This window comes from Carcharhinus amblyrhynchos, chromosome 26, assembly GCF_965287045.1.
Source record: "Carcharhinus amblyrhynchos chromosome 26, sCarAmb.v2.hapA, whole genome shotgun sequence".
Classification (NCBI taxonomy): Eukaryota; Metazoa; Chordata; class Chondrichthyes; order Carcharhiniformes; family Carcharhinidae; genus Carcharhinus; species Carcharhinus amblyrhynchos.
In genome coordinates this window covers 37,880,933-37,953,021 of record NC_137349.1, presented here as the reverse complement: position 1 = coordinate 37,953,021, position 72,089 = coordinate 37,880,933, and the positions used below count along the sequence as shown (strand labels likewise).

The following is a 72,089-nucleotide window of genomic DNA, read 5'->3' as shown; positions in this document are numbered from 1 at the left end:
AGAGTGCGGGAGTGTGTGTGGGAGTGAGAGAGAGTGCGGGAGTGTGTGTGGGAGTGAGAGAGAGTGCGGGAGTGTGTGTGGGAGTGAGAGAGAGTGCGGGAGTGTGTGTGGGAGTGAGAGAGAGTGCGGGAGTGTGTGTGGGAGTGAGAGAGAGTGCGGGAGTGTGTGTGGGAGTGAGAGAGAGTGCGGGAGTGTGTGTGGGAGTGAGAGAGAGTGCGGGAGTGTGTGTGGGAGTGAGAGAGAGTGCGGGAGTGTGTGTGGGAGTGAGAGAGAGTGCGGGAGTGTGTGGGGGAGTGAGAGAGAGTGCGGGAGTGTGTGTGGGAGTGAGAGAGAGTGCGGGAATGTGTGTGGGAGTGAGGGAGAGTCATCAGCCCATCAGCCCCTTGAATGGGAAACACAAGTTTCTTGACCCCTCCCCCTCCGCCAAGTGGAAATGTTGGACAGGGCGGATTGTTACAGGCACAGCCCTAGTGGGCAGCACGGTAGCACAGTGGTTAGCACTGCTGCTTCACAGCTCCAGAGGCCTGGGTTCGATTCCCGGCTCGGGTCACTGTCTGTGTGGAGTTTGCACATTCTCCTCATGTCTGTGTGGGTTTCCTCCGGGTGCTCCGGTTTCCTCCCACAGTCCAAAGATGTGCGGGTTGATTGGCCATGCTAAGAAATTGCCCCTTTGTCTCCAGGGATGCGTAGGTTAGAGGGATTAGTGGGTATAATATGTAGGGATACAGGGGTAGGGCCTGGGTGGGATTGTGTTCGGTGCAGACTCGATGGGCTGAAGGGCCTCTTTCTGCACTGTAGGGTTCTATAAAGCCCATGTTATCAGGCCCCAGAGTAAGGCATGTCTTGCTGTTCATAAAACATTTTTCATTGTGAAGGAGGAAGAACTACTGACCCCAAAAGCATAGAACTCCAGTAACACCTTCAGCGCATCAAAAATTACAAGATTTATTAAAAAAAGAAAAAAAAGCACTTAAGATTACAAAATGCCTGTGGCCTATCTTGCTCAACAGATACCTGACCTTTCAATTCCAAAGTGTAAACGCTTGTTGTAAAGAGTTCAGTCTCATCTCTAAATCTCTGGCTCCATCTAAACTCCCCAGTCCATATTCACAGCCACCCTTTGACCTCATCATATCACACAACTTCAATCACAATTAATGTCAATTCTCTAATCACTTCCCTGCGTCACTCTCCGCCCTCCCGCTTCACCCTCCCACCCTGACCTCCATCCCCAGAAAAACAGCTACTTTATTAACAAATGGTGCTTGTAAAATTCTAACTCTCTACCCTGTGGCTCTCTGTTCGCCGTATTTGCTCAGATGAACTCTCAGTGCCCTAATAAAGCCACAACTCGCCTCAGCCTGGCCATTTGCCCTGTAGTAGCCTTTTGGGGAGCAGATGGGTAAGTGGAACTGATCCACTTCAGATCAGCCATGATCTTATTGAATGGCGGGGCAGGCTCGAAGGGCTAGATGGCCGACTCCTGCTCCTATTTCTTATGTTCTTAATAGATAATAAGAGATAGCGGCGTGACATCAACAGAAGTCTGTCTTGCACTTTTGCTACTTCACTGCCCCTCCCACTGGGAAGGAGGGACCACCCCTAAGAGCTGCTTTCTTTAATTTACTTACAGAATGTGTGCTTTGTTTGCCCATCCTTAACTACCCTCCATTTCAGAGGGCATTTGAGAGTTAACCACACTGCTGTGGTTCTGTAGATCATAGAACCCCTACAGTGCAGAAAGAGGCCCTTCAGCCCATTGAGTCTGCACCGAACACAATCCCACCCAGGCCCTATCCCCATATCCCTACATATTATACCCACTAATCCCTCTAACCTACACATCCCTGGACACCAAGGGGCAATTTCTTTAGCATGGCCAATCAACTTAACCCACACATCTTTGGACTGTGGGAGGAAACCGGAGCACCCGGAGGAAACCCACGCAGACACGAGGAGAATGTGCAAACTCCACACAGATAGTGACCCGAGCCGGGAATCGAACCCAGGACCCTAGAGCTGTGAAGCAGCAGTGCTAACCACTGTGCTACCGTGCCGCCCAAGGCCAGACAGACGAGATAAGGGTGGCAGATTTCTTTCCCTAAGCAACAGTAGTTGAACCAGATGGGTCACTGCAACAATTGACAATAGTTTCATGGTTATCATCAGGTTTTAAATTCCAGATTTTTATCAAGTTCAAATTTCACCATCTGCCATGGTGAGATTCAAACCCAGGTCCCCAGATCTTGCCCTGGATCTCTAGATGACTAATGCAGTGACAATGCCACTACACCACCAGCTGCCAGCTCCAGCGTTCCCTGTGGTGCCAGGAGTGCATTAATGTTCACTGCTGGGACTGCAACAGGCTCAATATGAAGGCCCATGGACCCCAGATTGAGTTAAGTGCAGGAAATTGGAAGGGGAAGAGTTTGGACAGTTTAGGGAAAGAGGCGGGGGTGGGAGTGGGGATGGAGGGTTTGGCGGGCAGGTGGATTGGAAGGAAGGAAGAGTACTGCCTTCTGGAGCCCCGGTTCCCTCCCACAGTGCGAAAGATGTGCTGGATGGTGCTTTGGTTATGCTAAATTCTCCCTCAGTGTACCCAAACAAGCACTGGAATGTGGCAACTAAGGAATTTTTCACAGTGGTTTCATTGCAGTGTTAATGTTGAATAGGCTGGGTCTGTAGTCGTTGGAGTTTAGAAGGCTGAGGGGGGAGCTTAGAGAGACTTACAAGATAATGAAGGGGATGGATAGGGTAGAGGTAGGGAGATTCTTCCCACTTAGAAAGGACAGCAGGACTAGAGGACACAGCCTCAAGATAAGGGGGTGGGGTGCAGTTTAGAACGGAGTTGAGGAGGAACTTCTACACTCAAAGGGTGGTGAATCTCTGGAATTCTCTGCCCGTTGAAGTGGTGGAGGCTGCCTCGCTGAATATATTTAAGTCACGGGTAGATATGTTTCTGATCGACAGGGGAATTAAGGGTTATGGGGAGAAAGCGGGAAAGTGGAACTGATCCACTTCAGATCAGCTATGATCTTATTGAATGGCGGGGCAGGCTCGAGGGGCTAGATGGCCGACTCCTGCTCCTATTTCTTATGTTCTTATGTAATGTAAGCCAACTTGTGACTAATACTTTAACTTCTAACCCTATTCATTTATCATGGCCAATCCACCTAACCTGTACACCTTTGGACAGTAACCCGAGGCCGGAATTGAACCTAGGTCCCTGGAGCTGTGGGGCAGCAGTGCTAACCACTGTGCCACCCTGCCGTCATCATTCTACTGCTGTTAGAGGCAGCCTTCTGTGTATGTCCTTCGTTACGTCAGTGATCCACTCCAAAAAGAACTTCATCAGTTGTTAAGTGTTGTGGACATGTTGAGTGATTTATAAATTCAATTATTTCTGCCTTTTGTTTAGGATAATTGAGGAAAATGCCAAAGGGAGAAATTATTTTTGATCAATGAGATTCTGTGAACCAAACAGAATCAATAACAAATTTCAAACATCAAAAATTAACATCGCTTTGTACAAAAGACCAGGGCTGAGATTTTCCAGTCCTTCCCACAGGCATTATCTTCCAGTCCTGCTGAACATTAAGCTGAAGAATTCTGAGGGCAAGGCTGACATCACAGTGGCACAGTGGTTAGCACTGCTGCCTTACAGTGCGAGGGACTCCAGGTTCGATTCCTGGCTTGGGTCACTGTCTGCATGTTCTCCCCATGTCTGCGTGGGTTTCCTCCGGGTGCTCCGGTTTCCGTCCAAAGTACGTGCTGATTAGGTGCACTGACCATGCTAAATTCTCCCTCAGTGTACCCAAACAGGCGCCAGAGTGTGGTGACTAGGGGATTTTCACAGTAACTTCATTGTTGTGTTAATGTAAGACTACTGGCGACACTGATAAATAAACTTTAAACGTCTTGAACATTGTTGTCTCCTAGGGGCTGTTCAAAGACACGGTGATCAGATGATGGATGTGGCAGACTGGCTGGAATAGAGGGTTCTGCTCCCAGTTTCCTCAAAAGACTCGGGGAAAATACAACGGATAACCAATATTGACAAAGATCAATGGGAAAGATTTCAAAATGATGTTTGAAGAGCTTAGGGAAAACAAATCCCTCTGAAAGGAAATAACAAACTGACAACTAGTGAGATTCCATGAATGAATAAACGTGTCAGGGAATTGGGAATTAGGCAACATTAACTGCAGAGACAGCAGGAGAGAGGATCCCAAGAGATTAGAAAAGAAGTAAAAAAAAATTAGCAATAGGCAAAGATGAATTTAAATGAACGTGGAACACACAATATTATAAAATATTTTCAGGCACATCAATAAAAAAGGAACGCTGGGTTGATTTGATTTGATTTATTATTTTCGCATGTATTAACATACAGCGAAAAGTATTGTTATTTGCGCGCAACACATACTGTTCATAGAGAAAAGGAGAAAGGAGAGGGTGCAGAATGTACCAGTTACAGTCATAGCTAGGGTGTAGAGAAAGATCAACTTAATGGAGGGTAGGTCCATTCAAAAGTCTGGTGGCAGCAGGGAAGAAGTTGTTCTTGAGTCGGTTGGTATGTGACTTCAGACTCTTGTATCTCTTTTCCCGACAGAAGGTGGAAGAGAGTATGTCCAGGGCATGTGGGGTCCTTAATTACACTGGTTACTTTTCCGAGGCAGCAGGAAATGTAAACTGGGTCAATGGTAGGGAGGCTGGTTTGCGTGATGGATTGGGCCCCATTCATGACCTTTTGTAGTTCCTTGCAGTCTTGGGCAGAGCAGGAGCCCACACCAAGCTGTGATACAACCAGAAAGAATTTTCTATGGTGTGTCTGTAAAATTTAGTGAGAGTCGTAGCTGACATGCCAAATTTCCTTAGTCTTCTGAGAAAGTAGAGGTGTTGGTGGGCTTTCTTAACTATAGTGTCAGCATGGGGAAGCAGGACAGTTGTTGGTGATCTAGACACCCAAAAACTTGAAGCTATTGACCATTTCTACTTTGTCCCAATTGATGGAGACAGGGGCATGTCCTCCACTACACTTCCAGAAGTCGATGACTACCCTTCCTTTTGTTGACATTGAGGGAGAGATTATTATCATCGCACCAATTCTCCAGATTCTCTATCTCATTCCTGTACTCTGTCTCATCATTGTTTGAGATCTGACCCACTACGGTGATGTCATCAGCAAATTTGAAAATTGTGTTGGAGTAGAATTTGGCCACACAGTTGTACGTATATGGGAGGGAGGTCAGGAAGAAATAGACAGGATGAAACCACAGGTAACAACAACGGGTTGGCAGAAAAAATTGTTTCACCTCCCAGAGAGATAGACCATGTTGTTGTTTCTCTTCCTGCACCTAGTGGGGCACAAGGGAGATTTTTATCTGTTTCCATTACTAGTTTTTCCTGGAACAGGTTGTTAGTCTGTTATCAGAGGCTTATAGATTGAGGGGCACCACTATCCATCAAACATGTTTGATAAGGTGCCTTTCCCTCTCTTACCACCTGCCATTGGTGTGCTGGGAGGATGTTACGGGCTGATACTCAACCTGTTGGACATATTATAAACGCACCTTCCTTGGCCATCAAGCCCTGAAGTGGGACTCGACCCCAGAGCTTCTGACTCGGCACGGTGGCACTGTGGTTAGCACTGCTGCCCCACAGCACCTGGGACCCGGGTTCAATTCCAGCCTCGGGTCACTGTCTGTGCAGAGTTTGCACGTTCTCCTGCGGGGGTCTCCTCTCGGTTTTCTCCCACAGTCCAAAAATGTGCAAGTTAGGTTGATTGGCCATGCTAAATTGACCCTAGGGAATTAGTAGGATAAATATGTGGGGTTTTGGGAATAGGGCCTGGGTGGGATTGTGATCAGTGCAGACTCGATGGGCAGAATCGACATGTGGACATCACTGGAATGGCCTGCATCTGTTGCCCATCCCTAACTGCCCTTGAACTGAGTGACTTGGCCATTGCGGAGGGTGGTTAAGGATCAATAACATTTCTGTGGATCTGGAGTCCTGAGGGGACCAGGCCAGGTAAAGACAAATTTCCTTCCCTAAAGTGAACCAGACAGGTTTTTACAACAATAAGAAATTGTTTCAAGGTCACTATTAATGAGACCAGCTTTTAATTCCAGATTTTAGTAATTATATTTAAATTACACCAGCTGCCCTTGTGGGATTTGAACCCAAGTCTAAGTCTCGGAATGATTAGTCATTTCACTGTGCCAGCTTCTCTCCACATATTGAATGATGAGGAAAGCAACGAAACAGGTGTACATGGGATGGAAGACAAGAATAAATTGCCTAAATCATATTCATTCGAAGCAGAGAGAGCTCCTGGATTCCATCCACTAAACTTACAACATTGTTGGGACGAGATGGCAAAGGTGTGAAATCCGCAGCACAGGACGTATAATTGCCCACTTTCTTTAGAAAAACAAACAGCCAGACTTTCTGTTTGCTTTGAATAACAAGAGCCAGAAGCTGTTCTGCAGACAGAATTCTACAGAGAGCTGTCACACCAGCTACAAGCCATGGAGACTGCTGTAATAAGCAACCTCCTGGAAATGTGACTACAAGAAGTTCATCCCAGCTTATTGAAAATCCCCTGCTTTACAAGACCTTCAATTAAAGCACCAACTTGTCCAAGGACAGCGCGGTGGCGCACACAGCGCCAGGGACGCGGGTTTGATTGGGTCACTGGCTGTCTGGAGTCTGCATGTTCTCCCAGTGTCTGCGTGGGTTTTCTCCGGGTGCTCCGGTTTCTTCACACAGTCAGAAAGGCACGCTGGTTGACCATGCTAAATTCTCCCTCAGTGTGCCCGAACAGGTGCTGGAGTGTGGCAATTACGGGATTTTGACTGTAACTTCACTGCAGTGTTAATGTAAGCCTGCTTGTGACACTAATAAATAAATTTTAAAACTTTAAACAATTCCATTTTTGGCTGTTTATCTGTGTGTGGAGTTTGTACATTCTCCCCGTGTCTGCATGGGTTTCCTCCGAGTGCTTCAGTTTCTTCCCACAATCCAAAGATGTACGGGTTACGTTGATTGGCCGTGCTAAATTACCCCTTAGAGTCAGGGAAGTTAGCAGAGTAAATAGGTGGGCTTATGGGGATAGGTGCTGTTGTTGTCAGTGCAGGGCCGAATGCACTGTCGGGATTCTATGAAGGAACTACATGCGTCTCGTGAAAAAGGCTGAGGAAGCTGTAGATTGTAATCACACTGTTTTATTTTCATTTGTATCTTATCGTGAGTTTGATGTGTGGGTGGAAAGGGTAAGTGAGACATCATATTTTAAAACATCTGGGACATGCATGTAATAATAGATAAAAGTTTTATAACTCTTAAAAGAGCTTGCTGGAATTCTTTAATTGGGACATTCATTGCCTTCTGTGTAAAAAACGTGCCTCGCATATCTTTTCTAAATGTTTCCCCACACACCTTAAACCTATGTTCCCGAGTACTTGACTTTTCTACCCTAGGAAAGAGCATCTGATTATGCACTCTGTCCATGCCACTCATAATCTTGTAAACACCTGTCAGGTCACCCATAAGACCATACGTCGTAGGAGCAGAATTAGGCCACTCGGCCCATCAAGTCTGCTTCACCATTCAATCATGGCTGACCTTTTTCTCATCCCCATTCTCCTGCCTTTTCCCCATAATCCCTGATCCCCTTATCAATCAAGAACCTATCTATCTCTGTCTTAAATGTCCCGGCTTCCACAGCCTTTTGTGACAAAGAGTTCCACAGATTCCCCACTCTCTGGCTGAAGAAATTCCTCCTCATCTCTGTTTTAAAGGATCGTTCCTTCAGCCTGAGGTTGTGCTCTCTGGTTCTAGTTTTTCCAACTAGTGGACACATCCTCTCCACATCCACTCTATTGAGGACTTGCAATATCCTATAACTTTCAATAAGAGCCCCCCTCATCCTTCTAAACCCCAGTAAGTACACACTCAGAGTCTTCAATCATTCGCATACAACGAGCTCTTCATTCCCAGGATCATTCTTGCAAACCTCCTTTGGACCCTTTCCCAGGCCAACACTTCCTTCCTTAGATATGGGGTCCAAAACTGCCCACAAGACTCCAAACTCCACCCCTCAACCTCTGTCGTTCCAGGTGACAACAAACTGAATCTACCCAACCCCTCCTCATAGCTAATGCCCTCCAGACCAGGCAACATCCTGGTAAACCTCTTCTGTACTCCCTCCAAAGCATCCACATCCTTCTGGGACTGCGCTAATACACTGTGCTAGTGACAGTGTGACTAGAATTGTACACAATATTCTAAATGAGGCCTATCTAAGGTTCTATAGAGCTGCAGCATGAGCTGCCAATTTTTATACTCAATGCCCCGACCGATGAAGACAAGCATCTGTGTGTCTTCTTGACTATCTTATCCACCTGCGTTGCCACTAATTCACAACCAATAGGAGGAATAACTTTTTGCCTGATTCTCAGCAGATACAGCGTGGTAGCACAGTGGGTTAGCACTGCTGCCTCACAGCGCCAGGGACCCGGGTTCGATTCCCGGCTCGGGTCACTGTCTGTGTGGAGTTTGCACATTCTCCCCGTGTCTGCGTGGGTTTCCTCCGGGTGCTCCAGTTTCCTCCCACAGTCCAAAGATATGCGGGTTAGGTTGATTGGCCATGCTGAATAGGCCCTTGGTGTTCAGGGGGATTAGCTAGGGCAAATGCACGCTGTTGTAGGGACAGGGCCTGAGTGGGATTGTGGTTGGTGCAGGCTCGATGGGCCGAATGGCCTCCTTCTGCACTATAGGGGATTCTATGACGTACATCTCCAAGATGGCAACAGCTGGATCTCTGCAAAGGCCCATGGGAAGTTTGTTCACTTTGCTTCATTGTGGGCCAGAGAGCGCAAGAATCCTGCAGATCCCTCCGTTTCACATGTGGATATGCCCCCGCCCCCAGTTCCTCAAGATCTGTGGGGGCCTCATGTCTGCCAAAATGGCACTCCCTCACTGGCTGGCCTACTAACACTTCTTGCTGGATGAGAGATGCAATGGTCTCCACACGTGGGGAAGGCCCCAGGTTTCAGTCCAACCCCGTCAGCCTGATTGTGTGCACACACACCCGACCCGTATACAGCCTCCCATCAGATTAAAATTCTAGCGCCCTCCTTGCTTATTTATCACGGATGATTCCGAGCTCACTGATTATTTGCTGACCTTTCGGAAAGATCTCAGCTCAAAATGTCAAATACGCTTGAGTTAAATCAGCAGTTGCTTCTGCCTGTGTCTTCCAGCCATCAGCAGTGTCTGAGTTGCCTCGGAGGTAAATTAAATAATCTAGTTCACTGATGCAGAGCTTCGAGCATGGGAAAAAATGTATTAGGAGTTTGGTCACCATGTTTTTATGCTAATTATGAATATGTATTCGCGCACCTCACTTAATTTTAAGAATGTGTCATACTTCACACGCAAGTTGTGAGGTTTGGTTCAGTAAGTCGCACTCCTGCCCTTGGAGCTGCTAGATTTTGGTTTCGAAAACACACTCAAGAGAAGCAGGCAGATGCCAGATCGCTTTCCTTGGATGAGGTGATAACCTGAAGACTTTTAGTTGGAAGGAAGTGACCCCTGTTTAAAGAACTCCCAATTTTGTAGTCACCAACCTTTCGCTGTTCTGTTTGCCGCTGATAAATATTAATGAGGGAGAAAGTCTATACTTCCCGCTGCCTCGAAAAAGCAGCCAGAATAATTAAGGTCCCCACCCACCCCGGACATTCTCTCTTCCACCTCCTTCTGTCCATCATTGTTGCAGCAGCTGAAGCTGCTTGGGCTGAGGACAGCGCCCTGGGGGACTCCTGCATCAATGCCCTGGGACTGAGAGAATTGGCTTCCAACAGCCGAAACCATCTTCCTGTGTTTCGAGATGGTTTCAACCAGTGGCGCGTTTTCTCCCTGATTCCCATTGAACAAAGAACAATACAGCGCAGGAACAGGCCCTTCGGCCCTCCAAGCCTGCACCGACCATGTGTTCCTAACTAGACTATCCTTTTGTATCCCTCTATTCCCAGTTTCGCTCAGGGTCCTTAATGCCGCACTCGGTCAAGTGCTGACTCGGTGCCAAGGGCAGTCACTTTGTCCAAGGCTATAATGAGGCCAAGAATCAAATGGCCCTGAAGAACCCAAACTGAACTTCCGTAAGCAGGTTAGTGCTGAGGAAGTGCAGCTTAGTTGCCGTGCCAACGGCCCCTTCCATCACCATGCCAGTGTGGGCAGCATAGTGGCACAGTGGTTAGCATTGTTGCCTCAGGGACCCTGGTTCGATTCCTGGGTTGGGTCAATGTCTGCGATGGGTTTGCACATTCTCCCCGTTTCTACGTGGGTTTCCTCCGGGTCCTCCGGTTTCCTCCCCGAGTCTGAAAGATGTGTCGGTTAGGTGCATTGACCCGAACAGGCACCCGGACCTAGGGGAATTTCGCAGTAACTTCATTGCAGTGTTAATGTAAGCCTTACTTGCAACTAATAAATAAGCTTAAAACTGTAAAACCTTTGTCAATGATGGAGATTAGATTGATAGGATAGTGATTATGTCCAACGAGGGGCATACACGCGATGGGTCGCACAAGGGCTGCTCTTGGTTGTTTCGAGAATAGCCTAGTCATTAGTGTACGCTTAAACTGGACCAGACGCTGGGCAACACAACAGCTCAGTGACTATCGCTGTTTGCTGTGCAGATACATGGATTTGGGCCGGTGTCTGTAGGAGTTTGCACATTCTCCCCGTGCTTGCATGGGTTTTCTCCGGGTGCTCCGGTTTCCTACCACACCCCAAAAATGTGCTGTTAGGCTGATTGGTGTAACAAATTGTCCCTAAATTAGTCTCCCCTCAATGTGGAATGCCATAGGCATAGACAAGGGTCATGGGTGGAGGGGGGACTCATAATGTTAAAATGGCGGAGTGGGCTCGTTGGGCCGAAGGGCCTGTTTCCCGGGCTGTTTTGTTCTTTGTTGATTGGATTTGTCCTGGTTTTTGAGAAGAGGGCATACGTGGGCAATGTTTCATTGTAAAATTGGTACCAGTGTTGTAACTGTAAACCTTGGCTTAGATCATGGCCAATTCTGGAGCAAACCTCTCTTGCTGAGCTGTTTGCAACACCCAGCCATTTCTCGATATCACACGGAGCGAATCAAATTGACTAGAAGATGCCAGCTATGATGCTGGCACCTCAGGTGGGCTAACATTTCCTGCAATACTTGCTCTCCAATATTAAATACAAAGCTGTGTAGCTTACACAAGCAATGCCGTTCTCTCCCATTAGCTCAGATTTAATTAGCAGAAGGTTAGTCCCCTCACTCCGACCTCCACGCACAATCAATTTATGGAGCTCTTTGTTCAATCGTTCCAATTTTCTGGTTCGATTGGCACCTGTGGAGGACCAGTTGGAGGTTAGGAATTGAACCTGAAGATTCGACAACTTATTTTTCCACTTCCTTTGCCACAGTGAGCATTTAAATACAACAATCGATGCCCCAGAGAATGCAAGAACACTGACATGAGTGGAAAGTGTCATTCTGAATCCCGTGACTGCGTCTCAAGGTATAAGTGGCTTTGCCTCTTTGACAGAACAAAGACAACATCGTTCCACAAAGGCAGATGGAATTTATTGACCGTTCATCGACCAGTGGTTGTCTGTTTTGTCATAGAACAATTTAAAATCTGTAGTAATTCACAACATTGTCATCATTTCTAATGTTAACAGAGCAGAACAAAGCAGACGAGGATTCATTGCGAAATAACTCCCCATCGAATTTTTAAAAAGACTTCTCAAACCTCTTCAGCAATGAAGTACTTCAAAGCGCCCTGCCTTTTGCGGGCAAACAAGACAACCTTTTGTCTACAACAAGCTCCCACAAAGTGTTGCTGACGTTAATCTGTTCTGGAGGACTTGTTAAGGGAGCAATTTTGGCCACAGCGCCAGGAGGAATCCCAGTTCCTGGACCACCGTAGAATCATTCCTGAAAATGTGGTTTAACACCTCACAAGGTGATCTCATGAGCCGGAATTCTCCGGCCTCGCCCATGGCTGGGATTCTCCAGTCCCGCTGCAGTAAATGGAGATCTGGCTGAATGCCAAATTCTCCATTCTCGGCGGTGGTGGCTGGGAGGGGGATGCGTGAACGGCCAAAGACTTTTCTTTACATCGTATATGGGCAGAACACGGGTTGAACTTTCGAAAAGAGCGGCAGCCCCTCCTTCATTCCTGGACATTCAGTTACAGGCAGTCGGGGATGACGAGAGTGAGGCTGGTAACAGCCAAAGTGCAACACCAGGCAGGTGATGGCCCTGCTGAATCTAACCTCATTCACCTTCCTAACACTATCTCCAGCCCAGCATCCTGGACAAAACTCTGGTGTGGCCGCACTTGGAGTATTGTGTACAGTTCTGGTCGCCGCATTAGAAGAAAGATGTGGAGGCATTGGAAAGGGTGCAGAGGAGGTTTACCAGGATGTTGCCTGGTATGGTGGGAAGGTCTTATGAGGAACGGCTGAGGGACTTGAGGTTATTTTCATTAGAGAGAAGAAGGTTGAGAGGTGACCTAATTGAGGCATACAAGATGATCAGAGGATTAGATAGGGTGGATAGTGAGAGCCTTTTTCCTCGGATGGTGGTGGCTAACACGAGGGGACATAGCTTTAAATTAAGGGGTGGTAATTATCGGACGGATGTCAGAGGTAGGTTCTTTACTCAGAGGGTAGTAAGGGTGTGGAATGCCCTGCCTGCAGCAGTTGTGGACTCGCCAACTTTAAGGGTGTTCAAATGGTCAGTGGATAGGCGTATGGATAACATTGGAATAGTTTAGGTTAGAGGGTCATTAGATCGGTTCCACTGGTCGGCGCAACATCGAGGGCCGAAGGGCCTGTACTGCGCTGGAATGTTCTGTGGACAGAGGGACAGCAGACAGAGGAGCATTCCAGAATTGGAAAATTGCAACCGGGGATCAGAAGCAGAGAGGGAGGCCACGATCCGAAGAGATGACAGGCTGCGATCAGGAGAGAGAAATGAGTCACAATTGAGTGCTATTGAAGCTTATATTTATTTATTAGTCACCGGTAGACTTACATTAACACTCCAATGAAGTTACTGTGAAAATCCTCAAGTCACCACACTCGGGTACACTGGGGGAGAATTTAGCACGGCCAATGCACCTAACCCAGCAAGTCTTTCAGACTGTGGGAGGAAACTGGAGCACCCGGAGGAAACCCATGCAGACACGGGGAGAATGTTCAGATTCCACACACAGACACTTACCCAAGCCGGGAATCGAACCCAAGTCCTAGTGCAGCAGCACTAAGCACTGAGCCACCGTGCCATCCCTATAACCAGCTACAACCAGGAGCAAAGACCTCTCAAATAACAATTTATTAAGTCTAAGCAAATGAGTTATTTTAAGTAAACAGATGCAGAAAGTTTAAAATAAAAGTCCTTTATATATAAATAATTGAATAATAAATAAGAGCTAAACAATACTGAACAAAAGATAAATATACAATATGAGTAGATAGTCTATAGTTCACTAAAATTTGCATGCAGACCTCTTCCCACTTACCACCCAGTCTTTGGACTGATACAGACCACTGCCATTTACCATTCACCCTCTGTTCTCAAGTTACTCCACAGTCACTCAGTGACTTCCTTGTCAATATTGCTTTCCTCCTGTCTCAGGACAGCTGAACCAGCCCTGGAGTCATGGACTTGACTCTGGCTACACTGGCACTGCCATGCTCATCGGTATCCAAAGCAGAATCTGGAAAGTGGCGGTCACCCATTCACCCTCTGCCTCCCCACTGCCTGCTGACAACATCCAGAACCGTGCTCTCTGGCAGCCTACGGGAGGACTGAGTGACATCAGCTCCCATTCGAGCTCTGAAACCCTGCAAACTCCTCCAGCTCTTGCAGATGTGGCTGTCCAGTGCACGCAAGATATTCAGGAGTTCCAACATGAAACAGGATGTACATCTTATGGGGCTAAGGTGTCCTTCCATGCCTTGATGTACTGGACCACTAAATAAACTTATCAGAAATTAGAAGTAATACTTTAAAAGCAAACTTAAGATTTAAAACTGATTTAACTATATCACTCCTTAGCTTAGATTTTTACCTCAATACTGAGCCTCAGATAAGATCTTCGTTCCATCAGGTTCTGCCTCATCTTTCATTTATTCAAGGGATGTGAGCTTTGCTAAAACAATGTTGATTGTCCATCCTTAATTGCCCTTAAGAAGGTGGTGGTGAGCTGCCATCTTGTATTGCTGTAGTCCACGTAGTGTAGGTACACCCACAGTGCATTAGGGAGGGAGTTCCAGGATTTTGACCTCGCGATAATGAATAAATGGTGATATATTTCCATGTCAGGATGGTGAGTGACTTGGAGGGAAACTTCCAGGTGGTGGTGTTGCCATGTTCCCATGGGGTGGCACGGTGGTTAGCACTGCTGCCTCACAGCGCCAGGGACTTGAGTTTGATTCCTGGCTTGGGTCACTGTCTGTGTGCACATTCTACCTGTGTCTGCGTGGGTTTCCTCTGGGTGTTCCGGTTTCCTCCCACAGTCCAAAAATGTACAGATTAGGCGGATTGGCCGTGCTAAAATGCCCCTTAGTGTCTCAATTTGTGTAGGATGGATTAGTCATGATAACGTGTGGGGTCACGGGGAAATGGTGGGGGAGAGGGCTTGGGTAAGTTACTCTGTCAGGGAGTCAGTGCAGTCTCGATGGACCGAATAGCCTCCTTCTGCACTGTAGGGATTCAATGTAGAGATTCTATGAGCAACATTCTCTTATAGCATCAAAAGTCCACTTTAAATACAATTAGCAACCGTAAGTATACTTGCTATAAGGAGTGTACACAGTCTCAAAGGTTTGAGAGAGATATAGAGTTTTAGAGCAGCTTGCAGATCTCTGTATTTAAACAATAACCAGCCAGAACTGGAAGTGGTTTCTTGGCTACAAACTTAGATCCTCCTATAACCACATTATCACATGAACCTGGCAATCAAAAACCCACATTCCATAAAGAAAAGCCCATTAGACCTATCTTAGCAAACACTACATGGCTAAGATGAGTAATTATCCTGCTTTCCCAGCATCTGAGCTGCATTCCTCCAGACATACCAATTGCCTGTAAAGTAAGGCAAATTTTAAGACACTCCTCTTAAAAATAAAATATATCAAGAGTATACCTCATCACAGCCACCAAAAGTAATATTTAGGAAAGAATGGTGACCACCAAGTGGAGCAACTAAAAAACTATTTATTCACAGGAGTAACTTGATACACGGAGTGAGAAAGATGATACTGATTACTTTGATTGCATTTTTTGATGAAATTATGGAGAGGATTGATAAGGACTGACTTAATGTAAATGAACTTTCAAAAGTCTTTTGATAAAGTACAATATAATATCTGTATTAGCAAAATTAATGCCAACGGATTAAAATGAACAGTGGCAGCATGGAAATGAAACCAGCTAAGGGACAGAAAGCAGTGAGTAATGGGGAATGGTTGTTTTTCCATTTGAAGAGATAATGGTGTTTCCCCATAGGTCAGTATTGGGATCACTGTACATTCTGATATATATTAATAACCTGAATATAGGAACATAGAGCATAATTCTAACATCTACATTGAGGCAAACCTATTGTAGCAGTGAGCCCCCTTTTAAAGGGCGAGGTTTTGGAGGGCCATATGACCCATTCATCCAATCAGGCTGAAGCAAGTGAATCCTGGGACTGAGTATGGAGTCTCCCAGGCAGTCTGGAGACTGGAATCAAAGTAACCAGTATCATCTTTCTCATTCTGTGTATCACGTTACTCCTGTGAATAAGTAATTCTTTAGTTGCTCCACTTGGTGGTCACCACTCTTTCCTAAATATTACATTTGGTGGCTGTGATGAAGTGTATTCTTGATATATTTTATATTTAAGAAGAATGTCTTAAAATTCGCCTTATTTTACAGGTAATTGGTACATCTGGAGGAATGGAGCTCAGATGCTGGGAAAGCAGGATAATTACTCATCTTAGCCATGTAGAAGTTTGCTAAGATAGGTCTAATGGGCTTTTGTTTATGGAGTGTGGGTTTTTGATTGACAGGCTCATGTGATAATGTGGTTAATAGGAGGAGCTAAGTTTGTAGCCGAGAAACCACTTCCAGTCCTGGCTGGTTATTGTTTAAATACAGAGGCCTGCAAGCTGCTCTAAAACTCTATATCTCTCTCAAACCTTTGAGACTGTGTACTTTCCTTATAGCAAGTATACTTACGGTTGCTAATTATACTTAAAGTGGACTCTTGATGCTATAAGACAATGTTGCTTATTTGGAACTGAAGCAGTGACAAGTTAGAAATTGGAGTTGTTTCCTTTCATTTTTAAATATGGCTCAAATTTTAATAAAGTTGTTTACTTTGTTAGTTATATTTAAACAGTGTTGTAAATAAAGCTTAAATCTGATATAAAAATCCCTAATTTATCAATGAAGTTACTCCTAGAGTGAAGGATCCTATCCTCACAGTTATGCCAAAATAGGCAAATTCATAGAATCCCAACAGTAGAGAAAGAGGCCATTCAGCCCATCAAGCCCACAAAGGCAATAATCCCATTCAGGCTTCAATCCCCTAACCTCACATATTTACCCTGCTAATTCTCCTGACACTAAGGGACAATTTAGCATGGCCAATCAACTTAATCTGCACATCTACAGGCTGCAGCAGGAAACCTAAGCACACAGAAGAAACCCACACAGACACGGGGAGAACATGCAGACTCCGCACAGACAGTCACCGGAGGCCAGAATTGAACCCCAAATCCCTGGCACTGTGAGGCAGCAGTGCTAATAACTGTGCTACCGTGGCACTGTTGGGATGGAGTTTAGGACCAGGACATAACAAGGGTTAATGGAACATTTTCCATTTGCCATGCAGAATGGCAGCGCAGTCCTCATGTACAACTCATTGGAAACACATCTATTCAGCAGTCAGTAAGTTGTCATAATGTCACTATACGGAAAGTCTAAGCCATTCAACTCTAACTCACAGGATTAGGTTCAATATGGTGAACGCCTGTGTAATTATAATTCTAATTCTAAAGTAATAATAATTCTATTACTAGCCTTTAGTTCCCAAAGCTATAAGTTGATAAGGAGCTCGAGTCCTCTGGATGTCCCGACACTAAAACTTTTGAAAAACTCACGGAAATATTCAAAGGATATTATCACCCGAGGCACTCAGTGACTCTGCAGAGGTTTAATTCAACAGCAAGAGCCCCTGGGGAGATGGTAGCACCTTTTGTAATGAGGTTGAGGCCAACAGATGAACATTATGACTGTGTCCTTAATGAGATGTTGAGAGATCGGCTAGTGTGTGGGGTGAATAATACTGCCATACAGAAGAAACTGTTGACAGAAGCAGAAATAAAAGAAGGCATTGGAAATTGCCCTTGCTGTGAAAAATGCAGAAAAAGGCACGATGGAATTTCAAAGCGTGCAAGCTGGCAAATGTCCCAAATTGCTAATGGCAATAGAGCCCTGGAGAGGGAGCATGAGGAGTCCACAGCCACCATCGAAGCTTCCATTCCCGCAGGTATTACTGACCCTCTTATTCACATATTGATCTGATGCTTTAAGTTTAATTTGTGCTGTTTTTGTTTCAGGCGGTTCTCAAAGAACAAAGAACAACACAGCCTGGGAAACAGGCCCTTCGGCCCAACGAGCCCACACCGCCATTTTAACATGATGAGTCCCCCCTCCACCCATGACCCTTGTCTATTCTTATGGCATTCCACATTGAGGGGAGACTAATTTAGGGACAATTTGTTACACCAATCAGCCTAAGAGCACATCTTTGGGGTGTGGGAGGAAACCAGAGCACCCGGAGAAAACCCACGCAAGCACGGGGAGAATGTGCAAACTCCCACAAACACCGGCCCAAATCCAAATCCTTCTCCTTGACAGGGATTTATTTAATTTAGTTTAATTGGTTAACTCAGAAGAATCATAGAATCATTGAACCCTACAGTGCAGAAAGAGGCCCTTCGGTCCATCAGGTCTGCACTGAGCACAATCCCACCCAGGCCCGACCCCCATATCCCTACATATTATACGCACTAATCCCTCTAACCTACGCATCCCTGGACACTAAGGGGCAATTTCTTAGCATGGCCAATCAACCTAACTTGCACATCTTTGGACTGTGGGAGGAAACCGGAGCACCCGGAGGAAACCCACGCAGACACGAGGAGAATGTGTAAACTCCACACAGACAGTGACCCGAGCCAGGAATCGAACCCAGGACCCTGGAGTTGTGAAGCAGCAATGCTACCGCGCCACCCATGGGTGAAGAGTGAACACATTCTGCACAGCTTTCCCCCGACTAGAGTAACAGCTGTCGTAAGGGAGCCACTGCACAGGAATCCACTTCTCCATCAATACAAGTCCCGGTGACTGGAGGAGGGATGGCTTGTGGTTACCGGGGTGACCAGGGTCAGGGCCATGCTGGATACGGGAGGAGTGGGTTGGACGATGACCCATGAGTTCGCTCATCACGCGGCAGTGAGCGTCCAGTTCACACCCAATGCCATCCATGATCTCAAAATGGTCGTGCTTGAGGAGACACAGCTGTGTGGTGGACTCCCCTGCACAGTGTGAGTCTCACACTGGCCCCAAGCCCTCCCCTCTTGGGAGTGAGTGCCCCAAATCCCTGAGACGCCCCATAGAAATGCCCCTCATGCCTTTTGCCTCAGCACGGAGGGGTTTCCCATGTAGGCTGCTGTTACACATCTTTCACTTCCTTGTCCTCACCCCCGTCACCTGGACACGTCTGGACCTCTCTAGTACCCTTTGGTGGTGTAGGTCTGTAGAGGTCCACCCCCTTAACATTGGGGACTTGGGGGAGAAGGTGCTCCTCACTGCAGTCCTATCATCCAAATTTCCAAAAATTCTGGAAAAGTACCGGAGGATTGGAAAATCGCCAGTATGACACCCCTGTTCAAAAAAGGGAGGGAGGCAGAAAACAGGGAACTATCAGCTGATTGGCCTAATAACGATCATTGGAAAAATGTTGGAATCAGTTGTTAAGGAAGCAATAGCAGCGCATTTGGAAAATGATAATCTAATCAAGCAAGACTTCACGGAAGGGAAATTGTGCCTGGCTAATCTATTAGAGTTTTCCAGAGAATTCTCAACCATAAAGGATTGATGCAGCAAAGTCCTTACTGCCAACTCCTGACCCCAAGAAGATGTGTTGGGTTCCAATTCACAGGCGATAGCAACTATAATGAAGAATAGTTTATTCAGTAGCTCAGCACTTGTGTTCTGCCCGCACGCCAGGGCTAACTCCCTCCTATGCTCCCGACACATGACCTCTTATGTAGCCACATCCTGTACGCACAGTGCCATCAACAGAACTCATTGCCACAACTCAGCAAGGCTTTTTGACAATACCTTAATCATAATGAAGAACCCAGCGCACCAAAGGCAATCTGTCTTCCACCTTCTTCTGTCAGGAAAAAGATACAAGAAAAAGACTCAAGAACAGCTTCTTCCCTGCTGCCATCAGACTTTTGAATGGTCCTATCTTACATTAAGTTGATTTTCCTATGACTGTAACACGGTGGCACAGTGGTTAGCACTGCTGCCTCATAGCGCCAGGATTCTATTCCGGGCTTGAGTCACTGTCTTTGTGGAGTTTGCACATTCTCCCGTGTCTGTGTGGGTTTCCTCCAGGTGCTCCGGTTTCCTCCCACAGTCCGAAAGACGCACTAGTTAGGTGAATTGGCCGTGCTAAATTCTCCCTCAGTGTACCCGGAGTGTGGCAGCTAGGAGATTTTCACAGTAACTTCATTACAGTGTTAATGTAAACCTACTTGAGACACTAATAAACAAACTTGAACTCACATTCTGCACCCTCTCCTTTCCTTCTCTCCTATGTATTTAGGAATGGAATGCTTTGTCTGTATAGCACGTAAGAAACTTTTCACTGTACTTTTCACTGTACTAATACATGTGGCAATAATAAATCAAATCGAATCAAATCCGTGACTTCAACTACCTAGGAGGTTCATGGGAGCATTACCAATTCCAAGTTCTCTTCCCAGCCAAACGGACTCAGAAATAAATCATCGCTCCTTCATCATCACAAGGTCAAGATCTTAAAAATCTTGAAATGATCACTGCATCATTTGGACAGGTAACAGTTCAGGAAGGCTTGCCACCATTCTTCCAAGGGCAACGTAGGAATGTGTAGCAAATGCTGGCCTTTTGTAATGATTTTGTAAACATGTAGGAAGGAATAGAATCATAGAACCCTACAGTGCAGAAAGAGGCCATTCAGCCCATCGAGTCTGCACCGAACACAATCCCACCCAGGCCCTACCCCCATATCCCTACATATTTACCCACTAACCCTCTAACCTACGCATCTCAGGACACTAAGGGGCAATTTTAGCATGGCCAATCAACCTAACCTGCACATCTTTGGACTGTGGGAGGAAACCCACACAGACACGAGGAGAATGTGCAAACTCCACACAGACAGTGACCCGAGCCGGGAATCGAACCCAGGTCCCTGGAGCTGTGAAGCAGCAGTGCTAACCACTGTGCTACCGTGCCGCCGAATCTTCCAGAGCCCACCCATCAGCTCCCCCACCCCACACACCCCCAAGTTCTGCCAATATCTTTGTGCGTGGCTTACCCAACGCACCACCAAGGATCTTGCCATGAAGAGGCTGCCTTCAGTGGGACTGGAAGATCCTGCCGGCAGAAAGGGCAGGAAAATCTGCCCGGTGTTTCGGTCACAGTCCACGGAACGGAGACAGTTCCCGTGAAGCTCCATCTCAATCTCGGGCTATACTTAGAGGCTGGGAGGAGAGGAAAGTAATTAAAAAGCGATCGGTCTTCATACAATGGACTTTCTCACTGGAACAAATAGTCAGGCTGGCACAATCGAGATAATTGAACCAGTGGAGTAATTAAAAAACATCTTTTGTCCCTGTGTGGTATCTTATCAAAGAACAGTCTAAGCCTTTATAATTAATGTACAGATTTGAAGTATTAGAGAATATGAAAATAATTTTGTAATTACCTGACTGGTAATTACATTCAAAATCAGCGGTGAATTACAAGTTGGAATAAAATATTACTCGGCCAACATGTTCGTGTTTCCAAGTAGTTTGCTAGATTTCTTCTGAATATTTGTTCTCAGAATGTGGTCATCGGTGCCGCTGCTGGCATTTGATGCTCATCTGTGGTTGCCCTGAGAACATGGTGTGGGGTCTTTTCTTTAATCTGCTGCTCACCATAAATGTTGTCATAGATCATAGAACCCTACAGTGCAGAAAGAGGCCCTTCAGACCATCGAGTCTGCACCGAACACAATCCCACCCAGGCCCTACCCCCATATCCCACCCACTAATCCCCTCTAACCTACACATCCCTGGACACTAAGGGGCAATTTCTTAGCATGGCCAATCAACCTAACCCGCACATCTTTGGACTGTGGGAGGAAACGCACACAGACACAAGGAGAATGTGCAAACATCCACACAGGCAGTGACCCGCGCTGGGAATCGAACCCAAGACCCTGGAGCTGTGAAGCAGCAGTGCTAACCACTGTGCTACCATGCCACCCCACAGGAGCAGAACAGTTCGATAAGCCTTTACAGAAGGTATTGAGGTATCGGGTGGCACAGTGGTTAGCACTGCTGCCTCACAGTGCCAGTGACCCAGGTTCAATTGTGACCCTGGTGTGGAGTTTGCATGTTCTGTCCGTGTCTGTGTGGGTTCCCTTCGGGTGCTCCAGTTTCCTCCTACAGTCCAAAAATGTGCAGATTAGGTGGATGCTAAATTGTCTCTTATTGTCCCAATTCATGTAGGTTAGGGTAATTCGTCAGGTAAATATGTAAGATTACAGGGGTGTGCACTGCCAGAGAGTCAGTGCAGACTCAATGGGCCAAATGGCCTCCTTCTGTGCTATAGGGATTCGATGGATGAGATGTGCAGGCTCTTAAACCTTATGTTTTGTGGATTATAAAATGCTTTGTGAGATCAAAAAAATTCTCCAAGGAAAAAGCAATGCTGCACCCTGATCAGTCCGGGCTGATGGTTAGATTTGTGTAATTTCTTCTAAGTCTCAATGTAGTTCTTGGGAATGAGGATTTATAGAGCCAGCAATGGAGTGGTGATTGTGTGGGACAAGTATCAGCGGGTGCTGGGTGGTAACTTCCCTTCCCTGAAGCATTCATGACCCTCTACTACTGAAGCTGATCTACATAGCGAGGGGGATTGAATATAAAAGCAGGGAGGTCTTGCTGCAACCATGCAGGGCACTGGTGAGGCCGCAGCTGGAGTACTGTGTGCAGTTTTAGTCGCCGCACTTGCGGGAGGATATATTGGCCTTGGAGGGAGTGCAGAGGAGGTTCACTAGGCTGATACTGGAGATGAGGGGGTTGGCCTATGAAGAGAGATTGAATAGACTGGGTCTGTACTCGTTGGAGTTTAGAAGGCTGAGGGGGGATCTTATAGAGATGTATAAGATGATGAAAGGGATGGATAGGGTAGAGGTGGAGAGGTTCTTCCCGCTCAGAAAGGACAGCAGGACTAGAGGGCACAGCCTCAAGATAAGGGGGGGGGGGGGGGGGAGGCAGTTTAGATCGGAGTTGAGGAGGAACTTCTTCACTCTAAGGGTGGTGAATCTCTGGAATTCTCTGCCCATTTAAGTAGTGGAGGCTACCTCGCTGAATATATTTAAGTCACGGGTAGATAGGTTTCTGATAGACAAGGGAATTAAGGGTTATGGGGAGAAAGCGGGAAAGTGGAACTGATCCACTTCAGATCAGCCATGATCTTATTGAATGGCGGGGCAGGCTCGAAGGGCTCGATGGCCTACTCCTGCTCCTATTTCTTATGTTCTTATCTCAGGACACTAAGGGGCAATTTTAGCATGGCCAATCAACCTAACCCACACATCTTTGGACAGTGGGAGGAAACCCAAGCAGACATGAGGAGAACATGCAAACCCACACGGACAGTGACCCAAAGAATCGAACCCAGATCCCTGGCGCTGTAAAGCAGCAATGCTAACTATTATGCTACCGTGCCATATACAATTCTCCTGAATACATTTCTGGATTTCTTATCCCTCTTTCCCCCCTAATTTCCCACATTATATTAGGATTAAAAATCCCCCATTATGACAATCCTACATTTCTTTTGTCTTTCTGTAATTTACCTGAAAATCTGCTCCCTTGTCCTATGTTCACAATGAAATGGCAAACATCTAGACCTTTATAGTTCTTCTATTGTTCTGTGACTAAACGAGCCACCTAAAATGGTGGTTTGCAAGAGCATGCTGGGATAATTGGACAAGTACTGAAACAGACAAGTTGCAGCCTCAAAATAAATTGGACGGCGATAAACAGGTCGCAGCTGCAGATATTGGAATACACGGGATATAGGCCATCTCAAGACAAAGATCATTTTCTGGTCAAATCGGGTTGTTTACCAGACACAGGGGAGACTTAACCTTTTATTTGGGAAGGAGGTAATGTTGCAGCTGTAGAGGACCCTGGTCAGACCCCACTTGGAGTACAGTACTCAGTCCTGGTCACCTCATTACAGGATGTGGAAGCCATAAAAAGGGTGCAGAGGAGATTTACAAGGACGTTGCCTGGATTGGGTGGCATGCCTTATGAGGATAGGTTGAGGGAGCTCGGTCTTTCCTCCTTGGAGAGACGAAGGATGAGGGGTGAGCTGATAGAGGTGTATCAGATGTTGAGACGTATTGATCGAGTGGATAGTCAGAGGCTTTTTCCCAGGGCTGGAATGGTTGCCACAAAATGGGGTTGGCACGGGAGCACAGTGGTTAGCACTGCTGCTTCACGGCTCCAGGGTCCTGGGTTCGATTCCCGGCTCGGGTCACTGTCTGTGTGGAGTTTGCACGTTCTCCTCATGTCTGCATGGGTTTCCTCCCACAATCCAAAGATGTGCGGGTTAGGTTGATTGGCCATGCTAAGAAATTGTCCCTTAGTGTCCAGGGATGCATAGGTTAGAGGGATTAGTGGGTATAATATGTGGGGGTAAGGCCTGGGTGGGATTGTGTTTGGTGCAGACTCGATGGGCCGAAGGGCCTCTTTCTGCACTGTAGGGTTCTATGATTGTCTATGAAGAGGTTACAGGTTTAAGGTGCTGGGGAGTAGGTACACAGGAGATATCAGGGGTAAGTTTTTCACTCAGAGAGTGGTGGGTACGTGGAATGGACAACAGTGGTGGAGGCAGATTCGATAGGGTCTTTTAAGAGACTTTTAGATAAGTACATGGAACTTAGTAAGATAGAGGGTTATAGATAAGCCTAGTAATCTCTAAGGTAGGGATGTGTTCAGCACAACTTTGTGGGCCGAAGGGCCTGTATTGTGCTGTAGTTTTTCTATGTTTCTACAAGGTATGTGACCTACACCTACAGGCATGGCCATTGGGGACAAAGCCAGAGATCGACGTGGCAGGACCTGGTTGGACTTCATCAATCAGGATGATCAAGTCCTGGTTGATCGATTGGCAATAACTAAAAAGGGCGTGAAACCAACGCGGTGCTGCACAGCAGAAGAACCTCTCTCTCTCTTACCCAACGAACGAACGACAACAACGGTGACCATCACCAGCAGCATTAGGAGAGGCATCACATCCGAGAAGGAAGGAAGACCAGAACCAGAACGCCAGACTGAAAGACCAGACTATGTGGAGGAGTACGGAGACCAACACGCGGAGAAAGGCCAATATCGGCCTCGGTACTTGCCAGTCACGCAAAAGTTAAGTCAAGGTCTGGTATTGGATTTGAACATTAGGATTCTGTAAGATAATTTAGCATTGATTGTGTGGGTGATTAATAATTGTGTGTGTAAAAGACTAACAGAAGTCTACTCGCAATTCTTTATCCACCTTGTAAGAATTAAAACAGACTGTGCGGCAACAGTTCTTTATTTCTAACCAAATAAATTCTATCTTCCATCCTCGCATACATCACCCTTTTTCCCATGCTGTAATAGTTACTTTAATCAATGCTGTCATTCCAGCTCCATTTTTATTCCCCCTTATCATTGAATACCTTGCCAAGTTCCCGGACATTCCCTTCTTCAAGTCAGTTATTCCCACTATCTCCCTGGTGGGACAAACAAATACCTCATGACCCTTCGGCTCATCCTAGCCCAGAACCAGTGCACTTTAGTCCTTGTTGTGTTCGCTCCAACACTGGAGGCTGCAGGTGAGGCCAAAGAGGAATTTTACTCTCACATTGAACAGTCCTTGGCGCAAATCCCAAAGGGCGACAAGTTGATCTTCCTTGGCAACTTCTTCCCAGAATTGGAAAGGAGACAGGTCTCTGGGAAGGTGTAATCAGACAGCGGGGCGGGAAATCCAACACCAAAGGTACCCTACTCCTGACAAAATGCCGAAAACATGGCCTTGTTCTGCCAAAGAGAACATTTCAACACTGAGTCAACCTCCGAAAGTTACGTCGACTCCCATTCTGGTTTCCATTCCTAATACGAATCTCATTGCGACACTCATTAACTCGATTATCCCTTTCCTGCTACCTTCCCATAATGCTTACTCCCTTCCCAAGCTCGCTTATTTGACATTTTCTCTTTATTTTTTGTTATTATCACTATAAATATGGTTTTCCAGGCTCCCTGCGCAACTTGGAATGAAGTTATGCCTATGTCAAATATTGGGCTTTTAAAACAACAGATTTTTTTGAGAGAGACTAAAGTGATTTTAAACCTACAGCAAAGTGGCTGAATCTAATTACATCACTACATCAAAGTCAAAGATTGCATATGTTTCTTCTGCGCGCTCCAGTTTCGTCCCACAGTCCAAAACGTGTGCTGGTTAGGTGTATTGGCCATGTTCTGAAGGATGTGGAATCTATTGAGAGGGTGCAGAGGAGATTTACAAGGATGTTGCCTGGATTGGGAGGCATGCCTTGCGTGTGGTGACTAGGGGATTTTCACAATAACTTCATTGCAGTGTTAATGTAATAAAACACTGACTAATAAAAAAATAAACTTCTATTTTAGTCTTTGGCTTCCAGGGAGATTTGTGACAACCCGCTTCCTCCTTTATCAAAAATGTCTATAAAGGCACCTTTAAAGTTTATTTATTAGTGTCACAAGTAAGCTTACGTTAACACTGCAATGAAGTTACTGTGAAAATCTCCTAGTCGCTGTGCTCCGGTACCTGTTTGGGTACACTGAGGGAGAATTTAGCACGGCCAATCCACCTAACCAGCACGTCTTTCTACAGTATTCAGTGGAAAATAAACCATTCAAAGGTTAATTGCTTGGATAAAAGACTTTGATTTTTGTTTAAATAGCTCTCTAGACGAGCCAATCAAGTTGTTATTGAAGCATTCAATTATTTGTCGGAACACTGACAGTCGGAGGTAAGTCATGTAGCCAGTCAAGCCTTTTGTGTGTGTTCGAAGAGCTGAATCTGGTGTTAGTCTCGGCTCAGTGGGTAGACTCTGAGTTAGAAGGTTGTGCGTTTAAACCTCGTTGAAGTGACTACAGTGGATAATCAAGGCTGATTTTCAGTGCAGTACTAATTAAGCATCATCATTCTGGTGAGATGCCAAATTGAGGCCCTGTTTGCCCTCTCTCGTGAACGCAAAATATGTTGTGACGTGATTTCAACGAAAATCAGATATGTTCTCCGGTTTCCTGGTCAGTTTCCCTCCACAAGATCCTGTCATTTATCTCTTTGCTGATCATGGGTTGGCTGCCTCATTTCCTACATTATAACGAGAACTTTGTTGGTTGTGAAATGTTTTTGGAGGTACTGAAAGCCGCAATGAAAGTATCGGCTCTTTATTTATGTCGGGAGGCCGTTCGTTTCCTTCCCCAGAGCATAATAGACCTGTGAAATCCACCAGTTCATATGGTGAGCATCAGTCGACTGAGTTCCTTTATGAGGGAACAGGACCTGTTTCGAGCTGGGGTGAAGAAGCGGGTACGGCACAGAACTGCCAGGGCCTGGGTGAACTAATAGGGGCCCGAGGAAGCCCTGAGTGAAATCATTTCTTTCCTAAATTGGACCACATTTTATCCATTTTATTGCCTCTTCCAAGGGAACACATGACTCTGGGAAGGATGGTGAGCATCAGTCTCGTGGTGCATCACATCCGTGTGGAACAGACTAGATGGTCCAGTTTTCATGTTTTTCACATTTCATGTGTTTGTAATAGCATTAACACGTTGAGGAAACTTTGTCCCTTTGTTATCTGTGTTCCTACGTTTTGAGTATCTGAGAAGATTAAAGAAATTTGGCAGGTCAGCTATGACTCTCACCAACTTTTACAGATGCGCCACAGAAAGCATTCTTTCTGGTTGTATCACAGCTTGGTATGGGCTCCCGCTCTGCCCAAGACCACAAGAAACTACAAAAGATCGTGCATGTAGCCCAATCCATCACGCAAACCAACCTCCCATCCATTGACTCTGTCTACACTTCCCGCTGTCTCAGCAAAGCAGTCAGCATAATTAAGGACCCCACACACCCCGGATATTCTCTCTTCCACCTTCTTCCATCAGGAAAAAGATACAAAAGTCTGAGCCATGTCCCAACCGATTCAAGAACAGCTTCTTCCCTGCTGCTGTCAGACTTTTGAATGGACCTACCTCACGTTAAGTATGAATGGTATGCTTTGTCTGTGTAGCGCACAAGAAACAATACTTTTCACTGTATACTAATACATGTGACAATAATAAATCAAATCAAGTATCACTGAACTACAGTCTGGAAATTATTATTGGAAATATTAAGAGTATTAGTTGACAACATTTTGTATTTTGGAATATATTCTACTGTAGCATTAACACAATGAAAATAATCCATCAAAATTGGGCAATGTCATATGAAGCAAAATGCTAATACCACCGTTGGCCATTTTTGGGATTATGAGGCAAAAATTTGAAGATTTCTAGTTCCACTGAGATGGAAATTGTTAAAGGGGGTCCATAGTGTTTGAAAAATAATCCACAAATATATTTTTATAGGTCTGTGAAATTTTAATGACTTGCATTTATTCTGATTGCTACAGTGAAATCTTTACAAAAAAAATCAAGTTCAATGAACATCAACTAAATATTATTTTGGAAAGTCAGTTTACAAAGCAACAACAATAACAGTGATAAGTGGTGTACAGGCTGGAGGGTAAGGAAGCAGAGGGCAATGGTGAAGAGGGAGCTCTGTATGGTGAGGGATCGATGGCAAGGTAGGAGATGGCATGACAGAGTGGATGGCAAAGGATTAGAAAGGCAAAAGTTGGAGGCATGCTGAGTGAGGGATGGCACGAGGGAGTGGGGTCAGCAATTGGATTTGCGATCCCTGGTCAAAGGGGAGGATGGTAGTCATGATGTGGAGATGCCGGCGTTGGACTGGGGTAAACACAGTAAGAAGTCTGACAGCAGTACTACCGCAGGGAGGTCCATTGTTAACTTGTCGGACTACATACTTCAACCAGATACTTAAACCTGGTGTTGTCAGACTTCTTACAAAGGGGAGGAAACAGTCAGATCACAGGGGAGGGTCAAATGAGGAGAGCTCATTCAACACATTCTGGAGAACCCTGCAGTGCTCCCCATCACAACTTCCTCCCTCCTAGTCAGCTTAATCTCAAAGCCTAGGTGCTCAAGTTAACAATGGGGTTAGATGTCTGGATATCCATCCAAAAGTGTGCCAGAACATCACCATTGTGTGGAGAAGCAAAAACAAAAGTTGGATAAGAATTGAAACCAAGCTCAGAAAACGTGAGGCCCAGATATGTAAACCAGGGAGTGAGGCCAATTCACCAATGGAGCGTTGCCATGGGAGTCCAGCAGCTCTGGATCACACTGCTGACCAGGCTCAAGAAACAGGCAACAAGATAATTATCGGTACAACACGGAGTAAAGCAATATGTTTCCTTAAACTGTATCCAACTGGTGTTAACAGTATGATCATTATTGAAATGTGTCAGTTGATATACTGAGTATTAATGTTATGAAATTGGGATTGGTCATAATTAATGTCATTAAGACTGCTTTTAATGTAAAAAAAAATTAAATATTTACATTGTACCCAGTTAAAGCTAGGATACAGCAGGTCAAGCAGTGTCTGGACTATAAAGTACAGCCAATTTGAGGCTGTGGGGCTGTTTCTAATGTGCAAGGAAGAACTGGTACAATGTGTTTGGATGGAATGATGTAAATCTTATTCCAATCTTCAGTGCTTAATCAGCCATGATTCCTTTCCCCTTTAAACATCAATAAGAAAGTCCCAAATTTGAAAAGCCCCTACATTTCATCTCCATGGTCAGGGGTCAGTTCAGTCCATGGTGAATGTCCTAGTCCATGTTCTGCTGTATGGTCTTCAGGAATAAGATCTTCAAGGACTGTGATATCCTTGGCAATGGCACCATTCCTCAGTGAAGAGTTGGACCTGTTGGGCGAGAGGCTCTCAACATCACCAGTGAGTCCTTTGCCATTCACTGTTTGATCTTCTTTGTTAGCTGTGCCGCTGCTCTCCAAGGTGAGCTGGTCAGTCCAATCTGAATTCTTCTCTCCTGCAGCATGGTTGTGAGGACTGGCCAATACGTGAAGCACCCGGGATGACTCCAGATCATGCAGAGACCTGGAAAATACTGTAAAGACAATCAATGTTATAGGGCGGAATCTCGCTGGAATTTGGCAGAGTGTCAGTTCTGGTGAGAAAACTGGCATGGAACTCTCCAGCTCCAGTGGCCAATTTTCTCTCTGGATCTTGTAATTGTAACCGCAAAAAAAAAAGTGGACATAGTTTGTGTCATTTGTCTGGTGAGGCAGGGGCTCTTAAAACCAGGAACTGGATCAACTGAGATTGGAGTCCCAATTACTGGAGTACAATTAATCTCCCCCACAGACGTATCTGTGGTCTTGCCCAACCCCACCCTCCGCAATCGTCTCTGGCACCTCCACCCCCTCCTCCCGATCGACCCAGCATCAACCCCTTCCCCCCATCATCCCAGCATCAATCCCTTCCCCTGATTATCCCAGCAACCAGAGGGCTTCTCAATCCACCGATACAGCGGCCTCAGGCAGTGCTAGGGGAAGTGGGTGTGCCTCCTAATCAATAACTCGTTGTGCCCAGATGTAGTAACACTGGTAAGTTTCAGCTCCCCAGACCGAGAATACCTGACGCTAAAATGCCGTCCCTACTATCTTCTGCGGGAGTTCACCTCCGTTATCCTGATGGCAGATTACACTCCACCCCATGTGGATGTGAAGATTGCGCTGGACGAAATATACACCACTACAGATAGCCTTGATTCTAAACAGCCCGAGGCCTTGTTCATTGTGGCCAGGGATTTCAATCAGGCCAAGCTCAAGAGCAGCCTATCAAGATACCACCAACACATCTCCTGTTCCACCAGGAGCCAAAATATCCTGGACCACTGCTACACAAATATCAAACATGCCTACCGCTCTATCGCCCACCCATACTTTGGCAATTCAGACCACAAGGCTGTGCTCCTGTTCCCAGCTTACAAACAAGAACTGAACCGGGAGAATCCATCAAAGAAAGTGGTGTAATGTTGGTCTGAGGAATCGGATGATCTTCTACAGAGCTGCTTAGAGTCAGTGGCCTGGTCAGTATTGAAAAACTCTGCGACCAGCCTGAATGAATATGCCACTACAGTAACATTAATAAGCAAATCCACCTGTTTCTCAACCTGGAAACCGTGGATGAACAGAGATACCCACTGCTTGCTGAAGTCCAGGTCTGAGGCGTTCAAGTCAGGTGACCCTGACCTATGCAAGAAAGCCAGATATGATCTAAAGAGATCCATCGAAAAATAGTAACGGACCAAGCAGACTACGGCAAGGTCTGCAAGATGAAGGCATGTAAAATCACCAGCACCAATGTGCCCCTCCCTGATGATTTCAATGCGATCGATTTGAGCGGGGGGGTCAGTGAGAGCACACTCTCCACCCTGGATAAAGCTGTACCAGAAGTCACCATTGCAGACTTCAGAGCAGCCTTCTCAAAGGTCAACCCATGGAAAATAACTGGCCCGGATAGGGTACCCGGATAAGCACTGTGATTCTGCATGGACCAGCTGGCGGGGGTATTCACAGACATCTTTAACCTCTCTTTACAACAATCTGAACTCCCTACCTGCTTCAAGAAGACGACCATCATCCCGGTACCTAAGAAAAGCCAGGCAACGTGCCTTAATGACTATCGTCCAGTGGCTCAGTGTGAAGTGCTTCAAAATGGTACAAATCAATTCTGTCCTCCCAGATTACTTGGATCCACTACAGTTTGCCTACCGCTGCAACAAGTCCACAGCAGACACCATTTCCCTAGCTCTACATTCAACTCTGGAACATCAAAATGACAAAGACACCTACGTCAGACGCCTATTTATCAACCACACCTCAGCCTTCAACACCATGAAGTTTTGTTTTAACTCCTCAAGAATTTGGTCTTCGGATTCTGAGAACAGGCTCCCACCCACATTCCAATGAGGTGAATCATAGAGACTTTCACCTCTAGCTTGCTCTTTCTGTCCCGAAACATAGCAAACTAATCCATCTGTGATATTCAGTGATATCTTAGGATGGGTTCACATTGGCTTCCTTTCTACCCTTCCCATCTGGAGCCCATCACCATGACACAATAGCAGGTTAATTCTACAAGGGGATGTCTACTATCATCTGTTTTTAAAAATTTATATATCAAGTGACCAGGTTAATGCCCAAAGACATAAATTAGATTAAGAGTTCTATCTTCTGCTCATCACATGAGTCTAGTGTTGGGGTATTACCCCAATCACCTAGTGTTACGTTAATCTGGGTACCAGTACTAACCTCGTACAGGAGTGAAGTCATCTTCCTTTGCACCCTTATTAGCACCGAACAAGTTAAAGCTTGGGAAAATAATCAGGGCAAATGACAACATCAGCACCTGGAGAAAGAAAAGACTAAATGACAACTCACAATGACACTAACACTGTACTTCACCTTAAAGGAAGAGTGTTTTTAAGGAACAGTGTCTTCGAGACAATGGAGCGAATTTTATAGAACATAGAACATAGAACAATACAGCGCAGAACAGGCCCTTCGGCCCACGATGTTGCGCCGACCAGTTACAAAAACAATGACCCACTAACCTAAACCAATCCCTTCTCGTCCATAAACCTATCCACGGATCTCTTAAACGCCCCCAAACTAGGCGCGTTTACAACTGCATAGGAGGAGAATTATAGGAGGAGAATCTTGCTTGCCTGCCATTAGAAAAGTTAGTAAGAAGTCTCACAACATCAGGTTAAAGTCCAACCAGTTTATTTGATAGTAAACCCACAAGCTTTCAGGGTTTGCCCCTTCATCATTTGAGTGGAGAGTTCTGGTCTCATCTGACGAAGGGGCAAACCCCGAAAGCTTGTGGGTTTACTATCAAATAAACCTGTTGGACTTTAACCTGGTGTTGTGAGACTTCTTACTGTGTTTACCCCAGTCCATTGCCGGCATCTCCACATCATTAGAAAAGTTAGTCATAAACCAGCCAACTTTCGAAAGGCTGCTCCACAGTGAAAACACGCTGCTGGCGACTACCCAAGCAGATAGTGGACTTCCAACCCTCAGCAGGTGAAGGCTCCACCTTAGAGAGCTGGATACCAATCCAAGCGGCTGACAGCTCTAACAATCACAGCACCACGAGAACTCAGAACTGCAAGCGGTCCCGTGATGAAGACAGCAGTGAGTCCCAGACTCGGACAAGGCTGGGATTTTGGCTGGGGAGGGATCAGGCACCCAAGGGAGGGTTGTCAATGTGGCATGGGGTGTCAGATTTTGGTGGGGTGGCAAAAGGGTGATTTTGTACTGGGGGAGGAGAAAGGTGCTCCTGATGGGCAGAGTGCATCCCCCCCTCCCACCTCCCTGACAAAGGATGTAAGCCCCTTCTTTCCCATTTCTTTTATCTCAGATGGTGGGCTCACCACTCATACCCCTTGTCCATGTCGAATGTACTATGGTGTGGGCAGTGTAATATTCAGGTCAGCCAGTTTGTTAGCAAGCCCAATTTGTTGTTAATTATTATTTTTTAAATGGCAGAGAAATTGCTGATTTTCGGGCCCGTCTGCCTCCTGTATTGTGGAAAACCCATTGTGTTGATATTGGGGTCATGAACCCAAGCCAGCCCCCTGGGTTTTATGCATGTGTGGGGTGGCAGTAGTCCCAGTTTGAAAATCCCGGTCTGTGTCCTGTTCTAAATGCGTACAGGAATGCCAGAATTTCTAGGTTCCGTTTTCTTATCTCCTCCTGCCTCCTAAAGCTGTTGATTGCTTGCAGGGAGGCGGAGTGAGGGGGGAGGCTGCAGCACCTCAAATTCATGATGCTGTCATCCCATTAGTACTGCAGGGTCATCCAATAGGAATTGCTGCCTAGCCGCAGGTGTGGCTATGACGACACCATTTTAGACAAATGTGCTCACAAACAATAGACGTAAATTTACTCCATCTGTGAATGTATTGAGTTAACAAGCATCTACCGCAGTTCAATAATGATGGAAGTAAATCAGCCACTGCGAACAATAAGGGGGATGAAATTGGACATGGGCCCTGGACCACAAAGTAGGCAGATGCACATTGGTCGCTTGTTAATATGACCAGCTGATATTCCGCCTGAATGGAACAGATTATTGGGCAGAGGGTAGAACAGGCGTCAAATGTGATTCCGCCTGTTTTGTATCACCACCATGTGCACTTTCACTGCCTCTTCCTTCAGGCATTCCATTTTACCAACAAACACACCAAAAGATTATGGTTCATAGGCACATGCCTTGTGGGTATGAATAAAGCAATGACATAGCCAATGACATACCATGATACAGGTGCTAGTCTGTGCAGTCTTGCCTGTTGAATGCATGACCAGCATTTGGAGTTTTCTCAGTTGCTGCAGTAATGTCCTATAAGAAGGAAGCAACATTTAGAAAATTTTAGTTTGCGTTAATTCTTTCCAGACAATAACTGTCACAGACTATCAGGGAACATACTGCAAAACCACCAGAATACCTAGGAGAAAAAATGCATTCTCAACAAGATTAATGATACACTCTCCTCCAGTCAACTAGACTGAATCCGAATGCAACCCATTCAAAATACTCCAACCGTATTGAGATGGGGCCTGCCTGCTCCCAGATGCAAAGAACAAAGAACAACCCAGCACGGGAAACAGGCCCTTCGGCCCAACGAGCCAGCGCCGCCATCTTAACAAAGCATTTTCCTACACCTTGACCCGTGTGTATGCGTATGGTTGCACTGAATCTGGGGACACAGGTCAATCTTGATGATGCGAACATCCTTTGTATTTTGAATCTGAACATGTTCTGCACTGTAGAACTTACCACATTTGTCGCACTATTGCACAGAAGATTATATTCTGTCAGTGCTCACACCGTTACTCATAACAAACAGAGTTTGGAAATATATGATTGAGCAATCAGACAGTATTCAGACAACCAGACAAACCTGATTATATTGAGAGGGCCAGTGATATTCTTAGTTCTTGGGGCTAAAGGGATCAAAGGATATGGGGGGAAGGCAGGGTCAGAATATTGAATTTGGTGATCAGACATGGTCGTAATGAATGGAGGAGCACGCTCGAAGGGCCGAATGGTCCACTCTTGCTTCTAGTTTCTATGTTTCTAAAATGTCTATAATGGGGAAAGATCAGTGTTGCAAAACTCCTTAAATTCAATTTAAATATACATTACCTCATCAGCTCAATCCAGTCACATTAACAAGTTTTAATTTCTCTGGTGACCTTTCTGGAGTTTCTGACCACTCACCATCCAGCTTTCGGAGCGCTGCTCCTTCATCAGGTGAATGGAGTCTCCACTCACCTGACGAAGGAGCAGTGCTCCGAAAGCTCGTGATTCCAAACAAACCTGTTGGATTTTAGCCTGGTGTTGGGAATCTTCCAACTGTTCATCATCCTAGTCCTCGATTACCTACATTAGCTCCCAATTCCTCCACACTGCCAACATCTTACCCGCATGATGAAACCTTTTCATGGTCTTACCTCTCACAACCCTATAATTGACCGCCCTTCCAAATTTTGCGTTCACCTAAATTTGCAATTCCTCCTCTCTTTCATCACCTCAATATCTGCTCCTGTGCCTTCATTCCAGGATTCTCTTCCTAAATCCCTAAGCATTGTTACCTCTGCCTTCCTTTAAGATCCTCCGTAAAACCCATCTCTTTGGTCAAGATTTTAAAGCCTTCTAATAATCCTTTTATCTAGGAATGCTTTTTCTACCTACTGACACCTTTGTGAAGACCCTTTAGATGTTTGTGGATTTTAAAGGAATTCTATAAATGCAAGTTGTTGTTTTGCCTACTAGGCGTTAACACCAGGTGAAAATAAAACTCACTAAAGCAGAAAGCACTAATCTGATCAGTAAGAGTGAAATGACAGAAGGATATAAGCTGATTCTCACCCAGAGGCAGTTTGAACTCCATTTGGTCAACTGGTATTCACTATGTCTTTCCTAAGCCCTTTTTAACAACGTCACTCTGGGCCACTTTCAGTACTGTTTTTTTACCAAAGTATGACGATGAACTGACTGTCTAAGCGAGCAGTTCTGAAACTTCAGTGTGTGACTGCATAAGCAATTAGAGTTAGAGAATCACATCACACAATGAAGGCCATTCATTGAACCACAGAATCCCTACAGCGCAGAAGGAGGCCATTCAGACCAGCGAGTCTGCACCAACTCTCCAAAAAAGCATCTTACCCAGGCCTGCCGCATCCCCACGACCCCACACATTTACCATGGCTAATCCCTCTAATCTACACATTGGGGTAGCACGATAACACAGTGGTTAGCACTGCTGCTTCACAGCACCAGGAACTTGGGTTCAATTCTCAGCTTGGGTCATTGTCTATGTGGAGTTTGCATGTTCTTCCCGCGTCTGTGTGGGTTTCTTCCAAGTGATCTGGTTTCCTCCCACACTGTGCTAACCACTGTACAACCATGCTTGTGGTGAAAAAGCAATCCAATTAGTCCTATTCCTCAGCTCTTTCCCCAAAATTTACAGGTGTGCCGACACTGCAACACGTCAAATAATACAAAAACATAACTCGGGACAATTAATGATATTTTCTCCAAGGATTGGAACTGGGCAATCCTATTTTATTTGGAACTGGGTAATCCTATTTCATTTGTACCGGGGTGTTGCTGAGAGTTCTTCCTCCTCCAAGGCAGCAGTGCTGACTGTAAAGCAAAAGCTCAGGTGGGACAATGCCAGGTTTGGCTCTGAGTCCCCATGAGGTGAACACTCCAAGACCCCAGCACTGTCTCCAGCGGAACCTGCTCTCACAACTGTTCTCCCTTTCCGTTCTCAGAACTCTTCCCGGTCTCACAACATTTTCCAGTCCCCACCCCGCCTTTATGCAACTCAATCAAAATTTTTCAATGACAATAGGACCTTATTACTTTTCTAGTGATTACCACTGATTAAGATGATCTCTACCTTACTGAAGACCAGCTTTGGAATTAGATGGAATATGAATGGCTGGGCTACATTGTTACACTGTCTTCGAATGTACTGAAGTCCTGGTTTGATGCTATAAATTACCTTCCAGAGAAGATGTTCTTGGGATCCACACCAATTGGTGAAGCCAAAACCAAGACATACCTTTCCTTGATTGTGAGAGATTATTGACTTGTTCAGTCTCGGTTCTTCTCCCACGCAACCCAGTGTCCCTGCTATCCCCTATTGATATGTGCTCAATGATACCCATTACCTGTTACTCTTAAGCTTAACAATGACAGTAACAAACTTTAACAATGTAATTAACAAGATATTAGCACAGGAGATCACTTACGTATTCTGTTTCTCCAGACGGATGACTTTTCTCTGCAATTCATAGTTCTGGGCCGTGCAGGCTGCCATCCTGAAGGTAAAAGTGAGAGGACACAAGGGTATGATAAGTATAACAGAGAGCCCTGGGTAACCCCAATATAACAAAGAGTACTGTAACCGGAATACAGCTGAGGTCTGAGTGCACGTGAGCTTTGTCTTTTAGTGCAGCATGATGGCAGTGATTAACACTGCTGCCTCGATTCTGACCTTGGGTGACTGTCTGTGTGGAGTTTGCACGTTCTCCCCGTGTCCGCATGGGTTTCCTCCGGGTGCTCTGGTTTCCTCCCACAGTCCAAAGATGAGCAGATTAGGTGGATTGGCCACGATCAATGTGTAGGGTTATGAGTTAGGGTGGGGAATTGGGCCTAGGTAGGGTGCTCTTTTGGACGATCAGTGAAATGGCTATGGGCTGAGTGGCATTTTTCTGCCCAGTAGTGATTCTATGGACTGTCACAGGGATTACAGGGACCACAATTATTTACAATTTACATTAACGACTTGGACTGTTGCCAAGTTTGCGGATGATACAAAAATAGGTGGGAAGGCAAATGGTGAGGCTGACACAAAGAGTCTACAGACAGCTATTGAGAGGTTAGGTGAGCAAACAAAAACTTAGCAGATGGAATATAATGTAGGAAAATGTGAAGTTATTCACTTTGGTAGGAAGAATAAAGGAGCTGAATATTATTTAAATGGAGAAAGACAGCAGAAAGTCACAGCACAGAGGAATTTGGGGGCCCTCGTGCATAATTCTCAAAAAGCTAGCGTGCAAGTTTAGCAGGGAATAGGGAAGGCAAATGGAATGTTGGTCTTTATTTCAAAAGGAATGAAGTATAAAAATAGGGAAGCCTTGCTAAAATTATACAAGGCACGAATTAGACCACATCTGGAATACTGTGAACACTCTAGTTCCCCTTATCTAAGGAAATATATACTGGCATTGGAGGGCACTCCAGAGAAGTTCACGAGGATGTGGAGGGATTTTCTTATGAGGGGACTTTAAGTAGGTTAGCTGTACTAGAGTTTAGAAGAATGTGAGACAACCATATTGTGACATGGGCAGGCACGGTTGCACAGTGGTTAGCACTGCTGCTTCACAGCTCCAGGGTCCTGGGTTCTATTCCTGGCTCAGGTTACTCTCTGTGTGGAGTTTGCACATTTTCCTCGTGTCGGCGTGGGTTTCCTCCAGGAGCTCCGGTTTCCTCCCACAGTCCAAAAATGTGTGGGTTAGGTTGATTGGCCGTGCTAAAAAATTGCCCCTTAGTATCCAGGAATGCATAGGTTAGAGGGATTAGTGAGTATGATATGGGGGTAGGATCTGGGTGGAATTGTGTTCGGTGCAGACTCGATGGGCCAAAGGGTCTCTTTCTGCACTGTAGGGTTCTATAATTTCTATGACATATAGGATTCTCAGGGTGCTTGACAGAGTAGATATTGTTTCCCTTTGTGGAGGAGTTTAGGACCAGACAGCATAATCTCAGAGTAAGTAAGGGTGAGGAGAAATCTCTTCTCTGAGGATAGTGAATCTGTGGAATTCTTTACCACAGAAAGCTGTAGAGGTTGGGTCAGTAAGTATGTCCAAGGCTGAGATAGAGAGATTTTTAATCAGTGAGGGAATCGAGGGTTATGGGGATAAAACGAGGAAGTGGAGCTGAGGATTATATCCGATCAGTCGTGATCTCACTGACTGACGGAGCAGACTTGAAGAGTTAAATGGCTTATTTCTGCTCCTAGGTCTTATGGTCTAAGTCCCATCCACCCACATGCAGCCACATTGCTGCGACTCAAAGAGTCCTTTAATGCTGGCTAGGATGGAGGGGATGTGCTTCACCACTGACAAACCACTTAGTTAATAGCCTCACAATGATTTTCCTGCACCAGCCTGAACTGCCCTTTGTCAAAGATTAAATGTTGAACTGGCACAGACAGAGATTGGGTAAAATCATAGAACCATAGAATCCTACAGTGCAGAAAGAGGCCATTCAGCCCATCGAGTCTGCACCAACCATAATCCCACCCAGATCCTATTCCTGTAACCCCTCATATTTACCTTGCTAATACCTCTAACACTAAAGGCAATTTTAGTGTGGCCAAACAACCTAATCTGCACATCTTTGGACTATGGGAGGAAACTGGCGCACCCAGAGGAAACCCACGCAGATATGGGGAGAATGTGCAAACTTCACACAGACAGTGACCCAAGCCAGGAACCAAGCCCGGGTCTCTGGCGCTGTGAGGCAGCAGCACTAATCACTGTGTCACCCCAAAACGTGCACAAGTTACACCGTTGACCTCTGCTCCAATCCCTCTGAAACCTCAGCAGGTGACATATTTCAGCCTTTCAAAACGGATTGGGGGCTGAAAGATGCAGGAGAGAGCCACTCTACTCACGTATGAATTGCTGTTCCATTTTTGTCCTGGCTTCTGAGGACGTATGTGATGTGCCCAGAGGATAATGTGACCTTGTCACACTCTGTCCTTCACACTTCCTTCAATCTTCACCCTCCCTGTCACGCCTTTTTTCCCTTATCCCTTTGCCCCCAATTCCACTACCCCTTTGCCCCAATTCCACCACAGTGTTAGCTGCGATAGGCCTGTCAGCACAAAGTCAGTGGCAAGTCCCCGTACCACTCTGCCAGGTGTCGTTCCAACCATTATCCCTCACCTGTTTTCCAGGCCGTCAATGTACTCCTTCTTCTTTTTGCGGCTCTCTTGCGCAGACTGTTTATTCCGGATCTTTCTCCTGATCTTCTTTAAAATCCGTTCTTCTTGCTGAGAAAGGGAAAAGAACACAACTCATCCAATCCATTCACATCCTGATTCAATTACTGCTAATAGAGCACAAGAGAGAGGGAGGGAGGGAGAGGAAGAGAGAGAAAAAGAGAAAAACAGAGGGAATGTGTGTGTGAGAGAGGGAATGAGCAAGGGAGAAAGAAGGTATGTTTGAGAGACAAAAGGGAGAGAGTATGTGTGAGATAGGTACAGATAAAAGGAGACATAAGGAAAGGGAGACCATGAGGATAAGATAGAAAGAGATGGAGAAAAGGGGTCAGTGCATGTGTGTGTGAGAGATGGGTGGAGAGGGGTGGAGAGAGAATGTATATGTTATATAAGATAATGAAAGGGATGGATAGGGTAGAGGTAGAGAGATTCTTCCCACTCAGAAAGGATAGCAGGACTAGAGGGCACAGCCTCAAGATAAAGGGGGGGCAGTTTAGAACGGAGTTGAGGAGGAACTTCTTCACTCAAAGGGTGGTGAATCTCTGGAATTCTCTGCCCGTTGAAGTGGTGGAGACTACCTCACTAAATATATTTAAGTCACGGGTAGATAGGTTTTTGACAGACAGGGGAATTAAGGGTTATGGGGAGAAAGCGGGAAAGTGGAACTGAGCCACTTCAGATCAGCCATGATCTTATTAAATGGCGGGGCAGGCTCGAAGGGCTAGATGGCCTACTCCTGCTCCTATTTCTTATGTTCTTATAACATGGGCTGTGCCTGTAACAGTCCGCCCTGTCCAACATTTCCAATTGGCGGAGGGGGAGGGGTCAAGAAACTTGTGTTTCCCATTTAAGGGGCCGATGGGCAAATTTTGGAAAAATAATGTTCGGCACAATGTTAAAACAAACTTCAAAAAAAATGCTGCGGTAGTAAGAAAAGAAATAATTGCTGAGCAAAAATCAAGTAATGTCATAGCAATAAATTGTTATGTTTCAAAGAGCAATCAATAAAATGACAGGCCTGAGGGAGGCCTTATGTTCTTATGAATGGGGGAGGAGGAAAAAGGGACACACCAAACTGCAAACAATCAAACTGGAATTAGCTGCCGGCTTTTAATGGAAGGAGCAGAAAAAAAAAATCAGGCGACTGATTCCTTCAGAGGGAGAAGACGGCAATTAAAGCATAGGCAGTTTGTGTAACAATACTCTTTCACCCCATCAATATCCGGGAGGGAGTTTAACCCACTGGCGAGACAGAACATGTACCTGTAATTAAGTGGACCTTTTGGGTTTTGGGCAGAAGAATATTAGTGGGTATGTTCTATCAGTTAAATAAACATCCCTTAAATAAAAATCTCCTTTATTTTTGGTAAAAAGCTTGGGAATAGCAGAAAATGTTTTCCTACCTCTGTAAAAGGGACTGAAAGTTCTGATTCAAGATACTGTAGTGAGTACTGAAGGACTGACTATTCCATTTCACTAACACACACTTGGCAGGTATGCCTTCTATAATTTTCTATCTCTGTCATGGCACCTTCTGGCAGTATGGACCTGTGAAGGGACTTGTTCTGTTTCTGCAGGCCTGTATATAACTACAGCTTTCAATGTATTTTATTGTTTGGCCTTCTATCCATGTCTTCATACTCTACACGCTGATATTGACCACACATCCCCCCAAGACACTCCATCCTCCCAGTGTCTGTTTCTATGTTGCTAAGTTTGCCAGTAAAGCCATGGTGGAGGAGGATGATTAATTTCTCTAAAAACCCAGCAATGGCAGGGAATTCACAGCAGGTCTATCAACAACTGAAAGAAGGGAAGACAGCTCAATGTTCCAGGCGGATTATGCCTGCCAAGATAGGAATCCAAAACCTGAACCCATTATCCTCTCCGGAGGCATCTGGATGTGCAATGTTATTTCTGATTTCTCTTTTCTCATCCCAATCAGTTGCAGCAAACCACCCCACCTGACAGCTTGACTGAGATTGGCAATTCGCCATTTGCCAAAACTGGAGTTGGCCATTTACTGAAACAAGAATTGGCCATTAGGCTCCCTGAGCCTGACTGCACTAAATTAGAGCATGGTTGTGCTGTGTTTTAATTCCATTTACCTGCCTTGGTTCTGTAACCTTTAACACTCTTACCGAACTAAAACATGCCAACCTCAGTTTTGACATTTCAACAACTTTCCAATAATTTTTTATTTGTCACCTCAACAGCTTTTGTGGGGGACAGAATTACCTCTTACCCATGGCTTCCTGGTACCACCTTTGAATAGCCTAGCTCTAACTGTGATGTCCCATAGCTCTGGGCTGTCCCCACTGCGATTCTCTCTGCAGTCACAATACCAACGCCCCCCCAAACTGCCCAGAAAGAATAACTTAACTGTATCTACCATATTCATTCCTTAAGCATCTCAATAAACCCTTAATCTTCTATACTGAAGGGAATACACACTTAAGCAATCTGTCCTCCTAATTTATCCATGATGTAGAGACGCTGGCGTTGGACTGGGGTGGGCACAGTACAAAGTCTCACAACACCAGGTTGAAGTCCAACAGGTTTACATGGAATCACAAGCTTTCAGAGCACCGCTGATTTATCGGGTGATTCCAAATAGACCAACTGGACTTTAATCTGGTGTTGCGAGGCTTCTTATTCGTAATTTAACCATTCTAGCACCAGTATCATTCTAGTGAATCTGTGCTGCCACCATACCCTTCCTGAGATGAGGTGTCCAAAACTGAATGTTCAAGAGGGCTTCTAACCAGAGCACTAATTGTAACATAACTTCCACCCATTGTATTCCAGAACTCTTGAGACAAAGGATAACATTTCCAAAATAACAAACAATGCACTTCCTGTAGTTCACACTGGTTCACTTACCATCTGTCTGCTCCAGTTACTACCAGTGTGCTTCAGTTATTGCCAGCCTACTGCAGGTAGCACTGGCTTGCTCCAGACATTACCAGCCTGTTCCGGTTAGTGCCGACCTGTTCCTGGTTAGCACCGACCTGCTCCAATGAGCACCGACCTAGTCTGGGTAGCACCAATCTGCTCTGTTAGCACGGACCTGTTCCTGGTTAGCACCAAGCTGCTCCGGTTATCATGACCTGCCCCGGTTAGCACCGACTTGCTCCAATGAGCACTGACCTACTCTGGTTAGCACTGACCTGCTCTGGTTAGCACTGACCTGTTCCGGTTATCATGACCTGCCCCAGTTAGCACCGACTTGCTATGGTTAGCAGCAGTCTGCTCTGGTTAGTACTGCCCCTTTCTGATTCAGTCCACCTCTGCTCTGGTTTGAGCAACACAAGCGATGATTAGCTGTCACGTACCTTAGTCAGCGGCAGCTGTGATGGGAGCGTGACCCCCTCTTTCACCAACAATTTCTTCTCATCTTCATTGAGTACGAGCTCTCGAATCTGGTGTGGCTGCAGCTGCGGCTTGTGCTGTTATTGCAAAAAAGGAAATGAGAGTCTGTGATAAATACGTAAAGTGGAGATGTTGGTATTGGACTGGGGTAAACACAGCAAGAAGTCTCACAACACCAGGTTGAAGTACAACAGGTTTATTTGGTAGCAAAAGCCACAAGCTGTCAGAACACTGTTCCTTCATCAGTAACTCACCTGATGAAGAGGCAGCACTCCAAAAGCTAATGGCTGGTACTACCAAATAAACCTATTGGACTTTAACCTGGTGTTGTGAGACTTCTTACTGTAAATACATAAACACAGAGGGAACAGTAGAGTTATTGCAGCAAAGGGAAAAAAAGGAAGATTTACATTTATATAGCGCCTTTCACAACTCAGGACACCTCAAAGCCCAATGTTGATACTGCTGATGTTTAATGTTGGAATTGCAGCAGCCAATCACAGCAAGCTGTCACAAACAGCAACATGATCATCTGTTTTTAGCAGAGGGATGTTGGCTGAGGGATGAACATTGACGAGGAAGAACTCCCCTGCTCTTCAAATAATATCATGGGACTTTTTTTACATCCACCCGAGAGGGCAATTGAAGCCTCAGTTCATTGTGTCATCCGGAAGATGGCACCTCTGACAATGCAGCACTGCCTCAGTACTGCACTGATAGGTCAACCTGGAATATCCCAGAAGGGAGAAACAGCTTGGACCAATTTTCTTATTTCCCTGTTTTACTGGTGGTCCATTTTAAATTACGTGGCCAGAATTTTTCAGCCATTCACACTAGTGGGATTCTCTGTTCCTGCTGCAGTGAATGAAGATGTGGCTGAGCGCCAAATTCTCCCTCCTCTCTTGCAGCAGAGTTGGGGCGTGATCAGCCGGAAAGCTCCCCACTACAAGACCAGTACGAACCCAGTATTCTTATTTCCCTGATTTACTGTTTTCTTCCTCCTGGGAAATCTTCCTGGGTGACTCAGAGACAAGACTGCTTCTGATCCGGGCTGGCTTTAACAAGGGCATTGGTATCAAATTCAAACCCAGGGACTGTCATTAACTAGCAGGAGGATTTATAACTTTTCCCTCCTTTCATTCGATATCAATATTTTACCTCGGTACAAATATAAACTTTAATGAACAGTCCTAAGTTATCAAGTACCTCACAAAGTATCAATTAGGCAACTAGTTAGGTCCAAAGTGAACAAGTGGTCAACTGATGATTGTGAAGCCGCATGGGCTAGCATAGCCAATTGTTACAGCCCAGATAAAGGCCATTCAGCCCATTGAAGTGGTGGTGGCTACCTTATTGAATATATTTAAGTCACGGGTAGATGGATTTCTGATCGATAAGGGAATTAAGGGTTATGGGAAGAAAGTGGGTAAGTGGAACTGATCCACTTCAGATCAGCCACGATCTTATTGAATGGCGGGGCAGGCTCGAGGGGCTAGATGGCCTACTCCTGCTCCTATTTCTTATGTTCTTATTATGTCTATGCAGGCTTTAGGCTAGACCATTGCTAGAGCATCTCTCCTTATGGCCTGTCTCACTGAGTGCCTCTGTCCGTGAAGTTGTTTTAAACCTACAAGTTGCGATTAATTTCTCACTCGACCCTGCATTAAAACCAAACTAAAGAGATCAAATGTAAGAAAGGGCACAGCACCCAGGTTAGAGACATTAACTCAGAATAACTTAATCACGCCGAACGCACAGAGTCTCACCATTTCACTTGTGTTAGAAAGCAGTAAATCCTTGACAGTGAGTGCCAGGAAATTATTGGGAGCAGATTGTTCCGGAATGTTCTGCCTCCCTTCCTCAAAGAGTTCAGAGTTCCAGTCATCTGAGAAATTAAAAACAGAAAAGGACACAACAATCTGTTAACATTTACCTCAGAATTTCTATTAGCCGGCCTGTGAATATATAAGAGCTTTCATTTATCTAGCGCCTTTAACATGGTAAAGCGTCTCAAGATGGTTCATAGGAAGAGTTATAAAACTAAGTTTGTCTCATATGGATACATTTAAACATTATGATTGCTCAAAGGGGTAGGTGTTAAGGGAGTCTCAATTGGGGAAAGACAGGTGGTGAGGGAAAGATGTCAAGGGAGAGAATTTCAAGGCTGAGGGTCTGAAAGTGGAACATTGGCGGAACAAAGTGAGTGGAGGATGCGCAAGAGACCAAAACTGAACGAACGCAGAGATCTCACAATATTTTAGGGCTACAGGAGGTTACAGAGGAAGGGAGGAGCGAGGCAGGGAAAGGTATTTGAATAAAAGGACGAACATTTTAAATATAAAGCATGAATAGATTGAGAACCAATGTCCATTAGATATGGTAAGAAGTTTCACAACACCAGGATAAAGTCCAACAGGTTTATTTGGAATCATGAGCTTTCAGAGTGCTTCATCAGGTGAGGAAGGAGCAGTGCTCCGAAAGCTCGTGATTCCAAATAAACCTATTGGACTTTAACCTGGTGTTGTGATACTTCTTACTGTGTCCACCCCCCAGTCGAATGTCAGGTTCTCTATATCATCATTAGATATAGGGATGAGGTGTGTGTGTGAGTTAGTGCCAGTGAGGATAAAAGCAGCAGTGTTATGGATGAGCTAAAGCCATAAGCAGGCTGACCAGAAGACCATTAGTTTAGCCACGATATCGGAAGCTAAGCCAGAAAGTGATTGAAGTAAACAGAAGTCAACAGAAAAGAAAATGTAGATAAAAATCCACTATGAAATGGTCAGCAATTCTAAATACACATGCTTGTGAACTTGCTGTCTTGTTCCAATATTTGGAGTTTCTCTGTTTTTAATGGTACCTGGATAACTCTTCCAGAAATGTAATATTCAATGTTTCCATGAGTTTTAACTTGTCAGGTATAATCCTGACAGGTGAAGTGTTGAGGTACAGAATGAGGGGTGACAAAATGGAAAATTTATGGTTTCATTTGAGGTTATATAATTCTGAGAGGGTTTTCATGTTGGCAATCTAGTAACAAGGGTACACAAATTCATCAGGGCAAATTTTCCCGTTCCTCCCACTACGGGAATCGGAGAGGGCGAGGGGAGGCCATGGAAAGGTCCATTGACCTCGGGTGGGATTTTTCGGTTTCGGGGTGAGCGCAGCCAGAAAATCCCTCCCAAAATGACAGGAATGAGGTGGGGGGTTGGGTCGCCGACTGTGATTAAAATGGATTCCTGGAGGTTTCATTACGTGGCTTGTGGGCGGCATGACGGCACAGTGGTTAGCACTGCTGCCTCACACCGCCAGAGTCCCAGGTTCAGTTCCAGCCTCAGGTCATTGTCTGTGCAGAATCTCGCCATTTCAGCCTGGGTTTCCGCCGGGTGCTGTGGTTTCCTCCCACAGTCCAAAAATGTGCGGGTTAGGTTGATTGACCATGCTAAATTGCCCCTTAGTGTCAGGGGGATTAGCAAGGAAAAGGTATGGGTTGTGAGTATAAGGCCCGGGTGGGATTGTGGTCAGTATGGACTTGATGGGCTGAACAGCCCATACTGTGGGGATTCTATGACTTGTCCCGCACTCCAGCCTTTCTTTCCACCATTTTCAATATGTTCCTGTCAAAGAGTGCAATAATTTTCTTCGCCTGATCTGTGACATGGAGCCAGAAATTCATGTAACCTTTCTCATTAATGGTTAGATTAATGCATTGAGCAATTCCAAACTACCATCGAGATAATAATCTTTTGTGACATTATCATGATTATGTAAATTATCTTATGTATGCAATAAAATATGCAACAGATTTTGAAAACAAGATCAGTGTGAGTTGCTACTGTCCTTGATATTGAAACCAAGTACTCATTTGCACTAGATTTCTCCAGATAAAACCGTAGATGCTATAACTGCAACGAGTTACTATTTACAAAAGAGGGGAGCTGGAATCTTTAATAAATGACACGTGATTTCGAGGAGGGGACAGATGAGAAAAGTAACCCATAAAAATGTGCATTTGGAAGCTTTTGGATCTCAAAAGGGATATGTTGGACATTTTTGAAAATTAAAGGCAGGATATTTATTATTGCTTTGTTAATTGGATCTCATTTGGAGGTGGGCTCCAGCGCTGGGTCCCACCTTCAGCTTAATGCCTGAACTTTTGTTGAGTGACATTCAAACTCTTTGAATGGAATTGCCTGGTCCAACTTTCACGCCAGCTGCTGGGCTGTGTGCAATCATAATACCACCACTTTAGCTGCTTCCAGTGCTCACAGGGATACCAACGCAAATGCCTTTCTCAAGGCAGTGTGTCACACGGGCCATGTTAGAAGCAGCTAGTGGTGCTCAAGAGGGCAATTGGCATCCCAAGTACCGTTTACAGCAGTGCTACAGGTACAACTTCCTCAACCATGAAGCAAGATAATCTGACGCAAGAGGACAACATCCCTGGGCCAGAATCGATTGTACCATGCATCTTAAAAGAACCTAAAGAGCAGTGGTATTATTATACATACTGAGTTTAATAATTCATTACAAGAATTATAGAATCCCTACAGTACAGAAAGAAGCCATTTGGCCCATCGAGTCTACACCAATCCCACTCCCGCTCTACGCCCCACATATTTCACTTGCTAATCCCTCTACGCATCTCAGGACACGAGGGGTAATTTCTTAGCATGGCAAATCAACCTAACCCACACATCTTTGGACTGTGGGAGGAAACCGGAGCACCCGAAGGAAACCCACGAAGACACGAGGAGAATGTGCAAACTCCACACAGGCAGTGACCCGAGCCGGGAATCAAACCCAGGTCCCTGGAGCTGTGAAGCAGCAGTGCTAACCACTGTGCTACCGTGCCACCCTATAGATATAGTGCCGCCACTATATCTATTAGTATTAGATATAATGCCAGTGGCCTAGTGGATAGTGAACATTACACCTCGATTTAAGAAGGGATGTAGAACATGTCCAGGGAACTACAGATCATTCAGTGGATCATTACAAAGGCGACTTACAAGGATGTTGCCAGCAAATGGAGAATTGTATCGCTGAGGAAAGGTTGCAGGGCTGCGGTTGTTTTCTTTGGAAGATAGGAGGCTGAGAGGAGATTTAATTGAATTGTATAGCATGATAATGTAGATCAAAGGACCAATTTCTATTAACAGAGAGATCAAAATTGGGGGCACAGATTTAGAGTATTTGATAAATGGATTAGGGAGGAGTTAAGAAGATTCTTTCCACCCAGATAGTTTTGGGGATCTGGAACTCATTGGTTGAAAAGTTTGTGGGGGCAGAATTTCTATTTCCATTCAAAGAATGCTAGGATATGCACTTGAGGTGCTCTAACTGTCTCTATCTGTGTGAAGTCTGCACATTCTCCCCGTGTCTGCATGGGTTTCCTCCGGGTGCTCCGGATTCCTCTCACACTCCAAAGATGTGCGGGTTAGGTTGATTGGCTGTGCTAAATTGCCCCTTAGTGTCCCTGGGTGCATAGGTGGAAGGATTAACAGGGTAAATATGTGGGATTGCGGGGAAAGGGCCTGGGTGGGATTGCAGACTCGATGGGCTGAATAACCTCCTTCTCCGCTGTAGGGATTCTATGATTCTATAACCTATAGAACTGAGGATCCAGAGTTGGAAGTGGAATTAAACTGGATGACTGTTTTCCAGCTGGCACAGGTTTGAGGGGCTGAAGGCTTCTTTCTGTGCTTCTGTTTCCATGTTTCGATCTTTAAACTTCTGCGTACCTTCTGTAAATCTGACTGAATTCCAATTACCATCACTAAAATGCTCTCCCAGTGATACCCCTTCCAGCTGCTCACCTTCATTCCCCAAAAATAAATCCAAAGCTGCCCCTTCTTTTGTTGGGTTTGCTGTATACTGGCTAAAACTGGCCTCAGGTGGGATTGTACCTGTGGTGGGCTAGCATAGACTCAGCGGCCCGAATGGCTTCCTTCTGTGCTGTAATCGTTTTATCATTCCATAATTCATTGAAGAATTGGCAGTAGCGTAGGCCCAATGGGCTGAATGGCCTCTTGGGCTACAGCTTCTGTGACTCCAGAACAAAATAATCAAACAATAAAAACCAGAATCGATATTTCTCACTGATTGTTGAATTTTTTTATGAGACTCCTTTCATGCTTCAACCTGGGTGGAAGCGTTTATTGAACTGTGTATCTGCTGCCACCTAATGATTATCTTGAGGTAAGGTAGATTTACAGGATTATTTGTCACCCTGGGCCCCATTTTACCATTGCATCGCGCCCGTTTTCGGGCATGGAAATGTGGTGAAGTTGGTTGTGAGGCCATTAACGCGATCCGCGCCCGCATCCGCGCAGATTGTCACTTAGTACTGAGATCGGGGAATGGCCACAGATGGGCGCAACAGCGATTTAAATGCACCTGCAGGCATTTAAATTGAATTAATGAACTGCCCGCCCAACTTAATCAGCATTTCCCCCTTTACCGCTGCGTTCGCCGATCTGGGATCGCGCCGAAATGAACCTGCTGAATAAAAGTCTGAATCGGGCGCTCCAACTGCTGAACAGCGAGTTCACAGCTTCCAACAGCTCCCTGACTCAGGCGGGTGGTGGAGGTGGGGGAGGGGGCCAGATCGTTGCCTGGTTGGCGGGGGTGGGGGGAGGTCGAGGGGAAGCCGATTGTCGTCTGTTGTTGGGGGGGGTGGGGGGAGAGACGATCATTGTCTGACTGGGGGAGGAGTGAGGTGGGTCAGATCATTCTCTGGTGAGAGGGTGGGGAGGGAGGTGGAGGCTGGCCAGGGGTTCCTCTGGGGACTGGGGGGGTGCAGAGTGAGACCAGATTATTCTCTTGGGGAGGTGGGTAAGATGTATCCCTGGTGGGGGTGGGGGGGAGGCCCGATCGCTCACTGGTGGCGGGGGTTTTGGGGGTGGGAGGATGTATCTCTGATTGGCAGGGAGGGTCCTACTGCCAGTCTGCCGGCGATCGGGGGGGGGGGGGTCGCAATCAGTCTGGGTAGCGGGGGGGTGGGTGGATAAGGGGGACAGTGATGTCGGTGGGGGCCATCGCTCCCGCTTTTCACCCCCGCGCCGCTTTCTCCACTTTCTGTGACCCGGGAGCGATCTGACACGGGCATGCTTTTCCAAACTTTTTTTTCTAACTGCGCAGTTGAGAGCTCCGATCAGACCAGCAGTGTTGCGGGTGCACTGAGCCCCATCCACAGCGCGAATGAGACCCACGTTTTTTTTTTCAGGGTGAGTGCGTATGAGGGCACCTGAAGACAGATTTCCAAATCGGATCTGAATTGTGCCCAGGTTCAGCGCTTAGAATGAAAATGGTAAAATCGGGTCCCGTGCGTTCAATTGCTCTGAATACTTCAGATGTTTTTTTCCACACTTTGGAGCAGCTCTCCTCAATCCTTTCACAACCGTCATTCACTACAGCCAGTGGAACACTTTAGAACAGTACTCCTTGTTGTAATGTAGGAAACATAGCAGCCAAATTGTGCACACAAGCCCCCACAAGCAGCAATGAGATCAGGGGCGATGTCGGTAGAGGTATAAATATTTTCTGGACGGGGAGAACTCCACCATTTCTTCACATGGTACAGTGGTTAGCACGCTGCCACTCAGCACCAGAGATCTGGGTTCAATTCCAGCCTCAGGTCACTGTCTCTGTGGAGTTTGCACGTTCTCCCTGTGTCTGCGTGGGTTTCCTCCGGGTGCTCCAGTTTCCTCCCACAGTCCAAAGATGTGCGGGTTAGGTTAGTTGGCCATGCCCCTTAGAGTCAGTGGGACTAACAGGGTAAATACATGGGATTATGGGGCTCGGGCCTGGGTGGGATTGTAAAGTTTGTTTATTAGTCACAAGTGAGGCTTATATTAACACTGCAATGAAGTTACTGTGAAAATCCCCTAGTTGCCACACTTCAGCGCCTGTTCAGATACACGAAAGGGAGAATTTAGCGTGGCCAATGAACCTAACCAGCATGTCTTTCAGGAATCAAACTGGGTCTGTGGCACTGTGAGGCAGCAGTGCCACTGATTGTTGTCAGTGCAGGCTCGATGGGCTGAATGGTCTCCTTCTACACTGTAGGGATTCTATGATTCTAAATAGGGCTGTGAGATTTATTACATCAACTTGATAGGGCAGACAGGTAGTTAATGGTTCACTCAAAAGACAGTCAAAGATTTGACAGTGCAGCTTTCCCTCAACACTACACTAGAGTGTGAGTCCAGCATATGTGCTCAAGCTTTGAATGACCTCCTGACTCAGAGCGAGATTGCTACCACAATCCTGGATAACACCTTCTGTTTCCCAGAAGATCCACTGTGTAGAGCACTTTGGTTAATTGCAAAGTCATAAGACAACATGAGCGTTAAGTTCCCAGCTTTGAGTCTTGGTCAGAAATCCCCTACCCCGGCCAACTACAGCAGTTGGGCACCTCAGCTGGGTTTGTTCCTTCTTGACTTGGGAGGGGAGATCAGCCAGGATGGTCACTCCCAACTGCCATCCAGTGACATCTGCTGGGAAGTCTGGATGTGGCGATGACAGGGATTCAGGTTTCTCTGTGAGGCCTACCACAGCAAAACAGCCTGTACCTATCTCCTGAACTCTAGCATGAAGTAGAATCCTTCGAGTGAGATGCTGAAGAATTCTCAGGGTCTTCAGGAAATGAAGTTACGTGACATGGGGAAATTATTTTAAAGAATTATTAAGTTGCACAGAAAGAGTTCCACATTTGGTGCTGTGTGACTACTTTTTTGAGTTAAAATGTTAAGTGGCGAGGCTGCAACTGGAGTACTGTGTGCAGTTTTGGTCCCCTTATTTGCGAAAGGATATATTGGCCTTGGAGGGAGGACAGAGAAGGTTCACCGGAGATGAGGGGGTTGGCTTATGAGGAGAGATTAAATAGACTGGGCCTGTACTCATTAGAGTTTAGAAGGCTGAGGGGGGATCTTATAGAGACTTACAAGATAATGAAGGGGCTAGATAGGGTAGAGATAGAGAGATTCTTCCCGCTTAGAAAGGATAGCAGGACTAGAAGACATAGCCTCAAGGGGGGTGCAGTTTAGATCAGAGTTGAGGAGGAATTTCTTCACTCAAAGGGTGGTGAGTCTCTGGAATTCTCTGCCCATTGAAGTGGTGGAGGCTACCTTACTGAATATATTTAAGTCACGGGTAGATAGGTTTCTGATAGACAGGGGAATTAAGGATTATGGGGAGAAAGCGGGAAAGTGGAACTGATCCACTTCAGATCAGCCATGATCTTATTGAATGGCGGGGCAGGCTCGAAGGGCTAGATGGCCTACTCCTGCTCTTATTTCTTATGTTCTTATGTGCTGCATTCTCACAGGTATTAGAACTGATTGCAGAGAAATTCCTGCTCATGCCTCTTCCATTCACTTCAACTCCGAGAAGCCTGTGGTTAGAGGGAAGTACAGATTCTTACCAAAACCAAGAGGTATCTCCGCATCTGGATTATCTGCCTCTGGGGCTCTCTGACCAGTAGGCCAGCAGCTGGACTCTGGTCCAGTGTGAAAGGTTGTCTTGGTGCACCCCACTTCAACGTTCCGGGGGCTGTTGGACGGCACACAGTGCTGGGGACTATCCAGCTGGTCAGAGAGGTGGTCTTCAGATATCCCACTGTCGCTGCCAGCCGAGGACCAGAGCGGGGAGGCGGGTACAGCTTCACCTAGGATCGAAGACAGAAACTCCTCATTGCTACTACCACTGTGGATCTGAGGGACAACAAAAGAGGCTTGGGTTAGTGACAGCTTGAAAGAATTCTACCAATTCTTTATCAATTGAAACTAGGAAGGGTCCTGTGGGGGTTACAGTGCTCTGCACTCTATGTGCGCGACGACAATTGATGCACTGTGAAGGTGATTTGGGATTATGAAATCCTGTCTGTGTGAGGGTGATACAGGGTTATAATTGCCCTGTGTGGGAGTGTTGAATTGGGGCTATATTCCCCTGTGTGGCATTGAGTTAGGGCTACGATTCCCTGCGTAGGCGTGACACTGGGTTACGATGCCCTGTTTGACGATTATTCTGAGTTACTGTGCTCTGTAGGTGTGGGAGTGAGTATGGGTTACAAAGCCCTGTGTGTGCATGGTTGACTCTGTAATTATATATTCCATGCATTGACATTTTGATGCTGCTTACACTCGGTTCTGCCATCCCCCAGCTGTCTGTACGCTCCCTGCCATCTGCATGGAAGTTCTCATGGCGAAGAATCCCATCCTGTTGGTCAAACAGTAGATCCAGGAGCTCCACACTGTCCAGATCATGAGGCAGGGCATCTGCTGGCATCTAGGAAAGGTAAAAAAAACACACAATCTTTAACCTCAAGTCCAAAGCAACAAAAATTAGCTCGGTGGCGTGGTTTCCACAGGTAGTCAATGAAAGATTTTCATAAAGCCAGCCTCTGCAACGGTAAATACTCCACATTTCCAGCCCCACACTGAGACTTAATCCCCACACTGAAGATTTCCACCCTTCGAGGTGAGTGTAACAATGCCTTTCTGCCATTGTGCTGTGCTGCTCCTGATGCACTGTACACCACTCTGCCGGGATAAACCAATTCCTGCTCTCCATGTCCATTTCCAGCTGATCTTCATGGAGAGTACCATGCTGCAGAAACCATGGACCCTCCTGTCTGGCCAAGTTGGATCGGTATCGCACCTTGGGTTGGGGAGTACAAGGGTCTCCTTCGCACCCCGGTGCCACAAACCAGTTTCCAGTTGGACAACACTGTCCTGCAAGACTTCTGCAGCCACCCCAACAAAGGTCTGAAGTTTGACCTGGGGTGCAGTGTGGTGTGAGGCTGGGTGGGGGCAGGATGAGGACAAGGGGGGGGCAACGTGGAAGGAGGGCTGTACAATGAATGGGGGGGGTGGGGAGGCGAGGGCTGATTTTTATCTGTGGTGCTGGGACCTTTGAATTCACCAGTTGACGTTGGATGGGATGAATCGACTGCTGATGCATCAGGAGAAATAGAGGGGAAATATTAATGAGATTCCATGCACGGACACTGGAGCAGGATCTCACATTCTGGCCACCGCACGTTCTCACAAACAGGAAATTCTACCCACAGACTTAAGATGGTCACTACAGATTACCTGCAATGCTTACAACTGCAAGTTGATCAGTTTCTGGAAATTTCCAACGTTCTTCCTGGCTCTTCATAGGGAAGAGTGAACCATTCAGAAGCGATGGGTTGAACTTTAAAAAGCCGATCGCTTGGGCTGCAACACGATAGCCAAGGTCTGTCCAGACATGAGCTAATCAATTACCTTCTGTGGCATTATGGAGAGAAGCCATGTGATTGAGATCACACTTTTGTTGTTACGCCCTGCGTACTTTTGAGTCGTCTAGAAAAAGAATATCTTAAAGCTGCTTGCCTTGCTCTCCCTCTTTCTGATAAAGGGAACCCTGCTTGCTTATACCATACTGAGGATAACAGACACAGAAATTCTAAAGGGTTCAAATCCCAAAGCAGCATTCCCAGGAAAAAAGCAAGGACTACCATTTAAAGAATTGCCTCAAGCAACAAACAACAGCGAAGGACTTACAATCAGTGAAATATTCGCCTGTTATTGTTGAATTATGATTTGGCGAACTTGATTTGTAACTTGTAGCTTTGACTGCTTGTGTGTGTGTGTGTGCTGTGAGTAGGGCTGTGTTTACCTTCAAATAAAACTTTTAGTATCGTTATCTGAGTAGGTTTTTAGCACAATAAAACTAGCCCCCCATTGCTTGAAGCTCAAGGAAGTTTGTCTGACTGATTTATTTGCAATCAGCACAAAAATAGTTAAATACATACACTGTATTAGCACGTTCAGTGGCACAGTGGTTAGCACTGCTGGTTCACAGTGCCAGGGACCTGGGTTCGACTCTTGGGCCAAGACCGCATCTTGGTTCACTGTCTGTGCAGAGTGTGCATATTCTCTCCATGTAAACGTAGGTTTCCCCCAGGTGCTCCGGTTTCCTTCCACAGTCCAGAAGACGTGCTGATTAGGCGCACTGGCCATGCTAAATTCTCCCTCAGTGTATCCAAACAGGCACCGGAGTGTGGTGACCAGGGGATTTTTCACAGTAACTTCATGGCAGTGTTAATGTAAGCCTACTTGTGACACTAATAAATTAACTTAAACTTTTAAAATTCAATAAACCCTGTTTCAATCAACCGAGGAGTAACAAAAAAGGGGTAGTTCTTGCAACCATCCTAATCTGGTCGCAGGAATATATCAGTAGAGAACAATACACAGCATTGCATACATATATTATGATTTATTGTGATTAGCTCTAATTTTCTGTCATAATGATGGTGAAACTGTCAGTGTTCGTTGTCATTACTCCACTGAAACTGACAGCAACTGCGAGAGTGCAGGCGTGCATGGAATAACACGGTTAGCCAGAATTTGCTGTCAGTGAATCTACAAACTTCGATAGAATGCATTATGGAGGTTTCCTCAGATTGAAATCCACACTGTATTATGAAGTGATCCTATTTTTAACACTGTTCACTTCATACCTTTAAGTGAGGTGGAACTGGGTTTTAACAGTGAACCATGAATGCTAAACTCCCTGAGAAGCTTAAGTTATATTTACGGAACATCGTGATGAGACAGAGTACAGGAATGAGATAGAGAATCTGGTGAACGGGTGCAGCGACAATAATCTCTCCCTCCATGTCAACAAAACGAAGGAGATCGATATCGACTTCAGGAAGTGCAGTGGAGAACATGCCCCTGTCTACATCAACGGGTCGAAGCTTCAAAAGCTTCAAGTTTTTAGGTGTCCAGATCACCTACAACCTGTCCTGGCCCCCCCATGCCAAGACTATAGTTAAGAAAGCCCACCAACGCCTCTACTTTTTCAGAAGACTAAGGAAATTTGGCATGTCAACTACAACTCTCACCAACTTTTACAGATGCACCTAGAAAGCATTCTTTCTGGTTGTATCACAGCTTGGTGCAGCTCCTACTCTGCCCAAGACCACAAGGAACGACAAAAAGTGGTGAATGCAGCCAAATCCATCACACAAATCAGCCTTTCATCCATTGACTCTGTCTACACTTCCTGCTGCATTGTTAAAGCAGCTAGCATAATTAAGAACTCCATGCACCCGACATTTTCTCTTACACCAGCTTCCATCGGGAAAAAGATATAGAAGTCTGAGATCACGTACCAAACAACTCAAAGCCAGCTTCTTCTCTGCTGCCATCAGACATTTGAATGGACCTACCTCACATCAAGTTCATATTTCTCCACACCCTAGCTATGTCTGCAACACCACATTCTGCACTTTCTCGTTTCCTTCTCTATGAATGGTATGCTTTTCTTGATAGCAAGAAACAATACTTTTCACTGTATACTAATACATGTGACAATAATAAATCAAATCAAGTCAACTTCCTCCACAATGATAAAAATACCGCAAACTTTTAAAAACATGTTTTATCTTTATTTAACAAAGCTGCTTACTTATATTTTAGCTTCTATCTTGACACAGAGAGCACTAAATTTCTGTGTGCAGCTTTCTCTGAGCTCCCATGTTTCACCACTGATGCCAAAATCCAGGCTAATATCATTTAGATAGATTGTCTTATGGCGACTACTTTTATGACAGAAATGTGAATGATATGTTCCATAATATAAATAAATGATAGAAAATTAAAATAATGTATGACAGTGTCAGAACTACAGGTCAATTAGATGTTAAAGTCAGAGGTGTATTGAAATACCTCACACAGATTTGAATATATTTGTGGATCACTGGAATAAATTTGCATATGATTAGGCACAGGAGCTAAAACTTACAAAAAGTTTGTCATACTAAGTGCTGATGACGCATAGTATGGAAGTTTAATGCAACTTTTACACCACTTGTAAATAATACATTTCACCATTACCAGTTGTCATAAACTGAATCATTTTGGCTCAATATAATGTTACAGAAACTAATAAACAAATATGAATGCAGAATTAGATAACAATTTTAAAAACAAGCTAACAAGTCTTAAATACAAAATTTATATTCATATGAAAGGCAGCTTATCTTTCAGCTTTTAACTGCTATGTTGTAAGCAATACATTGATATTATGTATTGCTCCCAGCTACTACAATGTTCTGACTAAGTCAATACCGAAATAAACAAGCTTTGGATTTGAAAATGAAGGCTAAGAAAGATAATCAGTTATTGGGAAAGAATGGCAGTAGGAATCAATGTGATAAGCCTTGACTGCTACACTACGAGGAATCAGTGTGAGAACGGAGTATTTGGAACTAAAGAAAAGAACCTTTCACCTCCTCAGATCATCATAAAACACTTCACAGCCAATGAAATACTTTTGAAGCCAATTTGAGTACAGCAAGATCCCACAAACACCAAATGATAGAGTCATAGAGCTATAAGGCACAGAAACAGGCTCTTTGGCCCACCCAGTCCATACTGACCATAATGCCCTCCTGGCTAGTCCCAATTGCCATGTTTGACCCCTATCCCTCTAATCCTTTCCCAACCATGTACTTATCCAAATGCTTTTTAAATGCTGCCATTGAACTTGTCTCAACCAGTTTCTCTGGCAGCTCATTCCATGTACGCATCACCTTCTGCATGAAGAAGTTGCCCCTCAGCTCCCTTTTATAAACCTTTCCCCTCTCACCTTTACCCTATGCCCACTAGTTTTCAATTCCCCAATTCTGGGAAAAAGACAATGTATGTTGTATACATTTCAAAAAGGTCATCTCTCATTCCCTTATGTTTCAAGGAATAAAGCCCGAGCCTGGCCAACCGCTCCCTATAACTCAGGTCCACTAATCCTGGCAACATCCTCGAAAATCTTCTCTTCGCTCTTTCCAGTTTATAAATGTCTTTCCATAATAGGGTGACCAAAACTGTACACAATACTCCAAGTGTGGCCTCATCAACGGCTTATACAACTGTAATATAATGTCCCAATTCCCATACTTAATGCCCTAACTGATGAAGGCCAGCGTGCTAAATGCCTTCTTCACAACTCTGTCTACCTGTGACGCCACTTTCAACAAACTACGTACTTGTACTCCGAGGTCCCTCTGTTCCTCAATATTCCCCAGGGCCCTACTATTCACTAAGAATCATCTATTTTTCACTGTTAGTTGAGGGATAATCATTTGCCAAGACTAGGGTGGCCACTAGCAGACCTCCAGAATACTGGACACTTCCAGTCAACCCCTGCGTTACTTTCCTCTCAGGATGGGAGCACTTTGAGATCAAAACTCTAATTACTCCATCCCTATACATAAATCAGGGTTAGAGTTGGGGAGGCACTTCAACTGGGCATGCAGCGGAATGGTAGTGACAGCGAAGACAGCACAGGGACCAAGAGCAAAATCAGAGCCAGATGGATGGGGCCAGGAGCCAGGGAGTTCATAAGTCACCTTGAGAAATGTGCACACCCAGTCATTGGTTATCAGGGAAATCACACACACACCAAAGTGTGATTAAACAACTATGGTTCTTTCTAAAAAAAAACAAGACATGAAGGTATACAGTGCTAGGCAGCAACTATCCAATATAAAACTGAATCATTGGCACCCCGAGCCAGGACTCCGGACTGAATTTCCCTGCTCTTCTTTAAAATAGTTCCATGAAACTGTTTACATCACCTAAGAAGGGACACAGGGCCTTGGTTTAACATATTAGACATCATAAAATGGTTACAGAAGGAGGCCATTTAGTCCCATCCCCAGTCTTTACCCTTAGCTCTGCATTTATTTTCTCTTCAGGTAGTTCTCTTTTGAAAACCACAATTGAATCTGCCTCCACCACACACTCTGACGGTACATTCCAGATCCTAATCACTCGCTGTGTGAAAAAGGATTTCCTTGGGTCACAGCCGGTCCTTTTCCCAATTCCCTTATATCAGTGTCTTCTGGCTTTCACCTCTTCCACCAAACAGGTTCTCTCTAGATCCCTAATGATTTTGAACATCTCTATCAAATCTCCTCTCAACCTCTCGAAAGAGAAACATCCCAATTTCTCCAATCTATCTACATAACGTTTTGATTTGATTTATTATTGTCACATGTAGTAGTGTACAGTGCAAAATATTGTTTTTTGCACACTGTACAGACAAAGCATACCATTCATAGAGAAGGAAATGAGGGAGTGCAGAATGTAGAGTCACAGTCAAAGGCTGGTTTGCATGATGGATTGAGCTTCATTTTCAACCTTCTGTAGTTTCTTGCGGTCTTGGGCAGAGCAGGAGCCATATCAAGCTGTGATACAACCAGAAAGAACGCTTTCTATGGTGCATCTGGAAAAATTTATGAGTCATAGCTGACGCGCCAAATTTCCTTAGTCTTCTGAGAAACTGAAATCCCTCATCCCTGAAACCATTCTTGTAAGTCTTTTCTGCATCCTCTCTAAAACCTATCCAAAAGACAACATCTCTGAATGTCACAACCCCCTCCCTAGATTTTGCATTCAAGTCTCTGAGGCGGTACTTGAACCCATGGTCTTCTAACTCAATGGCTGGACTGTTGCCCATTGAGCTACAGCTAAGCGAAATAAAAATTAAAAAAATCACCAAAAAATTATGATTCTTCAATGCTCCTTATAATAAGATTGACAGGGGCCACATTAGTGCAAGGGAAGAAGTAAATGAGATTGGGGAGGGCTAAAGAATGGTCAAAGAGAAAGGTTTAAGCAAAGAAGGAGGCAGGGTGGAGGGATTTGAGTTTCAGGGGTATAAAGAACTGTTCTTAACTTGGAACAGAGCAAACATTGAGTAAACTGATGTCTAAGGAGGGAAGGGTCAGAGATACGCAGCATCAGGGGATCATAGCTAAGATACGGCAAATCTCTGGAGGGAGTCAAACCCAAGAATGGGAATGTCACAGTTGATCCTTGAGGGTAGAGGGAAGAGGTAGACCTTGACAATGTGGTGATTTAAGGATGGGTGGGGTGGTAGTATTCTCATAAGCAGTAGTTATGGAAGGGAGAAGTCAATGAAAAGGGGCAGCACAGTGGGACATGGTTAACACTGCTGCCTCACAGTGCCAGGGACCTGGGTTCAATTCCGGCCTCACGTCACTGTCTATGTGAAGTTTGTACATAGTCCCCGTGTCTGCATGGGTTTCCTCCAGGTGCTCCAGTTTCCTCTCAAAATCCAAACATGAGCGGGTTAGGTTGATTGGCCACACTAAATTGATCTTAATGTCAGGGAAGCAGAGTGAATATATGGGGTTACAGTAATAGGGCTTGTGCGGGATTGTAGTCAGTACAGACTTGATGGACTGAATGGCATCCTTCTGCACTGTAGGGATTCAATGATTCTAAGAGAGTAATTGAGAAGTGAAAGAGGATCTGAGGCAGCCAATATCCTTGTGATTGGTAAAGGCAGTTTTCATCAATGCAAATTAACGTGCAGCAGAAAATAAGCAGTACCACTTCAATATTAGACAAAACCAAATGAACTGCTAATTGCAAAATGACCAAAGACCATTTAATTCACCTTTCATCACCCTAATCATTGCCAGTTTCAGGAAATAAACCAAAGTCATTCTGATGTATTCACACTGGTAGTCACATGATATACAATAATGGAATTGTTGATTTAGTTTAGCAATCTATCTCGTTTAATTAATCCACACGAGATTTAAACAGGAGGTGAGGAAATCCCAGTGGTGGAGAACTTTGGAACCTGAGGTCCAAGGTTACCTGTCCCCTTTCAAGCACGCTGCATGAAAGCAAAGAGCAGAATGCTCCCAAAAACCATCATAATGGTGAGAATAATGGAGTGATCTGCACCTTTGACACCTTTTGAAGAGAAGCAGAAGTTGTCCAAGAATCTTGTAAGATTCCTCTCTTAGTCAACACTACCAAGGTTCAATTGCCATTTGTGGGACTTTCCACCTGCTCAAATAGGTACCTAAATAACACAAGTCATCACACTTGGAATTGGATGTTTGAGAGAGGGGTGATAAACTGCTGTATAAATATGTCTTTCTGCTTTTCAGATTTTGGGTGGAGTGAGGTGTTATAGGTTTCTCAGACGTGCTCCACAGTGCAATCCTCCCTCACTCAGTCACTATTTTGGAGAGTTAGGAGGTTCATGCTGATACTGCGGGAATCAGGGCCTAACCACATGACTGGGCCCAGTTTCAGAGCGCTCGGGCACCGTTTCACAAGGGCGCTCACCCCCCATCTCACCCCCAACTCAACGGCAGCAAGTTCCACCAGCCTTTCGCCGACACGGATTGCCGGCATTGGTGCATCTAGGCCCCCACAATGGGTCCACCTGTCTGACCCCCAACATGATTCACCCCTGCATGACCTCCACTGCAAATACCCCTCAGCCATAGCCCCCCCCCCCATTGCACAACCCCCCACTCAAACCCCAACCCCTTGGCAGTGCCCCGGCACATTGGCAGTACCCGACTGGCACTGCCGGACTGTCTGGCGAACCCCGCCAGCATGCCAAGTTACTCCAGCAGGTGAGCACTGCTCAATGAGCACTGCCCAGCCATGCTCCCAACCACCCCATGGCCTCCAAACTTCTTCCCCCCTGCCCGCCCCGCAGCTCCCCATTAGTGGAGACCTGTGGTGATTCTCACCATTATTGTGCCACAACCGAAGGCCAGAGAATTCCATGCACTGGGATTTGAATGCATATTTAAGTGCTCCTTTAAACATGTCAATCATCCCAACATCCTTCACGTGATTAGGAAGAGGCCAGAAGACTCAAAGCTGTTTGGCGATGGGCGCAAAACCGATTTTTATGCCTGCACGCTATTCCCCGGGATCAATATAATTTTCACCAGGCACACCAAGTTCAGAAGATCGCCCCCATAACGTCTCACCTTACTCATATCCAAACAGCCAAACATTATGGAAGAAGTCAGTTCAGAATGAATTCGAGGCAAGTGATGAATGTGAAAGAGAGGGGGAATAGAAGAATCACTTGTAAGTCAAGCTTTGTTTCAGTATCTTCAGCAGTAACATATATTTCTAGGAGAGCTTCTCCAGATATGAGAGTGCCTTTGACACCTTTTGAAGAGGAGCAGAAGTTGTCCAGGAGTCTTGTAAGATTCTTCTCTTAGTCAACACTACCCAAAGCACAATTGCCATTTGTGGGACTTTCCACCTGCTCAAATTGGTACCTAAATAACAACAGTCGTCGCACTTAAAATTGGATGTTTGAGAGAGGTGTGATAAACTGCTGTATAAATATATCTTTCCGCTACTCAGATGTTGGGTGGAGTGAGGTGTTATAGATGGTTAGAAGATTCAGAAGAGCAAAGAAGTAATTATCTTGTCAGAGACACAATTTGAATTTTCACAGCTTTACAATCCGAGAATTAAATCACCCTGAGAAAAGCCAGCAGTAATCTTGTTACGATTTGCCTGAATTTGTAATTCATTCTGAATTGATCTGCCTCATCTTCTAATTATTTTACAAATGAGTGGAAACATGTATTCTGCTTCTGGCATGCCAAGGCAGAACCAGAATCCCTGTGGATTCGGGGTATTAAATGCCAAAGTAATCAAAGCATTAATTTGAAATAGTGCCAAGTCCACAAGTCTACCACAAACTCCTGTTAAATTTTGAGCTTATGTTTGTTCAAGAATTACAAATTATCTATTTTTAACAACTCTCAGAATTACAGACGTGCAAATTTCCTCGTCACTGGTTATGTTATTGTTCCCAGTTCTGGCGTCCTTATCTGAGTTGGCTGGGGGTGGATGGCGTGCTGATGATAATGCTGAGATCAGATACCCTAATCCCTGTGCCTCAGTACCGGGTGAAAGAGCATCCACTTGAGCTGCACTCTTCCCCAACCTGGGTGAAATTCACACTGGTGTTGCAAAGCAGGAATTCACCCAGCTGGAGGCTATCACCTGAGACTCACAGGAGTTATCATGGAATAGAATCATAGAATCTTTACTGTGCAGGAAAAGGCCATTTGACCCATCAAGCTTGCACCGACAGCAAACTCACCTAGACCCCATCCCCGTAACCCCACATATTTACCCTGCTAATCCCGTTGATGCTAAGGGGTAATTTAGCCAAGCAATCTAACCCACACATCTCTGGACTATGGCAGGAAACTGGATCACCCAGAGGAAACCCACACAGACACGGGGAGAACATGCAAACTCAACACAGTCACTCAAGGCCAGAATCGAACCCGGGTCCCTGGCACTGTGAGGTGGTGGTGGTGCTAACCGTCATGCCACCATGCTGCCCTAATTAAGGTGGGAGGATTGAGTGAACTGGATCGAAGTTAATGGGAGGGGAGAAGGATAAGAGAGGCTCAGAGAATTCATGCAGGGTCTGGAGGAACACTCCTGCTCCACTTAGCCTACAATTAAATCTTCAAAACAATGTATAAAGTATTAGTGGTTCTGGACTTCATAGGCCTCAAATTGTGGGATTCGTGTTTAAATGGCGTCAGGGTCAGTATTACGACATTAGACCCTGATTCTCACTTTGAGACCTTCCACCGAACTGTGTCGGGCACTTTCTCCACAAGCACAGAGTGGCTAAAATGGCAGCAGACACAAATGTGTCAGTGAACACTGGGTAGCACCTAACTGCCATTTGAACCACTGCTCATATTAACAGCAGGCCACTCATGTCAGTATTTCCATTTTTCAGAAAATAACCATGATAATATTGCTGTATTCACATTATAGCATGGTATAATGTGGTATAGCATTATAGCCTTGGCCCAAAAAGAGAACTCTACCTTGTAGATGTGGATTGAAGCCCCAAACCAATGGTGAGATTTTCCAGCCCCTGCCCCTACACACATACACACAGTGTGTCTTCCAGCGCAGGGGACACACTTCACCATTGGCTGCTAGTGGGATCTTCCATGTGTTTGGCCTGGTTTGCTGCTGGTGATCCTGCCACAGGGGACTCTCCTTCGGTAGCACTGGAAGATTTCACCAGTGGGAAGGACTGGAAAGTCCCAGCAATAGACACATGAATCTATACGCTGAAACTGCTGTACAGCACTGAGGGAGGACTGTCTTTAAACTGAGCTCCCAAATGGATTTAAATGAAACCACAACTTTTATTTAAAGGAAAAAGTTTCAAGCTCTCAAAATCAGTGATCTGTGTTTCTTTCTCGCTTTTCACCACTCGTTTACATCCCTCAATGTACATCACTAAAATAGATTATCTGATCATTATTACACTGCTGTTTACTGTATACAAATTGGCTGTTGTACTCCTAATCATTACAATAGCAAATAAACTTCAAAAAATACTTCATTGACTGTAAAATGTTTTGGGACATCCTGAGGTTTTGAAATTCACTATATTAATATGAGCCTTTTTTTAAAAAGTGAATCTCGCAAATGAAATGGATCCCATGTTACAGCAACCATCTACAAATGTTTGAATCCGCCATGGAGGTCTCTGCTTGAATCTCTGTCTGAACTTTGTCCTATTTTAGGGATTGATGTTTGAACGGAGCTGATAAGTAAATTCCAAAATGACTTCATTTATTGAAAAAAACTGTTTAACTCGAAATGAACGTACCTTCCCTGTGACCAGCGCAATGTCCTGAAATTCTCCTGAAATTATTTTTCCATCCATTTTCCTGTATTTCAGAAACTTTTCACTGCCACACACTGGTGTGCCCTCTCTGATTTGATCAGTGACTAAGCTGAAGTCGGACAAAGCGAAAATAGCTTTAGTTCTTGCGACATCAGCTGCCCTTCTGATTGGCTGCGGAGCGGCTATTAACAAGGCCAATGTGCAAAGAAAGGCAGTGATTGCTATTAAAATCCCACAAAGGTTGTGGAGAGCACCAGGATGGTCCGTCAGAATTAGCCGTCATATAATGAATAAGGGAGGAGACTAGGGGGGTTCCTCAGCTCTGCTTTTACTGCACCTTAAACCAAAGTACAACTCTGTTAATGGGGGGTGAACTTTAAACCATGATTTCAACTTACCAAAGAAAATGCGTGTTTCATTAATCATTTGAATATCGTATCACTGTTGCAGCACACAGACATGTTTTATTAGCTTGTTTACTGATAACTCTCATTTACTGATTAAGTATGATAATAGGGCATTAGATATTTTTTAGCCAGTCACTCATTGATCATTTTGCTCTCAAAGTAGCTCACGTTGAATGTAATTTCACAGGAGGTATTGGTTCACCCCTATCTCACCCAAGTGGTCATTGCCAATGCCAAAGGGGGCCATCGCAACCAAGCCTGGTCCTCTCCTCCACCGGCATCCACACACACGCAATTCATCTCCGTAGGCACTGGAAGCCAACAGTGACATTTGGGTTAATTCAGTGGAGGCCAAGGATCAAATCTGAGCCTCTATGGTCTGTGTGGCTTGATTTCAGACAATGTGGCACATCAATCCACATACCAACATTTGCCCATTGGTATCATAAGTAAGTTTGCAGATGACATTTGAATGTTTACATAAGATGCATGTTATTGATGTTTTTCTCTTTTAATCCACAGGTGCTTCGGTCCGCCTTGTTGTCCAACAAGGGGCATACACACGGTGGGTCATGCGAGGGCTGCTCCTGGATGTTTTGAGAGTAGCCTAGTGCTTCATGTCGTTAGTGTACGCTTAAACTGGACCAGCTGACGGGCAACACGACAGCTCAGTGACTATCACTGTTTGCTGTGCGGATACATGGATTTGGGCCAGTGTCTATGGGAATTTGCGCATTCTCCCCGCGCTTGCGTGGTTTTTCTCCGGGTGCTCCGGTTTCCTCCCACACCCCAAAGATGTGCTCTTAGGCTGATTGGTGCAACAAATTGTCCCTAAATTAGTCTCCCGTCAATCTGGATTCCAATGTGGAGTGCCATAAGCGTAGACAAGGGTCATGGGTGGAAGAGGGGACTCACAATGTTGAAATGGCGGCGCAGACTCGTTGGGCCGAAGGGCCTGTTTCCCGTGCTGTGTTGTTCTTTGTTCTTTGTTGTTGACACAAAAATTGGTGGTGTGGTAAATAATGAGGAGAAAAGTCTTAGATCACAGGACGATATATCCATAGAACGTAGGAACTAGAAACAGGAGTATTCCATTCGGCCCTTCGAGCCTGCTTCTCCATTCATTTTGATCAGGGCTGATCATTAAATTCAAAATCCTGATTCCCACCACCCCCCCACCCCCCACAATATCCTTTGATCCCTTTAGCCCCAAGAGCTATATCTAATTTCTTCTTGAAATCACACAATGTTTTGACTTCAGCTACTTTCTGTGGTAGTGAATTCCACATATTCACCTTTCTCCAGTCTCTGTGAATGGGCAGAACAGTGGCAAATGGAATTTAACCCTGAAAAGTGTGAAGTGATGCATTTTAAGACGACTAACAAGACAAGGGAATACTCAATGAATGGTTGGACCCTAGGAAGTACAGAAGATCAGAGGGATCTTGGTGTGCGTGTCCATAGATCTGTGAAGACAGCAGACAGGTAGAGAAAGTGGTTAAGAAGGCATCTGGGATATTTGTCTTTAATAGCTGAGGCATAGAGCAGGAGGGTTATGTAGTAACTGTTTCAAACACTTGTTAGGCCACAGCTGTAGTACTGTGCATAGTTCTGGTCACCATGCTATAGAAATGAAGTGATTACATTAGAGAAGATGCAGAGGAGTTTCAACAGGATGTTGGGTGGGCTGGAGTATTTCAGCTATCAAGAGAGACTGGTTAGGCTGTGGTTACTTCCTTTGAGCAGAGATGGCTGATTGAGGTGGGCTGGGTGGCACACTGACACAGTGGTTAGCACTGCTGCCTCACAGCACCAAGGACCTGGGTTTGATTTCCGGTTTGGATCATTGTCTGTGCAGAGTCTGTACGTTCTCCCGGTGTCTGCACGGGATTTCTCCCACAGTCCGAAAGACGTGCTGGTTGGGTACACTGGCCACACTAAATTCCCCCTCGGTGTGCCCGAACAGGTGACGGAGTGTGGCGACTAGGGGGATTTTCACAGTAACTTCATTGCAGTGTTAATGTAAGCCTACTTGTGACATTAATAAATAAACTTTAAACTAGATAAAATTATGAAGGGCATAGCTGGGGTGGATAGGAAGGAACTTTCCTCCTTAGAAAGAGGGGTCAATAACCAGAGGGTATAGATTTAAAATAAGGGACAAGAGGTTTATAGGAAATGTGAGGAAAAACCTTTTCACCCAGATGTGGGAATCTGGAACTAACTGCCTGAAAAGGTGGTCGAGGTGGGAATACTCACAATATTTAAGTATTTAGAAGAGCATTTGAAATGCCACATCATACAAGGCTGCAGACCAAGTACTGGAAAATGGGATTAGAAATAGGCGCTTGATGGCTGGCAAGGACATGACAGGCTAAAGGGTCTCTTTCTGTGCTGTAAAGCTCTATGACTCTATGTTCTCCACAAGTGTGTATTTAGATTTTGCCGTGGTGATCATGTGGAGCTAGTAAGCACCGTCACTCCAGCCCTAAAACAGATCCAAAAAAGAACGGACCAAAAATAAAAAAACCCCAAAAATGCACCAAATCGACCACAAAATTCATATCAACATGTAAAAATGACAGGCGGAAAAAAACAGCCAGTCTATCAAGCTTCCTTCACAGTCTTGATGCATGGAGCATCATGATTAAATTCTTCCTGCTCTCCTCGTATCAATGTATTGTGTGGTGTTAGTGTACCTTTAAGAGATTTTTTTTTAAATCATGTTCCCTGCAGCTCTCAATATTGCTAAGTCATTTGTATAAGTTTGTTTTATTGCTACTTAAATGGGGTTCATTTATTTTTACTCTGGGGTGTTCATGACCCTGCATTGTGAGGAGGAAGGTCATGTGTTTTGGACAGATTTTTTTTTTCCTTCCTAGTGCATTTAGGGTTTCATTTTCTGTTTTGGCCGGCAGCAGTTTAGTTTAGAGGGCACATCAAGCTCTCCTTGATTTTGGGAATTTTGCTGGTTAGCTGAAAGCGAGAGTTCTTGCCTTCCTGGAGTAGGGAATCTGTTGTTGGTGGCTTGGCCAGAGTCTTTTCCTGGTGTTCTGGGAAGCTGTTTGGACTCCAAGTTTGTCTGTGTTTCTCATCCAATGAGTGAACTGCAGCACTCATCCAAAGGACTTAGTCCCAGTATCACGTGAGCATTAGTCTGCTGTGTTAAACCTGTGGAAAGCTTTGGGAAGTCTATGGAAAGCTTTGTTTGATTAGAAACATTTTAGATATATTTGTTAAGGGTTATATTATTGTGGTTGTTTTTTTGTTTGTAATTGATAAAAGTTACTGCTAATTTTCTTTCCATACATGTTAACTATATTCTTAAATAAACTTTTTTGATAGAAGTTCCCGAGCGGGTCATTGGAATCATACCTGAGACGAAACACCTCATGCTTATCATTGCCACATTCAAAGTGCAAAACTTATGGTCCAGGCAGGCTTCATAAAATACTTTGGAGTTTCTGACCTGAATGTAAACAAGAGGTAAACAATCAGTGAGAAACCCAGATCATAGATTTTGAAAGCCTGGGGTTTTTTTTTGCAGGATTAGCACAGAGAGAGACTCCAATTGTCCAATGAAAGTGCTAAAACACTTTTGATCATTTTTAATTGATTCCTTCATGGTTTCTGGGCCTCATTGGCAAGGCCACCATTTAGGGCCCGTGAGGGATACATCATCTACATCATACATTATACATCAGCTACATCATACATTAGCATATCTCATCTGTTAACCCTTTATACTACAAATGTCACAGGGAAGACAACATGGGCCCCAATGGTTCAACAAAGTCTCCCTGGAGATCTTTCTCCAAGGTATCCAGAAAAGGCAGGAGATGCAGTTTCCCCTGAATGGCAGCAGCAGGTCCTCCAGTCTGACTACCGGTTCCCCAGTTGGAAGTTGCAGTATAAGTTAATTCCAAAGTTAATTCCAGTTTGCATATTTTCCCTGTGATCATGCATTCTGCATACAGACAGACACCTATAGAAGGTGGGTCCCTGGCGCTGTGAGACAGCAGTGCTAACCACTGTGCCACCCTGCTGCCTTCTGTGTGACACCCCTGGGCACTTGCACACTGAATCCACCCGATATCCTTATGGGTATCACTTTGCAGTGAGTCGATGGTGCTACTTACCCTGGCAGTGCCCAGCAGATCAGTCATCCTCTTGTTGCTGGATCTTTCTTTGGTGGGCCCCATTGGAGTTAACTTATACTGCAGCTTCCAACTGGGGAACCGGTGGTCAGACTGGAGGACCTGCTGCTGCCATACAAGGGAAACTGCATCTCCTGCCTTTTCTGGATACCTTGGAGGAGGATCTCCAGGGAGACTTTGTTTGCATATTTTCCCTGTGATCATGCATCCTTCTCCACACTCCCCACCCCACCTCCCCCCGAACTTACAGCCCTCCTTTTCTTGCACATTGCCTTCCTTGTCTTCATCGTCACCCCATCACTCGCCCAGTAAAACTTTGGTGCATTGGAGTGGAGGGTCCACAAGTCCCGCAGCACGTCATGGAGCTGGAACACACAAAACTGTCTATCCCACTGATATGGATGGTAGGCTATGTATACTGCACTCACCTTGAAGTCTCCAGCAAACTAGGTCCAGTCTATTTCAAATGGGTTTGACAATGATGTGGTTTCCAGCTAGCGTGACACAAAATTGGAAGTTGAAATTTCAGTGATCAATTGTTTTAATGAGCATTAATGAGATGCAAATGAACGCAAATGGAATTCAGGCCACCAGGCAGAAGGAAAACTGACCCATCATGAATCCACTGCTGGGAGACTGTTTGTGCACTGGCGGGTTTCCATTTTATCAGCTCTTGCTGGATTCACCACTCCCACCTGCCATCAAATCCACCACAGGGCAGATAAAAGAATTCTGCCCTTAGTGTGCAGTGTGGTAGGAGCATGGGTGTGACGTGACCACATAGAAATTGGAAGTGAGAATACACTTGGCAGATTGAAGGGCAAGAATACGGCACGGTAGCACAGTGGTTAGCACTGCTGCTTCACAGCTCCAGGGACCTGGGTTCGATTCCCGGCTCGGGTCACTGTCTGTGTGGAGTTTGCACATTCTCCTCGTGTCTGTGTGGGTTTCCTCCAGGCACTCTGGTTTCCTCCCACAGTCCAAAGATGTGCGGGTTAGGTTGATTGGCCATGCTAAGAAATTGTCCAGGGATGTGTAGGTTAGAGGGATTAATGGGTATAATATATAGGGATATGGGGGTAGGGCCTCAGTGGCATTGTGTTCGGTGCAGACTCGATGGGCTGAAGAGCCTCTTTCTGCAATGTAGGGTGCTATGGTTAATAGTTGAGCGTCTGCAAGTAAATTGGACAGGCCACCTACCTCTAAGCAATATGTCGTTTGCTCTACGTGTGGCCCCCACATCTGCCAGTCCCCTCCCATTTACTTCTACACAGCCTCCTTAAGGAGAGTGATCTTGTGAAGTCACCCTCCTTCAGCCAAATCCTGCTACCACCTGTTATGTACTTCTATGTTCTGGAATATATGTATTGACAGGTGTGTATGTGATGCCTCACATGGTTCGAGAGTAGTGAGCCATGTCTGAGGTGTGAGCTGCACCTGTGAAGGATGCACAATCACGACTACAAGGCACAATAAGAGTCCAACAGTTGAGCCTATATTTATCTTTGACTGGGGGGGAGGAGTAGGTGAGAGTTGGAAGTTTTGGAATCACAAAGTCCAATGGTCAAAAATCAGTTCAATAAAACCAGCACGAAGGCTGTAAACATAAGAATTAGCTGTTTATGATTAACCCACTTGAGTAATTACATCATTTTGGGAGGGTGCCTAATAAAGGGCAATTCGGAAATGATAGAAACCAGAAAAAGTGAAACAAGTGTGGCTGGATTTTAAGTTGAGCAAGAGGGTGGAGAGGGTAGAAGCAGAAGTGGACAGCTCACCAGTCCCCACCCTATCCCATGATACTGCAGCCAGCAAATACCAACCGGACAACTAACAACTGACTAATGGGACTAAAAGTGAGTGAATGGCCCAGAGTGGGCTGTTTAGCGGTGACGATAGTAAGAAGTCTCACAATACCAGGTTAAAGTCCAACAGGTTTATCTGGTAGCAAAAGCCACTAGCTTTTGGAGCGTTACTTCTTCATCAGGTAAATGGGAGTTCTGTTCACAAACAGGGCAAATAGAGACACAAACTCAATTTACAAAATAATGGTTGGAATGTGAGTCTTTACAGGTAATCAAGTCTTAAAGGTATGGACAACGTCAGTGGAGAGAGCATTAAGCACAGATTAAAGAGATGTGTATTGTCTCCAGACAGGACAGTTAACGAGATTTTGAAAGCCCAGGCAAGTCATGGGGGTTACAGATAGTGTGACATGAACCCAAGATCTCAGTTGAGGCGGTCCTCATGTGTGCGGAACTTGGCTAACAGTCTCTACTCAGCGACTCTGCGCTGTCATGTGTCATGAAGACCGCCTTGGAGAACACATACAGCGCCTGGAGAACATGGCGACGAGGCAGGCGCACAGGCAGATCAGTGCATTGGTTGAAGGAATGCTAGTAGTGAGCATGAGCGCAAGGCTGGAGGAGAAGACTGCGGTCCAAGAGCAAGCATTGAAGGTGAATTGCAACCACAATGGCTGCTGTGATCCTGTCAGGATCCCCGTTCCTGAAGCACTCACTGGGGATCCATCTTCATACAGTGTATGTACGTGAAGATAAGTTACCAAACCATTGGCAATGGCAGAGGCACAGTTACAGACGGCCGTACAGTTTAATGAAGAATCCCTTAATGCTCTCCTCCTCTTCATTGCAGTGTAAATCTAAGTCTGTTTATGACACTAATAAATAAACTTTATAAACTTTAAACTCCAGGCTGTCAGCAAATGGAAGGAAGTTCTCTGCCACAGGATGGCAAGAGCATGAAAACAGAGGAGGTCAAGAGCCATGAAGCTGTCCGTAGGATTTGGCTACGGTGCAAAGAAAGGATGAAAGACCTTACACGTTCTGCAAGGGTGAGTGAGGATCCTAACTCTTAATGTGCCCACACATCTACAGAAGGAAAGAGCGGAAAACCCAAGGGCAGGATCAGTCCTTATGACAGC

The 72,089-nt window shown here is 45.3% G+C and overlaps 1 protein-coding gene across 1 annotated transcript; it reads right to left on the bottom strand.

Annotated features, from left to right (window-relative positions):
• Nucleotides 1-28,067: 28,067 nt before the first annotated feature.
• On the bottom strand, nt 28,068-64,781 carry LOC145358599 (cyclic AMP-responsive element-binding protein 3-like protein 3). Its single transcript, XM_080212790.1, has 10 exons — nt 64,564-64,781; nt 53,185-53,331; nt 52,469-52,757; nt 44,808-44,926; nt 43,005-43,118; nt 39,614-39,720; nt 36,911-36,979; nt 33,902-33,986; nt 31,892-31,988; nt 28,068-29,682 (listed from the first exon to the last, which is right to left on the bottom strand). Exons 1-10 carry the CDS (start codon nt 64,618-64,620, stop codon nt 29,336-29,338), a joined length of 1,431 nt encoding a protein of 476 aa, XP_080068916.1. The 5' UTR covers nt 64,621-64,781; the 3' UTR covers nt 28,068-29,335.
• Between the last annotated feature and the right edge of the window lie 7,308 nt (nt 64,782-72,089).

What these genes read in the sequence shown, in the direction of transcription:
- LOC145358599 (XM_080212790.1), bottom strand. Translation starts at nt 64,620, where the DNA reads ATGGATGGAAAAATAATTTCAGGAGAATTTCAGGACATTGCGCTGGTC. An exon ending in CACAGCTGCCGCTGACTAAG is followed by an intron (nt 39,721 to 43,004) that starts GTACGTGACAGC and finishes TCCCTTTCTCAG; the next exon opens with CAAGAAGAACGGATTTTAAA. An exon ending in CGTCTGGAGAAACAGAATAC is followed by an intron (nt 33,987 to 36,910) that starts GTAAGTGATCTC and finishes TCCTTCTTATAG; the next exon opens with GACATTACTGCAGCAACTGA.